The 72,089-nt window shown below is 38.6% G+C and overlaps 1 pseudogene; it reads left to right on the top strand.

Annotated features, from left to right (window-relative positions):
- Positions 1-16,307: 16,307 nt before the first annotated feature.
- LOC102419587 lies at positions 16,308-18,767 on the top strand (annotated as a pseudogene).
- The last annotated feature ends 53,322 nt before the right edge of the window (positions 18,768-72,089 follow it).

Raw genomic sequence — 72,089 nt, 5'->3', positions numbered from 1 at the left:
GGTCACAGTGCTATTTTAGCCTTAAATCAACTTTAAGGTAAGTATTTTTCCATTATTTCTGCTTTAATGGATCTTCTTTCTAGATATGATTGCTTTTATTCTAATGGCCTTGTTAACTGTAATTCTAGAATATAGTTAACTATAGTGCCACACACAAGTATTTCCAACTTGTTCTTGAACACAATCTTTGAAAATGTTCACTCTCATGTTTCCAGTCCTCTGCGGCCTCAAACTAATATGCTGAAATGACTTCTAACCATTATAGTTTACTAATTTTAAGCGATTTTACCTTGCTCCATCCCAATCATTAAAGTCCCATTACACTTTAGGGACCATCCATTCAATATCCTTATATCATGGCCAAGAAAACTGATGCCCAGAGAGATTATATTGTTTTCCAAGGTCACACAGCTTGATAGTAGCTAAACCTAAAACAGAACTCAAGGCTCTTCACTTTTGCAACAAGGCTCTTTCCACTCTACCATAGTATATTTACTTATGTGACTAATGTCTAATTCATATATCTTATTTTATGTTCCAAAATATTCATAATATTCTTATTATTCTAATCTTTGACTGGAATTTTTGTGAAAATAAAGATAATGTAATCTACTCTTGTCCTTATCATCCCAAATCATCTCCAGTATCAATAAAAGATGTCTTCATTTCCCTGTATGGCAGGAAGCACATTAACATAGCATTTTAATTTGAATTAATGGTAACACTTAGAAAGGAAAGCTGGATCAAATACTATAACTGATCTTCATTATAATTCCAGTAAGGCCAGCAGCTGCACAGTTATAGCCATGTTGTGTTATGAATGTTTCAAAAAAGTAATTAAATAAGTGGCTCTGGACAAGACATTAGAACAAAGGTGATAAAGTCAATGACACATATACAAATTAAAAAAAAAGAAGAAAAGAAAAACCTATAGTAATTACTGTATTTAAATATCATTACCCATGATTTTAAGTATTAATATTTATATTTTCAGAAAAAGGGCACTATTAAGGATTCCACGTGACATAAATTTTTAACATATTTGATGAAGTATGATGAAAATTACATGTGGTTATAATGACCTTTGGAGGCATTCAGTAACAAAGTAGCATAAAAAAATCTATGGGTATAGATACAGTGATGGCGAACCTATAACACGCGTGTCAGAGGTGACCCGTGAACTCATTTTTTTGGTTGATTTTTCTTTGTTAAATGGCATTTCAATATATAAAATAAATATCAAAAATATAAGTCTTTGTTTTACTATGGTTGCAAATATCAAAACATTTCTATATGTGACACAGCACCAGAGTTAAGTTAGGGGTTTTCAAAATGCTGACACGCCGAGCTCAAAAGGTTCGCCATCACTGGTATAGAACATACAAACCTCTGGATTTCCTGTCAAAGAAAATATGTAACCAAATACAAAACAGAATGATTATGTACTCATGGGCGCTAAAGAAAACACCCTGTGTTTCTCTTACAAGTGTGTATAGTCTAAGAAAATGGTACATTCTAAAGTAAAGCAGAGGATTGAATCATAGTTCCTATGCAGTCCATCTGCTGCGTTAAAGTCTACATGTAGTCCTTGAGGTGAATGAAAAGGCAAACTCAACTGAGATAAGTAAAATCTTTGCTCAGAGAAAGCACAGGTACATATGTGATTGAGTATATATATTAACAAAGCAGGTGCATTTCTTTTTAAGTAGTCACACACATATATTTTGAGACAGTAAGTTGCTATTGTGCAAATAAATTCAGTTTGCAACTGGCTTTTAAATCATTAAGGAGTGAGTCTATCATAAGGTAATAAGCAAAAATTTCAATAGAGCAAGAGTCACAGGAAGGCCATGCCTCTGATTTTTTTTCAATTTAAGAATATTCAAAAAGAACAATTGAGAGTCTTATCTGGAAAAATCAATGATCAAAGTACCTGTCCTGCAATTATGTGCTTAGGTCATGAGAGAGAATATTTCAAGGGGAAGGGAAGCTAAATTATTGAGATAATTGCTTCCATTTCCCTACTCATTTTTCATGTGTAAACACAATAATTTGCATTCTATATTGAAAAACTTTTATGGCCATTTGTTGATATTACTGACTAATTCTGGCTTCTCTTCATGGTCATTACTCAAATCGGAGAGCATACATGTTAAATAAAAGACAAACTTGAAAACTAAAAACATGTTTGCAGGAGAGGCCTTGGAGAGAAAACAACACTAAATTAGTACCTTTAAGCAATATGCTAGAATTATCTGGGAAATTTGTTAAAAATAGAGAATCTGCCCTAGTCGGTTTGGCTCAGTGGATAGAGCGTTGGCCTACAGACTGAAGGGTCCTGGCTTGATTCCAGTCAAGGGCACATGTCCAGGTTGCGGGCTCGATCCCCAGTAGGGGGCGTGCAGGAGGCAGCCAAGTAATGATTCTCTCCCATCCTTGATGTTTCTATCTATCTCTTCCTCTCCCTTCCTCTCTGAAGTCAGTAAAAATGTATTTTTAAAAAAGATAAAAAATTCTCATGCTTATAATTACTTTAAAAAAGAAGATTTAAAAAAATAGAGATTCCCTCTTTGTAGGGGTTACAGGAATGAGTTAACTAGCTCCCCAGGTAATTCTGATGCATCTAGGAAGGCCAACAGCAGTGATGTTTGGGAACAACTGAATTACATCATTGTAAATATTTAGCTGTTAAGATTCCCTAGAAGATTTCTTATATATTTCATAGTTTGAAATCATGCATTTTACCTGAATCCTTTTCTGAGGCTATTTACATGCCATTTCCCCTAAATTACCAATCAGAGTAGTTTCCATGTGGTATTTTCAAAGCAGCACAACTGGAGAAAAGGGCATTTTAAGATCTATAAAAACTGCTATCTAATAGGCCTATTGGCCTGAAACTTCTATTTGGAGGATGTTTCAAAAATAACTGGTTGGGTACAGACTATTTTTTTTTTGTTAGGATTAAATAGATGTATTTTCCCTTTTTTCCTAACTACCACCACTCACCAAAACATGCACTAATATTTATGGAATTTCTGCACAACTAATCTGATATAGTTATTAGGATGATGAAATTTACAAAATCAACATAGTTACTATACATAGAATCATCAATTGCTCAGACTCTTAGGCAATCATTACTGAAGGAAACTACAAATCTTTCTCAAACCAGTCATTAAGCTGTGACCGGGAAAGCATTATATTCTAAATGACAAAAGAGTTATTTTGGTTTTTCAAATCCTGATGTATCTGAGCTATCTCACTTGCTTGAATTCATGATATATTTGGACAATTTCCCTCTTACCAAAGTAGGCACAATGTTTTCCAGTGATGTTATGATAAAGAGTAACAAACAGATCTCTGGAAGAAAAAAACAAAACAAAACATGATTTGAACTATTTAGCAAATTTCCTGGCATTTTCAGTTACTCTAGCCAATTTCAAGCCACCAAATTGATGTAATTGTATGTAAAGCTGGGACGAAATCCACACAATTGGTTGGCACAAGCTGGTGTGATCTGCTTCTAGCACACTGTGTCTATGCGGTTTCAGGTTGCAGCTACCAAATTTTAAGCAAGGCACAATTCCATCTCACTTCCTCGTACTATCACTGTTAGTAACTGGGGAAAAACAGAGAAGAGGCAAGGATCCTTGCTCTGAAAGAGCTCCCAGGCTTTATGGAGAATATAGACCCAGAGACAAATCATTGTTATGCACAAAATAAGTTTTGTGAAGGGGATGAGCGCTGGGTGCTAAATTAGCACCACAGAGGAGCATCCAATCCTACTTGAGGACTAGGAAAAGGATTCCCTGAGAGCTGACATCAACCCAAATCTCATAGGTAAAGTTGTGGGCCACACTTCGATAAACCTCACGAACAGGAGAATAGCTGAGTCTGGAGGGGTAACCCAAGGCCAGGTTCTAGAACCTAGAAGAACTTGAATGGTACAATTAGAAGCTTGTACTAGTACATTATCTCTGTTGTTAATAGAGGACCATTAAAGTGTTGGGGAATACTGGATGCAGGGCAGAAAATGCATTTGGTGAGGCGGAGACATACTGGAAGTAGAGACAGATACTGGGCAAAGCTTAGGGAGCTCATACAAACCTCACAGAAACTTTGATACAAGGTCATAAGGGCTTTAAGAAAGTTATGAGCTTGGCTGTGGATTGTTTTCTAGTTTCCTGTCATGCATACACAACGAGGTTGTAAGCTTCATGAGTTGAATATGGAAGTTTAGAATGCTACCAATTACACAGATGTCTCTGAATAGTCATGTGGTGGTATGGAGAAGCAAAATATACTAGTGTTTTACTGAATGTTTCAATTTCCACCTGGAGTTTGATTCTATGTAGATATATCCCACCTGGTATGTAAAAGAAATAATATACAGAAAATAACTAATTTTGTTTAGGTCTTTTTTCAATTATAAACACATACCAAATTAACATGAACTGTAAATGTATTTTAAAACTTATCACATCACTTATTAGTATATAAAAATGGTGTCTATCTCTAATTTTATCTAGCATTTACAAATTACTCATAAATTTATATCTGTTTCTCTGCAAAACATTGGTCAAAAATTTGAATATACAGAAGAGTAGTAGTACTTTAATACTCCTGGGAAATCAATTGCAGTGGCTTATCCCAGCATTTTTCAACCTTTTTCATCTCATGGCACACATAAACTAATTACTAAAATTCTATGGCACATCAAAATTTATTATATTTTTTGCCTGACAAAAATAGATATAATTTTGATTCATTCACACTGGGTGGCTATTGTTGCCTTGGCTATTCTCAATTCTTTATTTGACAACTTAAGGGAAAAGAGGTCAGTGCCCCTGACTAAATAGTCAGGTATTGTATGTTTTTAAAATTCTTGAGATACACTGGTTGAAAAATCACTGGCTTATACTAACACACATAACAATATGCTACAGAGGAAATGACCTTGTATTTGATTGTGATCTGGAGACTTGTGACATTGTGTTATATTCTCAAGTCCACTTCTCATAATCAAGCCCTCTATTGTAAACACAGGTATTTCTCAACTCTAAAATTAAGTAAAAATAGCATGTTCTCTTTGGAAAAGATTTGATGAACTGGATTTATTTATCATGACACAAAATGTTCCCTCTTTAGTATTAAATATACCAAAAATAATTCACACAATTTACTAGCTTTAGCAGATAAGCTGAACAATTATATAAAAACACTACTGTATATAACATATAGGCAGGACAGAGACAAATTTAGTGATAGGACTGAAATTTTCTTGGTGTTTTAGCCTGTGCCTCATATTGTATAAATGGTGTTTTTAATATTCTTCAACTTCAAATATTTGGTCAAAAGAAAAGAAGGAGCCTGGCCAGCATGGCTCAGTGGTTGAGCGTCAACCTATGAACCAGGAAGTCACGGTTCGATTCCTGGTCAGGGCATGTGCCTGGATTGCAGGCTTGATCTCCCAGTGTGGGGCATGCAGGAGGCAGCCGATCAATGATTCTCTCTCATCATTGATGTTTCTATCTCTCTCTCTCCCTCTCCCTTCTTCTCTAAAATCTATAAAAATGTATTTTAAAAAAGGAAAAAAAGAAAATAAGGAAGTTAATATGCATAGGTTAGAGTATGCTCTCTCTATGGTTGGAAGCCTTTATTTAAAATAAGAAATGTAAGTGCAGTCTGCACTATGCTGCAGTAACAGTGTTAAAAATCTCAGTGATTTAGTAGTAAGGGCTTATATTTTGTTTACAAGTTCCACACAAATGGGCAGTGAGACAGGGGAGGTATGGTAGGTTTACAGCTTAATGGAAGGTCCACGTTGTAATGCTACCATTTTTTTTCTGGGGCTTCCAGAGCACCAATGTCAGGGAGAGATAAAGCTTGGAAAATTTCACCTAATTTTAACTGCCTTGGAGAGGAAGTGACACATAATCGTTTCCACTTATATTTCACTAGCTAGACTTAATCACATGTTCCCACCTTCCTGCAAGGGAATGTGAAGATGCAGTTGTCTGTGTGTCTACTAGTACAAAGGAAAGGGGAACTGGGTATACAGTTGAGTGCTGGAATACCTACCACAGAGGACAAAGAACTAGTATGTTAAATGAATGGAATCAGAGCAGGAAAAACTTAAGAATTCCACTAGAACTTGCCTTTCAGATCATGTGCTCTTTAGCTACAAGAGCCATGTCTTATATGATTTTGAATCTTTAGTGGCCATGACAATGCCTGAGTATATAGGCATTCCAAAAATGTATCAAATGATTGATTTTCCTAAAATTTATAGAAGAGGTAGAGTCAGAATTGTTTGAATTGGAAGTGCTCCCAAATCACAAAAATACTGGATGCATTAGATAATCTATATAATAAAAGCCTAAGTGACCATTATGGCAGAATGACCAGAATGACCGGTCGCTATGATGTGCACTGACCACCAGAGGGCAGACATTCAATGCAGAACCTGCTCCTGGTGGTCAGTGCACTCCACAGAGGGAGCACCACTCAGCCAGAAGCCAGGCTTACTGCTGGCGAGCGCAGCGATAGTGGCGGGAGCCTCTCCCGCCTCCACGGCAGTGCTAAGGAGCAGGGAGCCGGGCAGTAAGGAGCAGTGAGAAGGCAGGCGGTAAGAAGTAAAGGATCCTGTACTGTAAGAGGGTGCAGGCCAGGCTGAGGCCCTCCTTCCAGTGCATGAATTTCGTGCATTGGGCCTCTAGTAATATATAATCAGTTTAATTATAAATCAATTGATATAAATCAGTTTGGTATAGAGATAATCTACAAATTCAACATAAATTGTCTGTTTTTTATCTCCTGGTTCTAATTTTTTCCTGAGTGTGGAGACATGCCTAAGTAAAAGAATTCCAAAAGCTGGATGACAAACTGAACTGAAACAGCCAATCAAGAAAAGCTGTCAACATCCACTTATGCGTACTACAGATTCCATCACAAGTGCTGCAAAGTTGACTAAGCTTCAATCTGTGCTGTTTTTGTATTCACAGAAACATAACTAGAGAGCTGGAAAACACCTTAAGAAGCATTTGATCTAGAGATGGCAACTGATAAAACACCACTCCCCAATTCTCTGCCCATAACAGATTCTCTGATATATACTGGTGGGGCAAAAGTAGGCTTACAGTCGTTTTTTATGGAAAATCTACACTAATAAAAGAGAAACATGGTAATTAGCGTACGACCGCTACCCTTCCCATTGGTTAATCAGCATATCCTTATGCAAATTAACTGTCAGCCAAGATGGCGGCCGGCAGCCATGCACTGAAGCGAGCAGGGAGGCTTGCTTGCTTCAGTGACTGCAGATTCCAACGTTCCCCGCCTAACTTGCCGGCCTCTCAGCTGCAACTCTAAGCAACTATGTACTATGCTGCAAATAAGAAGCTAAACAAAACCCCAGAAACCAGCCGGACTGAAAGCCAGCCGGACCGCAACATTGTATCGATGTTTTCAGCAGCAAGGCCTCAGAGCTAAAGCTGGCCCAGAATAAAAAAAAAAAAAAAAAAAAAAGAAAACAAGGAGCGGTTGGGAGCTTCAGTCACTCGCCAGCCAGAAAACAGCCCTCAGCCCCTCACCCAGACTGGCCAGGCACCCCAGTGGGGACCCCCACCCTGATCCAGGACACCCTTCAGGGCAAACCAGCCAGCCTCTACCCATGCACCAGGCCTCTATTCTATATAGTAAAAGGGTAATATGCCTCCCGGCACCGGGATCAGCGGAGCAGCGAGGCTCCCGGCACCGGGATCAGCGTGACAGGGGGCAGCACCCAAACCCCCTGATCGCCCTGTGGCTCTGTGTGTGACAGGGGGCGGGGGCCACAACCTCCCTATCCGCCCTGCTCTGTTCGTGACAGAGGAAGGCGCCCCAACTCCCTGATCAGCCCTGCTCTGTGCCTGATAGGGGGGAGCTCCCCAATCCCCTGATTGCCCTGCGGCTCTGCTTTTGACAGGGTGCGGCGCCCCCACCCCCCCTCCCCCATGGGCCCTGCTCTGTGTGGGACAGGGTAGAGCCATAACCTCTCCATTGGCCCTGCCCCGAGTGTGACAGTGGCTGCGCCCCAACCCCCTGATCAGCCCTGCTCTGTGGGTGATAGAGGGTGGCGCCCCAACCCCCCTCCTCGGGCCTTGCTGTGTGTGTGACAGGGTAGAGCCATAACCTCCCCATTGGCCCTGCCCTGAGTGTGACAGTGTGCAGCGCCCCAACCCCCGGATCAGCCCTGCTCTGTGCGTGACAGGGGGTGGCACCGCAACCTCCCCATCGACCCTGCCTTGAGTGTGACAGGGGGCAGTGCCCCAACCCCCCAATCGGCCCTACCCTGAGCATGACTGAGGGTGGCATCGCAACCTCCTGATCCGCCCTGCTCTGTGCATGACAGGGGGCAGCGCCCCAACTCCCCAATCGGCCCTGCTCTGAGCCTGACCAGGGGCTGCACCTAGGGATTGGGCGTGCCCTCTGCCACCCGGGAGCAGGCCTAAGCCAGCAAGTCGTTATCTCCCGAGGGGTCCCAGACTGCGAGAGGGCACAGGCCGGGCTGGGGGACCCCCCTCCCCCCGCCCCCCGAATGCACAAATTTTTGTGCACCGGGCCTCTAGTAATACAATAATTAATAAAGAATAATACAACAATAAGCTCTGTGTTTCGCATACTCACAACAGTAAACATACTTTTGCCCCACCTGTATTTATATGGGCTTGTACGTGAACTGAAGGTCATGCAGATAATTGCCTTGGGCTTATGAACTGTAAGGTATTATGCTATGAGCTTTATATGAATTATCTAATGTATTCATTATAGCAACTCTAGAAGGTAGGTGATATTATTTTCCTCATTTTACAGGTGAGGAAAGAGAGGCTTAGAGAAGTTAAGTAACATGCTTATGGTTACACAGTTGGTAAGTGGGTACAGAAATCTTTGATTCCAGATCTGGTGCTCTTAACCACTGTAATTAGTCATTGTGATATAATGTAATTAGAATGGACTATGGTGACAACATTGAATCAGGTCACTCAGACTACTTCTGAACATGGTGACCCAAGCAATAACTTCCAGTAAGTGGTGGTTGTTGAGGAAGCTGTAACTTACTTTCCTTCCCTGTCAATTTCCTTAATTCAGAGAAATTGATAAAACTAAGACCCAGGGGGAAGAGGTTTGTATAAAGTTACCTTCAGGGAGATGGTGACAGAACCAGGAATAAGAAAACTCAGCAATCCTGACTTGGAATCTCAGGATCTTGCACCAGGATATCCACTAAGATCTTTGTCCAGCATGGGCAGCAGCTCAGAAATCAAGGATTCATGGTTCCCATTTGACAATAGACCCCAAAGAGGATCCAGTCTCAGGACATGGAGTACTCGAGCATTTCTAGAGTATCCAGTGAAGACTTCCTCAATGTTTTCCCACAGAACAGCGGTTCTCAACCTGTGGGTCGCGACCCTTTGGCGGTCGAACGACCCTTTCACAGGGGTCGCCTAAGACCATCCTGCATATCAGATATTTACATTACGATTCATAACAGTAGCAACATTAAAGTTATGAAGTAGCAACAAAAATAATTTTATGGTTGGGTCACATGAGAAACTGTATTTAAAGGGCCAGAAGGTTGAGAACCACTGCCACAGAGCATTTAGTCATACAAATCAGGTGTTCTGAGGACCATGCAGAACTTCAAAGAAGGATCAGTGACTACTTTAGTTTGATTACCTCCAAACAGACTAAATTAGTTATGGTGCCTCTGGTCACTGATGAGGCTGACTCATAGAGAAGATGGAAATCCAGAAAGTCATGGACAGGAAACACAAAGGAAGAAGGGGAGAGGATAAGACAGAAAGGGGAATGATTAAAAAAAAAAAAGGTAAAATCATGAACATCTGTTATGTTGATTTGTAGAGAGAGCTTAACAAAAATTATAATCACTATACCTGTGCTTAAGCTTAGTTAGCAGCTCTCAAATTTAACACATTGACAAATTATTTCACTTCATTGTGAAGGCTGTGTCTTCTCTAGGGCTTGTTGGTGTAAGATCTTTTTCTTACCTTAATTACTTGTTTTATTTTATATATATACTAGAGGCCCGTTGCAGGAAGATTCCTGCAAGAATAGGGCTTCCTCAGGCCTATTCCTGCAAGAATAGGGCTTCCTGAGGCCGGAACGAAGCAGTGGAGAAGAGAGCGAAGCCTGCCTCACTCCCTCCTATCTCCGCCGCTTGGCTTCCTCCCTTCTCCGCTGCTGTCCATCCCGGCCACCCCGGGTCGCACAAGGGAGGGCTGGATGGCAGCGGGGCAGGCGGCGGATGGAGCTGTCCTGCCCTGCCTGCAGTATGAAAATTAATGGCCATCTTTGTTGGGTTAATTTGCATACTCTTCTGATTGGCTGATGGGCATAGTGAAGGTATGGTCAATTAGCATCTTTGTCTTTTATTAGTGTAGATATATATATATTTATTGATTAGGATATTACATATGTGTTCTTATCCCCACGTTACCCCCTATCCCCCCGCTCATGCCCTCACCCCCCGTTGTCCGTGTCCATTGGTTAGGCCTATATGCTTGCAACCCTGGCATGTGCCCTTGACTGGAATTGAACCTGGGACCCTTCAGTCCACAGGCCGATGCTCTATCAACTGAGCCAAGCCATGGACTGGATTTCAAGTTTTCCCACTAGCCTTTCTCCAGTTTGCTAGGTCACTGTCTTTGGGGTTCTGAAGTGTAACAAGGACCTGGGAAGGCAAGCTGAGTGCCTGCTATTTCAGACAAAAGCTTCAGTGAATACACTCTTCTGTTGATTTTAGGTGTATTCTTCTCAGAGATGAGTGCTAGCTTTCAATGAAGGGTTTGTAGAAGCACTTGAACCTTTTCAAGAAAACTCTGAATTTCTAAAACATGATGGGTGACAAGAGGTAAGGACTCTGGATGTTTACACAGTAACTCTTTTATAGTTTATTTTCTATTCATACGTTGCATGCCTTGAGCTCTTCACATTGCTAAGGAAGCAACAAGAAAGGAACCTAATTTTCCTGCATCTCATTGTGCTAACAGAGTCAAAATGTTGAGTGAAAGATGGAAATGAGTGAGGGAATTTTTACATTATCCTTAAGAGCATTGACAGAACATCACATTCTGTGTAATTTAAATAGCTGAATGGAGCAGGCATAGTTTAATTAAAGAAAAACTATGAGCTACAAACTTCAGACAATGATTCTAATGGGCACTTAACAATATCTTCACTAAACTCATTTTATTAAGAGAGTTGTAGATGTCAGCCTTGGCAAACAACAGTCCAAAGGGTGAGTTTGGAGCTAACATCTGTGCCTGGCCAATGTGGCTCAGTGGTTGAGTGTCAGCCCATAAGCCAAGAGGTCACCGGTTTGATTCCCTGTCAGTGCATGCCTGGGTTGTAGGTTCGCCTGTAGAGGCGTGCAGGAGGCAGCCAATTGATGTTTCTATCTGTTCTTCTCCCTTCCTCTCTAAAATAAAGAAAAACATTAAAAAGACTAACATTTATGAATTTATGAGCCATTGTTGGTAAAATATACTGCTCTTGTGTCAAGTAGGGGTTTTAGGAAGGTGTGTGTGTGTGTGTGTGTGTGTGTGTGTGCGAATTTTCATGGAAAGCACAACCTGGTATTTCGGTGTTGCCAAGAGAAGCCCTACTGAGAGGCATATCTTTAGTGAATTCACTAGAGTCCAGTGTCTGATCTTCAGCCTCAGTGTCAGAGATAATCTCTTTTCTAAAATTGGAGGGAAGCCTAATTCCCCTTGTATATGTGTTAATTATTTTCAGTCAAAAATAAGAGCCTGGGGGTTAGATTCACCTTAAGATAAGTTAGTGATCTCTGCCCTGACCCACTGTGTGCTAATTTTATTACATGCCCTGACTCTCTGAGATCAGTCCCATTTTGTCTACCCATAAGAGTTGATTGAGGTGGAGGCAAATTTTCCCCACAGCTTAGTTTTTTGTTGTTGTTGTTTTTTTGTTTTGTATCACTTCTTTAGCTTTTATTGGTGGGAAAATGAGGAGGCTCAAACTGAAGTGCATGTGGAGATCTTGACTTACATGACCTTAAATCATATATATTTTGGATAAAGGGAAAAAAACATAGAAATTATCTTCTAATTAAACCTACTAATTAAATCTGAACCTCAGTAATTGCAGGAAATGGGATTGTATTAGCCTTATTTCTCAGGTTGACTCAACATTAATGCCTGATTATGGCTGGACCCTCTTGGTACATTTATATTCTTAAAAGGGCACTTTCCTGTTTACTGATCGGGGACTACCTGGTCACCCTGGTCATCACACTGTTGTCTTATATTACAGTTTTAGTAATTGGATCCATGTTCTATATCCCTGTTTATATATTTCTGACATTTTTCCTTTCCCACTGGCCTCACAGAGTTTATTGACAGGCCAGCAGAGGACATTTGGCTCAGGTGGACTAGAAAGACCTGAACAAGAAAGTGGCCCCAGCCTCATTTCTTGGAACAGCCTGTGGTCACCAGCACAACAGGAGGCAGCCACACCAGAGGGCGAGACCGCAGGCCAACAATAACAATGGCCACTTACATCCCACAGCCTCAACTTATAGCCCACAGCCTCAGTGGCCAGCACTAATCGGTCTGAAGGACAACGAACTCCATCTAATCAGACTAGAACACTTACATCCCTCAGCCTCTAGCCCTTGTGGTTTTTGTGTATAAAATTCAACCCTAAGGACAGCGGAGGCTGAGTCCTAACCTTCCCTAGTTGTGGCTCCATCCTCCCATTCCCTCTAATAAACTCCCCTCTTGCTCGCTGTGTCCACCTATTTCATTGAACTACTCCAATCTTACATTTATTTAGGGTTATAGATTAGGTTTCTTCTTTGCCCTCACTCAATCCCTCCAGGACTGGAGCTGGTAAAACTCAGTCCCATAGTTCAATACTGGATGCCTGATGCTAGACGCCCTGTGCTATCTCTCTTGACTAGACCATTGCTTAGAGCTGATGGCTAGACCATCTTGGTGCATTTGCATTCCTTACTGGGAGAGGCATACATTTATTCTCTATGCAAAATTAACAACAATAACAATTACCATGGCACTCTTGGTGACATTTGGGAATTTCATGGATAAAAACAAAATCTGATAAGCTTCTAAATGAAAATTAGAGGTAATTTTAAAAGGAAGTAAATCAGATTGTTATAAGATATCCAATCTACAGTAGTTAATACATATTCTCAGATTTTAGAATTTTACCTTTACGAATATCCTTCATATGTGAGGAAGAAATGCACTTTGATATGCAAGGGCTTGGAAATCATGAGGTGAAAGGAGGTGTTCCATATTCCTATGGTTCCTTCTTAGCCTTTTAGTGAGTCTATGCTCTTGATGATGAACTTTCCATGAGTTCCTCAACTTTTCTCTCTCCTTAGATGGGAGAGACTGGCTAGAATGGGCCGGAATTGGTTATTTTCCTTTCCCTGGGACATTTAGGCTCTGATAATACCCAGGCAGGCTGGGTTCTGTTTAACCACATTGTTCTGAGGGCAAAGCCTTTGTAAGAATAACAGAGTGTGAGTGTATTCCAAAATGGTTCCTTCCCACTTCCACCTGCCAGAAGCACAGGGCATTTTTCTCTGCTATTTACTGTGCCAACCTGGTTGAGTTCCTGGAGGTAAATCTCACAATATTTTGGGAGTCCCTAGGCAGATGGTGTTATTGGCAGGACCAAGGCCAAAGGGGTCTGTACCTGAATGCACAAGGGATGGGGCAATTTTGGGGTATGAAGCTGAGACTACAATTGGTACCTGAGCATGGGCCTGCCTTCTCTAAATTGTCCTGCTTGATCCTGACCTCCAGCAGGGTTTCACAAGCTCTTACCTGAATCCTAAAACTCCCCAAAAGTCACTTTTGTCTGTGTATGTCTGCCTAATTGTTGTTGCTATGGGGAGTTATGAGTGGGAGACCTCCTAGTCTGCCATCCTGTTCTCAAATATTTTTTAAACAAATTTGAAAAAATAAAAATTTTTTACCCACATATTTAACATTTTCAGTGCTTTGTATTCCTTTGTATGGATCCATATTTTCATCTGGAATGATTTTCCTCTTGTCTACAGAATACTTTCAATATTTTTTTATAGTGCTAGTCTGAAGGAGATGAATTGCCTCAGTGTTTCTTTTTCCTGAAAAAGTCTATTTTGTTTTCATTTTTGGAAGATATTTTTCACTGAGTAGAGAATTATAGGTTGAGAGGATTTTATGTTTTTAGTACTTTAAAATGTCACGCTAATGTATCTAGTTTGCATTGATTTGGAGGACAAGTTCACAATCATTTTTATGTTTATTGTGCTATATCTAATGCATCTTTTTTCCGCTGGTGATTTTTAAGGGTTTTACCTTTATCACTGGTTTGCAACATTTTTATTCTGATGTGCTTTGGCCTGTTTTCTACATCCTCTTGCTTTGGTTTTATTGAGCTTACTAGGTAGGTCTCTGGGATTATACTTTTTATCAAATTTTGAAATATTTCAGCCTTAATTTTTCAAATCCTCTATTATTTTATTCTGGAATGTCAATTTTACATGTGTTAGGCTACTTTTTGTTGTCTCATGGGTCATTGATGATGTGAGATTTTTTCCATTTCTTTTTCTTAATAAATATATTTTTATTAATTTCAGAGAGGTAGGGAGAGGGGCAGATAGAAACATCAATGATGAGAGAAAATCATTGATTAGCTGCATTCTGCATGCCCCACACTGGGGATTGAGCCCACAACTCAGGAATTGAACTATGACCTCCTGGTTCATAGGTCAACACTTAACCATGGAGCCATGCTGGCCAGGCTCTATTTTTTTTCTTGATGTATTTTGTTTTGAAAAGTGTCTATTGTTATATTATCAAATTCATTAATTTTTTCTTCTGCAGTGTTTTCACTGAAATCTCTCTCAGCATTGTGGAAACTCCAAAATCTCCTTCAACTCTGAAACTCCCAAATTGTTTATGCAAGGCCAGGGTAGTGTAAGTGAGATAAGATAATCTTATCTTTTATCTATTGGTGTCAGTAGACTGTATTAAAGTTGATAAATCATGAAATAATGATATAATATATCTGCCTGTTTCCCCTGTGCCTAGAAAAATATATGATACATATTAGGTGGTTAATACATTTGGTAAATGCATGGATGAAAATAGGATTGGAGGTATAAAGTGTCAGTTAAAGTAGATTTTTTTTTCATAAGGTCTTTTTTATTATTTATCTCTTAAAATATAACCAGATTCTTATATTATTTTAAAATAATATAGAAAAAATTAAATTGTTTAACTCAATTTAATTATAAACAAAAGATATCTGCATAATTAATATCTGCTAGAAAATTTAATTGGAATATAACACAGAATAAGTCCTGAAAAAAGACATTCTCTTGGTTAAGTAATGTGGTTAATTACTTTAGATACTTCAATTCCTTTTGCTGCAGTAGGCATAATCAGCAGGAAGCAAAGTATCTGAATCCCATTTTCTAAATCAGAATTATTCAATGTTGGGTCCATGAAATATTGGTGGTCTTGTGTATGTATTAACAGTTCCACAAGTGGTTTGATGGTTTTAAAGGAAAAATAAATGAAATAAAATTTAAAAGTAAGATTAATTTCACAGAAATTCTCATTCAAATTTCATTATTATCAGATTCTTAAAGTTTTCATATATACTGTAAGATTCCATTGAATCTCATTCGACTTGCATATCATTAACAAAACAGTTTTGCAATCTATAACATACACACAATAAAAGGACAAATGCTAAACATATTAAAACAGTTCAATGACAGATCCAGAGACAGAGAGGCATCGATTGGACCCTCGGGCCTCGGAGGGAAGGTAGGGGAAGGTGGGGGTAAGGGGGAGAAATCAACCAAAGGACTTATATGCAAGCATATAGGCCTAACCAAAGGACACGAACAACAGGGGGGTGAGGGCATAAGTGGGGGGGGGGTAGGGGGTAACGTGGGGATAAGGACACATATGTAATAACTTAATCAATAAAAAAAATCTAAAACAATAAAACAGTTCAATGAATTTTTACTAAGTAAACATACCCATTTATCTGGTGTCCATATTAATATACACATTATCATCAGCATCCCATAAGCCCTTCCAACTCATATTTCTAACTAGGGAATTACTTGCTCATATCTATCAGCATAGATTATTTTTAAGATTTAAGTAAATAGAAATGTCATTTTAATATTATTTTAAATGTTCACCATACATGCCTTCTCCTTGTAAATAATCCATTAAAATATATCCCCAAATCAGCGTGGCGGTGCGGAGGGAGGGGGCGCGGGCCGGGCCGCGGAGGACGCGCGAAGAAGGCGGCCTTCTCCGAGATGGGTGTTATGCCTGAAATCGCGCAAGCTGTGGAAGAGGTGGATCGGCTTCTCCCAACTGATATCCAGGCAGAATCCATCCCACTGATCCTGGGAGGCGGTGATGTGCTTATGGCTGCAGAAACAGGAAGTGGAAAAACTGGTGCTTTCAGCATTCCAGTTATCCAGATAGTTTATGAAACTCTGAAAGACCAACAGGAAGGCAAAAAGGGGAAAACAACAATTAAAACTGGTGCTTCAGTGCTCAACAAATGGCAAATGAACCCATATGACAGAGGATCTGCTTTTGTAATTGGGTCCGATGGTCTTTGCTGTCAAAGCCGAGAAGTGAAGGAGTGGCATGGTTGTAGAGCTACTAAAGGACTCACGAAAGGGAAGCACTACTACGAAGTGTCCTGTCATGACCAGGGGCTGTGCAGAGTCGGGTGGTCTTCCATGCAGGCATCTTTAGACTTAGGTACTGACAAGTTTGGATTTGGCTTTGGTGGAGCAGGAAAGAAATCCCATAATAAACAGTTCGATAACTATGGAGAGGAATTCACTATGCATAATACCATTGGGTGTTACCTACATATAGATAAAGGACACGTCAAATTCTCCAAAAATGGAAAAGACCTTGGTTTGGCATTTGAAATACCACCACATATGAAGAACCAAGCCCTCTTTCCTGCCTATGTTTTGAAGAATGCTGAACTAAAATTCAACTTTGGTGAAGAAGAATTTAAGTTTCCACCAAAAGATGGCTTTGTAGGTCTGTCCAAGGCACCGGACAGCTGCGTTGTCAAATCACAGCACACAGGTAATGCGCAGGTGGCACAGACCTCCCCATGGCGCCCAAAGCTCTCATCGTTGAACCCTCCCGAAAGTTAGCTGAACAAACTCTGAACATCAAGCAGTTTAAGAAATAGGTTGATAATCCTAAATTAAGGGAGCTTCTGATCATTGGAGGTGTTGCAGCCCGGGATCAGCTCTCTCTTTTAGATAATGGGGTGGATATAGTCGTCGGCACTCCGGGGAGACTGGATGACCTGGTGTCCACTGGGAAGCTGAACTTGTCCCAAGTTAGGTTCCTGGTCCTGGACAAAGCCGACGGGCTTCTCTCTCAAGGCTACTCGGATTTTATAAATAAGATGCACAATCAGATCCCTCAGATCACCTCCGATGGAAAAAGGCTGCAGGTGATTGTTTGCTCTGCTACTTTGCATTCTTTTGAAGTAAAGAAATTATCTGAGAAGATAATGCATTTTCCCACGTGGGTTGATTTAAAAGGCGAAGATTCCGTCCCAGACACCGTGCACCACATGGTTGTCCCCATGAATCCCAAAGCTGACAGACTCTGGGCTGGGGAAAAACCACATTAGAACGGATGAAGTACATGCAAAAGATAACACAAGGCCTGGTGCTAACAGTCCAGAGATGTGGTCTGAAGCTATTAAAATCCTGAAGGGGGAGTATGCTGTGCGGGCAATCAGGGAGCACAAGATGGACCAGGCAATTATTTTCTGTAGAACCAAAATCGACTGTGACAACTTGGAGCAGTATTTTATGCAACAAGGAGGAGGGCCTGATAAGAAGAGATACCAGTTCTCCTGTGTTTGTCTGCGTGGCGACAGAAAGCCTCATGACAGAAAGCAGAACTTGGAAAGATTTAAGAAAGGAGACGTAAGATTCTTGATTTGCACAGATGTGGCTGCCAGAGGAATTGATATCCATGGTGTTCCTTATGTCATTAATGTCACCCTGCCTGACGAGAAGCAGAACTATGTCCACCAGATCGGCCGCGTCAGCAGAGCTGAGAGGATGGGCCTGGCCATTTCCCTGGTGGCAACAGAAAAAGAGAAGGTCTGGTACCATGTGTGTAGCAGCCGTGGAAAGGGGTGTTACAACACGAGGCTCAAGGAGGATGGCGGCTTCACCATATGCTACAATGAGATGCAGTTCCTCTCTGAGGCAGAAGAACACCTGAACTGTACCATTTCTCAGGTTGAGCCAGATATAAAGGTACCTGTGGATGAATTTGATGGGAAAGTTACCTATGGACAAAAAAGGGCAACTGGTGGTAGAAACTATAAAGGCCATGTGGATGTTTTGGCACCTACGGTTCACGAGTTGGCTGCCCTTGAAAAGGAGGCGCAGACGTCTTTTCTGCACCTTGGCTACCTTCCTAACCAGCTGTTCAGAACCTTCTGATTCTAACACCCCGAGTAAGACTTGAGTGATGCGGCTGTCACCCTAAAACTCTAAAACGGTTGTACTGCTTCCAGGCAGCAGCGTTTATAGTCACTTAAACTATTAATGCTAACTCTTGCATGTCAAGAAACATGGAACATTAGTCATAGGAATTCTTCATGTAATGGCAACCTAATGAAAGTAATAAATGTGATGACTCTAATTATAATAATTAAAAAATAAAATATATCCCCAAATCTCTCTCTCTCTCTCTCTCTCTCTCTCTCTCTCTCTCACACACACACACACACACACACACACAGGATCAATGGCTGTAAAGAGTGAACTACAATGTAAAAGTAGCAATGAAAATGGTAATATTAATAGTATGATTCAGAATAACATTTCAAACATAACTAGAAAATAAGACTCCAGTGAGAATATATATCTGTGAATTCAAGAAAGAAAACATGAATATGCAAACGTGATGGGTTTACTAAAACATCCAAAAGGAAAACTGGAATTGGAAAACAATGAAAATGAATATCCAAAAAGTTAGATTTTATTCAATTGGTTTGAATTTTCACCTAGTTATAGATGCACTGTTACAAAATTAGTTATCCTGTAGCCTAAAGCTACAGATAATATTTTTTATTATTTTCAAACAAAATACAGTGACCTCATTGGTAAAGCAATATTTTCCCAACCAGGTTTGACATAAATTTATCTAGAACAGTGGTTCTCAACCTTCCTAATGCCGCGACCCTTTAATACAGTTCCTCATGTTGTGGTGACCCCCAATTTCATTGTTACAAATTGAACATAATTAAAGCATAGTGATTAATCACAAAAACAATATGTAACTATATATGTGTTTTCCGATGGTATTAGGTGACCCCTGTGAAAGGGTCGTTCGACCACCAAAGTGGTCGCGACCCACAGGTTGAGAAGCGCTGATCTAGAAGGATAAAGATAAATGTGTTACTTAAATTAAATCAGACACAAAGAATACATGAGTGTCTTTCAATATCATACTCATCATGAGAAGTAGGCACAATGAGATACAATTAACACTAAAGAAAGTTGTTTAAATCAGCTACAGGTGTCTCTCATGACAGAATAACTGGTATGAGAATTGCCCTCCATCTATAAAGTACTAGAAAACTGGGCAAAGTATATGAAATAATTGTTTTCAAAACTTGAGTAAAAGACAGCACAGGAGTTTGAGCCCTGAGATAAAGGAAATAGACAAGTTGAGTCCATAAATTTCTATCTGGAGGCAATTTCTAGCCTGTTACACAAAAGTGGAACCCAAGAAATACTTAGAGGCCTTGTTGAATTGAGGTGACAGATATTGTTGCTCAAGGAAACTGAGGCAGCTAGAATTGTGGGAAATACTAGAGAATAAGGAGCTATGGAAGAATGAGACTGCAAAAGTATTTTAATGAATGCTACATTGAGCATGTTTGACATGAAACTTTTTAAGGAGCCAAGCAAAAACAAAAACAAAAAAACCCTCTAGGGCATTTTCTGTAAATTCTGTTTCTTTGTTATGGGGTGGGGCCACAACATTAGTAACAAAGAAACAGAATTTCCGGAGGATGAGGCCCAGAAATCAGGATTTTAAAAAGATTCCCAGGTGATTCTAATGTGCAGCCAAGGTTGAGAACCACTGTTTTAGGGTAATTGTGCTCCCAGGAAAAAAAAATCCCATTGGGGAAATAGATATAAGCTGACCATGTTCCAGAGCTTACAAAGCTCCCAAAGACATTTCAATTCCTATTACCTAGAGTGAAGAGACCACCTTGAAAACCCAGAATATCTAGCAGAGATCCAGAAGAGTTAACCTTAGTAAAGTCACTCTAGACCTGTTGCAATTTTTAAGAACCGGACTTGAAAGGATCATGTTTATCTACAAGTAACTTATTTTCCCCCCCAAATAGATTTCAACACTCCTTAAAAGAAATAAAACACCTAAACAATTAACAATTAAAAGTTACAATGTATACCATTCAATAAAAATAGTAGACATGAGAAACAACAGGAAAATGTGAATCATAAGTTAGAGAAGAAATAAAATCAATAAAAACTGGCTCAAAATGAACTGAGAAGATGAAATTACCCAGTAAGAACTATAAAATAGCTCATTTAAATATGCTCAAAGACTTAAAGTATGAATCAGCTACCTGCATCTAGAAGAAACGCTAGATCACATTTCCTTTTATTTATTACTGAAATTCAATGCTACAAAAGAAAAATTTAAATTCTCACTTAGTCAATGATAATTTAGTAACCCAATATTAAGACTAGAAAAGATGCACTAGGAGTATTATCCCTGAGGGGGCACCAGCTCTGTGTGTAGCAGGTCACAGTTTGTTATGAAAACAAAGAAGTGTTGTGTGAATGTTATTCTACAAACTGTGGTAATCACAGAACACCATTATGACATCTTGAAGCTAAGCCAGTGAAAATTGTGAAACTGGTCAAATCATGGACTTTGCGTGAATTTTTTTGCATGCTGTGTCAGAAATGGTCAAAAAATAACACTTTTTCCTTGCTCTTGAGGAAAACTATGCATATATGAGGTGCATATATGAAAGATGAAATAAGATTTTGCCTTCACACAAGAAGAGCAATATATTCAGTATCTTGAACAGCCTAAAGTTATGATTTATTTCATGGACAAGGCATCATTACTAGTACTTGTAATACTATGGAATGTAACCTATCAGAATGTATTAAGTGCAAATGGCTTACAAACGGATTGCCAAGAATTTGGCTTTATTTTTTCCAAAATCAAAAGATCTTCCCCAATTCATTGAAGAAAGAAACGGATGACATATCATTAAGCATAGTTAAAACCTACATTTAATGCTTTAATAGGACATGTAGAATATTTTTCAGAGCCAAATGAAACCAGAGACTAGAATTGGGATCTATTCTCTCACAAGTTCAAATATCCAACGTTCCAGCTGTTGAGTGCAATGTGCTTGTCAACTTTGCATCCAATGATGCACTGATAATAGTTTTTATTGAGACATGTCTCCATAATTTCTGGGCCCTCATTTGTCTTAATATCCCAATCAATCTGAAAAAGCCATGAAATACTTGCTGCCAATACCAATAGCCCATAATTGTGAGTTAGGCTTTTCTAATTTAAATAAAGAGTAAAATCAGAAACTGATCATCTAGCTCAGTCTATCCATAAGTCAGATAAAGATTTCTAGTGAGAGAGCCACATTTATAGGCTGTAGAATAAAATAGTTTTATTTATTTTATAAATGTAAATATATGTGGTCAGAATTAGTTAAGTGTCATTATACATGGTGTGCATAAAAGGAACAAGAGAGAGGCAAGAATGCTTGTATGAAGACCAAGTTGAAGATTATTTTCAGTAGTGTATAAGAAACATGACAATCATTGGGATAAGAGTGGAGATTTAGTTAAATGGATGGATATAAAATATAGGTGCTAGATCTTTGGGACATGATGAGGATAAAGTGAAAAGAATAATTAAAATAAGGCCTATGATTTTTACTTTTATAGAACATTCTGTCTTTTATTGTGACTGAGAGCACCGAAAACAGAACAAGTTTCAGGCTACAGAAAGAACATTCTATTTTATTATGGTGTCTAAGAACTATGAAAACTCAATAGGAATGTACAATAGGAATCCTGTAGTATAGGAGAGAGATTTTGATTGGACTTAAAAATGTTAAGTCATCATAATACTGAAGATTAAAACCATTGGTTTGATGATATCATGCAGGAAGCATGTTAGTGAAGAAAGTAGAGGAAAGATCTATAAGGAATAACATGTAATAAAGTAGGGGAGGGGTTTCAGGATAATATGGTGTCAAAGAAGTCAAAAGAAGAGAGTCAAGAAGGAAGGAGTGGGGAATTGACTAACTAGATTGAAGGTGATTGAGAAACAGTGGCTGAGGACTACAAATATCTATTGGATTTAGTGAAATATATTTCATTAGCAACCTTCTGTTGAGCAGTAGCATTGTAGCAATCAGAGTAGAATTCAGACTGGATTTGGTTGAGGCGTGAATGATAGGTGCATTGAAAGAGTGAGTACAGACAAGTTTTTAGAGGGTAAGTTTGAGCATAAGGAGAAAAGAATTAGGGCTGACTGAAGCAGTGATATCAAGAGGGAAATTAAAAAAATAAAAGCAGATAAAATTAAGAATGTGTAATTGTTGATGAGAACAATTTGGTAGAAGAGGAAAAGTTGAAATACAAAAACAATAAAAAGCTAGAAGAGTGTGAAAATGCAAGCACAATTTGAGTGATATAATTTAGATGGGAGGAGGCATGCCTCTTCAATTCTACCTGGAGAGAATAAAAAAAGGTGATATGGATGTAGGTATGCTTGAAGAAGGTGAATTCATCTGCTCAGATATATATGGGATGGATTTGTGATAATGGATGTTTCAGGAAATTGGGAAGGATTTGAATTCATTGTAAAGAAAGGGGATCGAGGTGATTAGAGAAATCTTAGTAGGATTGCTACCTAGTGGGAGAGCCCTGGTTGAGGCTAGTAACCACTAATTTTAGAATGTTACCATCAGCCAAGTTTTGTTTCTTTTTAATGTTTGATGGCAAGGTCAGAAGTAAAATTTAGGTTTATCCAGGATATTGTCAGATTTTTATAATGAAAGGGAGATTAGAAGCATAGTTGAAACTATAGACCATATAAACTATATAAGGTAAGGATTATGCTAATAGAAAGAAAGTTGAAGGATTACTAAGAATTTGAAGTATAATTTCAAAGAAAAATAGTGAAAAGAATAAAGAAATAAGTAAGCTGAAGATTATGGTAAAAAAAACTGTAATGAGTTGAAGATATAATATTTCTGAGTGATGGTCCAAGTGTGTGATTGTACAAGTTGGCTGAAGTACATTGTAGAAGGAATACATTGAATGTCATAAAATTGAGGAACCAAGTTGTAGAACAACTCATCTACACTGATATAGAAGTTACATAGTATGATAGCAAGGCTTGAGATAAATAGAAGGCCTGTGAAACAGATGTCCTTGCCTTGAATGAATGAGTGGAGGGGGAAGACTTTTGGATATAGTAACAAGAAGTAGGAGAAGATGGCCTAGCCAGAGGGCATGACTCTCAAAAAAGCAGGACTTTTAAAAATAATACAAGCTGGAGTAATAATGTTCTGAAAGCAGTATTGCTGAGTTAGTAGGACATTGATCGCAATTCGAAATCTGAGTGGTGGGGGTTTGTGGAAGAATGAACAGCTTCCACTTGAGAGGAACGACAATGTGCTTATAGCAGAACTAGATTTACACTGAGAGAAATTTGTTTAGTGAGTAGAGTTCTTGAATTGATTACATTAGAATGTCACGTATTCAGGCCATGACAATACTCAGGTTGCGACTTTATTTTCCCCCAACTTATTTATTTATTTAATATTTTATTGTTGCAAGTATTACATATGTCCCCCTGTTCCCCCCTTGATCTATTCTAGCCCACATCCACTGTGCCCCTGCCCTAGGCCTTCACCACCCTATTGTCTATGTCCATGGGTTATTCATATATGCATACAAGTTGATCTGTTTAGTGAGTAGAGTGTTTGAATTGATTACATTAGAATGAAGCATATTTAGGTCATGACAATATTTAATTTGTGACTTTAATAGTGGAAGGTTAAGGAATTTTTTTTTTGTAGAACAGGAAGGTTAAGAAAATGAGAAACTGGTTGTTGGGTAGGTTCCAGATAGGAAGGAGACCTTTTCCAGAATGCAGGAAAAAGTTTGGAATAGAGAGGAGTAACCAAGTCAGTAGATAAAGGTGACGAGATGGGAGAAAATGAGCTATATAGATGGATATATATATATATATATATATATATATATATATATATATATCAAAGGAGCAAGGGTATTATTATGGGAAGAGTAAAGTTCTGGTTATAGTAATAGGAACAAGGATAGTACTAATTTGATCTCCCTCCTCTGAAATAGGTGTGAAAAAGCCTTAACTTGGAAAGAGATATATGCCATCTGCAAAAGACATATAGATTTAAAGCAGAATTTCTTTGGGAGATGACTGGAAATTTTTATTTAGGAATTCTGGGAGTGGGGCCCAAGAATCTGAGGGTTTAACAAGTGCCCCAGGTAGCTCTGATGTAAGTAATCCATGTTCATACGTTAAGAATTATTTTTCTAAATGTTTATATTTCTAAAAGAATGAGAAGAAATCATGGGAGAATAACTATGATAGAAGCTTTGCAGTAGAGTCAAGCACTCCTTTCTCTGCAGATCTTCAGTGGTGACCTGCAACATGAACCTTGTGGATCAGCACTGGTAGTGGAGAAATGTGATAGTCATAATGAGCATTGGGAAAAGGGCAAGCATGAGTGTCTGGGGCCACCAAACAAGAGTATGGGATATAGGAAGTGATTAGTAAGAAAAGATGCGTCAACTGGATCAGAACAGGTGTGAGAAGGGGTAAGTTCTGGCTGATTTCACTGAATCATTGCATTCTCAAAGCATGCTTCAATACTCAATTCTATTTAAACTTTTGTTTGGCACTTCTCATTTCTTAAATTTGTATTACTCTTGTTTCTTGTAGGACTAACTGGGCCTCTAAATTGTGAAATTCTTGATAGCAGAGGCCATGTAGTTTTTTTTTTTCAGTATTCTCTGTGCCTAGTATGGAGTATAGCACAAAATAGTGCTCAATAAGTTTTTGTTTGATGAACAAATGTCTGAATTTCATTGAGGCTATAATTCAGCGGGAAGTGGGATACTGAGGGTAAGTTTCAGGGAACAGTGCATACATATGAGCATAGGAATGATGAAAAGATGGCCTTGGTAAGCTGAGAAACTGAAGTTTTAATGGCCAAGTATGGGATATGCTGATACCTACAATACTGTCATATCAACTAAAGTCCTCTTTGCATAGGTTGACAAGATCTTTTATAAAGATGTGGAATTATGATAAGGGCAACATTTTGGTTTGTTATACTTTGAAATTGAGCATAATAATCATATCAGGGCAAAATGCTTATTTCCAGAGAGTTATTAATTAGTCATTACACAACTGTGTGTTGTCAGTATCAAGTGTTTTCTGTCATCAAATTTCAAAAGAACTTTTTATCTTGTTTCTGCATGGGAATCAGGAAATTCAATAACCATGAATATTTCAAAGGGCTTATAATTAAAACTTCATGTGCTTGGCACGCAAACATGTTTCAAAGATTGAGCCAATTGTTTGCTGATTCTGATGTCAGTCAGCACCCGTGCATGCTAACAGCTGGCTAGTAAATGCTGCATGGCATCACTTCTCTGCTACCATGGCAGCAATGAAATCTCTCTTTTCTGGATAGCATCATTAATATTCAAGACAGAGTCAAATAAATTCTCATGTGGTATCTTCTATTAAGTTTTCCATGTGGGGCAACATAAGCTCACCTGAAGATGGAGAGAGACAACAGTTTTACCATGTTGAGCCACTGAAAGAATATAGCCTACTAGTGCTAAAGACAACAGGGTGGTCTTATTCCTTTCTGGGTGAACCTAAGGGAAAGCCAAGCTGTCCAGAGTCCTTAGAGATGGGGGTAGGTGTCCTTGTGTAAGATTGGGGTAGGTTGGTGATGAACAATAATGGTGGTATGTGTATCCAAGTTAGTAAATACTAGGGGTTGTGTACAAAAATTCAAAAGAGTCAAAGTCAAGGAAAATAGTTCCAAACTATCTCCAATATGAGGGTCATACATTGACAGCATATTGAAGCCTAGACCCCAAACAAGGCAGAAAGATGCATAAAAAAGCAATGAGAGAGCAGTACAGACGCAAACAGATCTGCAATATGCCTTGAGGCATCCCCCAGGTGGACTGAAGCACCCATGGTGGCTCTTTGTGCCACTGTGAAAGGACACTTTTGAATCAATTAAAGGAGACAACTAGAAGATACAGGGATCACTTGCCTTCTGCCATGCAATGTAAAGAAAGACTATAGCCGAAACCGGTTTGGCTCAGTGGATAGAGCGTCGGCCTGTGGACTGAAAGGTCCCGGGTTCGATTCCTGTCAAGGGCATGTACGTTGGTTGCGGGCACACCCCCAGTAGGAGATGTGCAGGAGGAAGCTGGTCGATGATTCTCTCTCATTGATGTTTCTAACTCTCTATCCCTCTCCCTTGCTCTCTGTAAAAAATCAATAAAATATATTAAAAAAAGAAAGACTATATTCAGAAGTATTTATCAAAGTGCTTTGTTAGAAGCTTGCATCCCTACTTTCAGAACTCTACTCAATAGTTCCAAATGTTGACCACAGAAAGTAGGAAAACTAGAGCTTCGTTTGTTTAATAATCAAAATGTTGAAGAAACACAGACCTGAGCTATTATAATTATCATTAAGCATATGGGAAAACTAATGCTTGGGAGGAGGAGGGAGCAATGGGACCCTTTCCATGCCTCCCCTTTCCTTGTAAGCCTGTGACTTTGGCTTCGTTTACTGCTTTCTCTGAGTCAGTGTCTATGATCTTATCCATTACACTCTTACTGGTGAGCGACTGATTTAAAGTTTTTCTTTTTTATTCTTGTTCTCTGTTGATTACAAACTTCCATTTCTGGAGAACAGATTTCATTAAGTCATTTCTGATAACACCAAGCCAAGGTCCATTCAAATTACAGTGTGATACACAGTTCCTTTATTGTTTCTTATAAAATTTATAATTATTTTCTTTGGGGAGTGAAGGTTAAGGGCAAAGTACTATGGTCTGTGCAATTTTCTCTAATTCACAATATAATAAGGCCTAGGTATACACTGATTTGGTCCCAAACCAATTTTCATAATTATGCTAAATACTCTTTTGCTTCTGTAAAACCAAAGTGTCAAACCTTGACTTCCCCAGCCCTACTGCTACAGGTAGTATTTCATGAAATTACAGGCTTTGTGCCACCCAGGTCATGGGCTGATATTGCAATATTGGTCCAAACTGGCAGAATATTAGAAACCTTATTCACATTAGTGGGTGGAGTCTGGAACTGGTCTTGCTGTTCTAAGCTCCCAAATACCCACCTTACCATAAACACTGGGCATCTGCTGCAGTTCCTTTATAGCTAGTTTAGTCCCTCTTTGGAGCTATGCCCAAACTCCCCTCTCCACTTGGATGGAGCCCTAGTTCTCTACTTAGCTGTTGCCAATTCCTATTCTAATAGCTGGGCCCTGTCTTCAATTACCAGGTGTTAGCTTGCATCCTATGCCAAACAAGACACACAACCCAGCACTAAGAGGTTGACTTATATTTGAATGCAGACTATCTACTGGGGGTTCTTATTCTTGTGTTATACTCACCATATTAAAAGCATTGCCAATATAATTGCTGGCTCCCATTATCCCCGAGTTTACCACATTCACTAATCATTACATTCCTCAGGGCCTAGCAGTAAAGTTGGATTAATCCCTATAACCCTATCCCAGATAATCTATAGCAGCAAGCTAGCATGCCAGGCAGTTGAAATATGTCTTGGGGGTGGTATTAAACTTTCTTAAGATAAGTCCAATGATTTTAGAAAAAAGGAGAATCAGAGAAAAGGGGCTCATCTCCTGTATGCACCAAGAAGACAAAGAGCATTTTCACCAAGGTGAACAGCAGAGTCGAGCTCAAAGCAGCTGAGGACTTGACATTCTCTAACTTTCCCAGCTCCAGCCCCACCTGGTTGCTCCCATAATACTTACAAGCTGTAGGTTAAGTCCCACCAACTATATGAATCTACAGTGAACTAGCCTGGCAGGATGTCAAGAATCTCATCTTCACAATTGAGTGGGATCTAGAGTTAGTGTTTCTGTCTTGTACCTCATATACTTGGAGGTGTGTCTTGGGACCCTCTGCTTCACAGGAATTCTCTGTTCTGCTGCATATATGTCCAGCCTGTATCACAGTGTTCCCTCTTTGTTTTCTTAATTTATACTCCTCATCCCTAGAAATGTGTGCAGAACTCTAGGGCACTTCTTAAAAACCCTTATGCTCTGTTAACATCATGTAAGCAAATTTCCTTGAATAATTGGATCTAGTTTCCCATATGCATAATTTTCAACCAGATGGATACATTCAACCCCACCCCACCCCTAGAATTCATGCTAAGCTGATTCTCAGCATCATAACACCACAAAATGCCCACTGTCATGTCCTACACATCATATCAGGACTTATTGACTATCAACACCACTCAATCCTGCCCGGCTGGCATGGCCCAGTGGTTGAGCATTGACTAATGAACCAGGAGGTCACAGTTTGATTCCTGGTCAGGGCACATGCCCAGGTTGCAGGCTGGATCCCCAGTGTGGGGAATGTGAGAGGCAGCCAATAAATTATTCTCTCTCATCATTGATGTTTCTATTTCTCCCTCTTCCTCCCTCTCTGAAATCAATAAAAATATATTTTAAAAAAACCGCTCACTCCCAACTGAGTTAATCATGACCTGATTTGAATGTCGTAACCATATTAGAGGCCAGCTCTGGAGCCAAATTCATCCCTATAGCACTGTTCTGACCCCAACTTTGCCCCAGAATTATTCAAGTCCAGCTTCCTTTTCTTCCCCACTGGCCAGATAATTTTCATATCTAAGATTTTTATACTTAGTCCCCTCCTGCCAAGATAGAATAGTCTCTGGTTGTAGCAGAGATACTATCCATGCAATGAAAATCCCTATTCCATATCATGGTTACAGCACAGTCTGAAAAATGAGGAATTGTCCGGAAAATATAATTTTCCACAATGTTATAGTGGGTTTTTTTTCCGTTTCTTTTTAGACATTGTTCAATAAGGCTTAGCTAACCCTTTCACTGTAGGCTCCACCACTCCATATTGTCTTATAACTGTCCTTCTTTGCTCATTTAGCATATCTGCCTAGACTGTGAATGCATTTACATTTGTGACAAAACCTAGTTAAATTATGTTTAATGAAGAGTGAAAAGCTAAAATAAGCTTCTGAAAAAAGAGCAATTGCAAAGGAAAGAGAATCAAGCTTTTGGATTTATAAATTACTCAAGTATCTATGATTGCAAATTTGCTTAATGTAATACAACATATTGGCAATAATATATTCAATATCACATGGAATTAACAAGCTATGCATACGAATTATAAGAATCTATAACAAGAAAACACCCCTGTGACAGAATGCAAGGAAGAATTTTAAAAGAATTTTGAGGGAGTTAAATAATTAAGGTAGATAATTCTATTCAGAAAATATAATAGTTTAAAATACTAATCAATTCAAACAGTGTTTTTATGTCTGTTAAGAACAACTGAGAGTCAAAGGAGGGGTTTGAAGATGCTGGTGGTCATATGTAGTATTGATTTTACTTTATGGAAAATTTAATCTATACATTTCAACTGTGGTAAAAAAAATTGGTATCTATGAAAAATAAATATAAGACACACTGTTAATGCGAATGTAAATTGTTACAGCCACTATGGAAAATAATATGAAAGTTCATCAAAACTTAAAAATAGAACTACATATGATCCAGCAATACAACTTCTTAGTATTTACCTAAAGAAACTGAAAACACCAATCTGAAAAGATATTTGCACCCTATGTTCATTGCAACATTATTTACAACAGCCAAGATATGGATACAACCTAAGTATCCATCAATAGATGAGTAGATAAAAAAGTGGTTGGTACGTATGTATAATATAATTACTTGGCCATAAGAAAGAATTTATTTTTTTGCTATTTACAACAGTATAGATGGGCCTAGAGGTTATTATGCTAAGTAAAATAAGTTAGAGAAAGACAAATACCATATGATTTCACTTATATGTAGAATCTAAAAAGAAAAACAAACGAACAAATCAAACAGAAATAGACTCATAGAAATAGAAAACAAAAGGATGGTTGCCAAAGGTAGGGAAGTGGGAAGATGGGCAAAATAAGTTAAGGGGAATAAGAGGTACAGAGCACAGTCTGTCAACATTGTACTGAAATTGGCACAGAGCCATAGACACTGTTTTCCCCATGATGATCCTGAAGCAAAATTGGAAGATTCTAGAGAAGGTGCTTATATTGACAGACTACATGGGTTCAAATCTTGGTTTCATCACTTAATAGCTGTATGACATTCAACAAATCACATAAGCTTCTTCCTCCCCTTTGTGCCTTTGTGATTGTCTATAGCCCATATTTGATTGGAACATTTATATAATTCCTGTCTTGGGAAGTGGATGGCTTGGAGTGGCAGGGAAGATATTGCCTGCATGAAGAGAATGTGCTCTGAGGAAAGAGGACATGGTAGGATTTGTCATAGCTTGGATTCTCCTTCAAGAAGCTGATGCTGAAATAAAGATGAGCATGTTTATTAAGGAGTGTCTTTGGGATCAATATGGATCAAAAGGAAGAGGGAAATGCAGGATTGTTTCTTTGGGATCAACATGAGTGGGAAGGAAGGGAAAAAAGCAGGATTGGGTAGAGGGAAAATGTGGTCTCAACAAAGGTCTCAATCAATGCCATCATGTGTTTTGAAGCTGGAATGGTTCTTTAGAGTTTTCTGAGTTTGGGTAGGAGGGTTTTGCTTTTATACCACTTCAGTGATTATTCATTAGATGTTAGCTGCCCCAGGAAGGGGGTGTGACCTTTGGCAAGGTAGATCTCTTCAGCTGAGGCATTTCTGTTGAGAGCTGAAAATTGAGGGCTACACTCCAGCCAACACTCCCCACTGTTGAAGGAATAAATCTTTCAGTTTGAAAGAGGGGTCTGAGTGGAACATCAGAATATTCACTGAAGACAATTCTTCACACATTGCAGCATCATTTCTCAGCTGGAATTTTCAGCAATCTATTCCCCAAAGTGAAGTAGTCCTTGTATATCTATTCATTGCTTCTGGAATTCTCAACTATCTGATACCTCACTGTGAAGGAGTCATGGTCAGGAGTTTGAACCTCATGTTCATTTTTTCTAGGATTTTAAATTATCATTCAGGTTATTAGATGTTCATGAAATATGCATTGGATATCTAAAATGTGCTAAGTGTATATCTAGACACTGGGAATACAGCAGTAAGCAAGGTGGACACGGTCCATACCTTCCAGTAACCTACAGATCACAAGGGGGTATATTTTCCTTCTTAAATAGCTAATCCGCCGAAACCGGTTTGGCTCAGTGGGTAGAGCGTCGGACTGCAGACTGAAAGGTCCCAGGTTTGATTCCGGTCAAGGGCATGTACCTGGGTTGCGGGCACATCCCCAGTAGGAGATGTGCAGGAGGCAGCTGGCCGATGTTTCTTTCTCATCGATGTTTCTAACTCTATCTCTCTCCCTTCCTCTCTGTGGAAAATCAATAAAATATTTTTTTTTAAAAAATAGCTAATCCAAGTAACTTGGTAAATATCAGCTATTCTTCTTGAGAGCTAAATGAACTAAAACCAGAGTTACAAATGGGATACCCCTTAAGTTTTTTCTTTTAATGATATGAGAGACTACAGTTTAGTATGCCATTTAATTAAGTACAAAGACTGAATGAGTAATTGGGAGGGAGGACTACATTTCTACTTTCCCTTGTAAATAGCACCCCGTTTGTCTTCAAGATGCCCATATCATACCCACATTATGATTTAACTTTCTGACCCAGATGGTTTTTTTTTGGAGTTTTATCTACTTATTTATTTAATTTACCTTTATTGTTTAAGGTATTACAGGTGTCCCCTGTTTTCCCCCATTGATCCCCTCTACCCACCTTCCAACCTCCCTAAGCCTTCATGACCCAGGCTTGAGTGGCTTTTATCAGGAGCCTGAAGATTTGCTTCAAATTAGTATATGTATTAGCAAATAGCTAGGAGTAAGAAGGTGGCTGGGGAGGGAATGCCTAATCAACTTAAGTAACAAAGCTTAATTGAAGCTCAGTAGCCTCTGGGAATAAGATTTAAAGTTGAATAATTAAAATTCAATTGTTTTCCTGTCAGATATATTAAGAAATGAAGTGCATAGCTGAAAGAAATCATAATCAAACTGGATTTGCACAGGGCTATTGGATCAACGTTTTAAGCTTAATTAACCACTCAATTGTTGTTTTTCTACATACACTGGATGTGAGTTATCAGGTTAGTCATGGCAGTCAACAAATAGTGAAGACACAATCAAGCAATGGCTATTTTTTCTTAACTGATGCGTTGGCTATTTTGGATACATAGCCTCAGAGACATTTAATATAAATAACAAAAAGTGAAAAATAATAGCAACTTCTATTTATTGAGCTTTTACGATGTACCAGTCTCTTGACATGCATCCTCTTTTAGCACTCAGGTCAATCCTATGAGGCAGGCCTTATTCATATCTAATTTTTATAGAGGAGGAAAGTAAGGCACAGAAAGGTGAAAGAGCTTTCTTGGGGTCACAACACCTGCAAAGTAGTAGACTCAGAATTGAAACTCAGCCTGCTTTACTCATAAGCTCATGCTGTTCTTTTGTGCCAACCTTCTTCTCACTTGAAGCCATTTCCACCTCACTTCTTGTATACCTCAACACCATAAAATTTATGATTATAATGCACTCACTTGCAGTCATTGGTGTGTTTTAGATCTAAATATGTTTGTCAGTTGATGGATGAATATGAATGGTACATTGAAACAAAACAACAAGCTCCATCACTAATATGTATTAAGTGCCATGAATCAGTCTTGGTTCTAACTTGTGTACATCAATTATTTAATCTTCACAATAACACTCTGAGGAAAGCACTATAAGTGCAGTATCTCCACTTTACAGATGGAATAACTGGGGGCACAGAGAAGCTAAAAAGTACTTGGTTTAAGCTAAAGGTTGGCAAACTTACCTGTGGCTTGGTTTTGTACCACCTGGGAGCTAACAAAGGTTTTGGCATGTTTAAAGGGTTGGAGAAAATAAGGCAAAAGAAAGTATGCTATTAAAAAAAATCAACAATTATGTACCCTACAAAGCCTACAATATTTACTTTCCTTTATTTTTTTTAATATATTTTATTGATTTTTTACAGAGAGGAAGGGAGAGAGATAGAGAGTTAGAAACATCAATGAGAGAGAAACATCGATCAGCTACCTCCTGCACATCTCCCACTGGGGATGTGCCCGCAACCCAAGTACATGCCCTTGACCGGAATCGAACCTGGGACCCTTCAGTCCTCAGGCCGACGCTCTATCCACTGAGCCAAACCGGTTTTGGCTTACTTTCCTTTAGAGAAAACTTCTTCCAACCCCTGGTATAAAGTCTAAGTCATGGAAATAGTAAGTAATAAGACAAGATGTATTTATTTAGAATCCCAATCATGCAACCATTGCCCTTATTAAAGTGTTTCACCTGATAGTTTAATAATAACAACACCAATACTATCAATAACTTTTATTTATATAATATTTACTTTGTGTCAGACACATGAAGATGGACTTAACATAATACGTGTTTTCATTTACTACTCAGAAAACTCCATGAGGTGCTTCCCAGTTGTTGTTTTTCTCATTCAGCTTCCTTTTTTTTCTTTCTTGCAAAAAATACTCCCAGTTTGTTCAGATATCTTACGCCGCTCCCCATGCCATGTAGTAATGTGGTGGAAGTTGGCCAGCATCATTGTCTGCTCAGAAGTAGATCCCCATGGTCTAAGGCTTCCAGGATAGTCCCAGTTCCCATGTAAATATTCATCAGGAATGAACATGTGATCTAATTCTGGCTGGTGAGACTCCAGAAGGGGGTCTTCTGGCTAGAAAGTCTTTTGCTAAAGTTTCCCTCATCTTTAGAAGAGATACTATGAGAGACTGTCCTTCTTCTGATATTGACATGTTTGTATTTGATGCCTTAATGTGCTACAGATACACTGCTCTGTCCCTTAGGGAAGCAACATCAACTTAGGGAAGAGGAAATAGAATTGCAAAGTAGTTGAGCCAATCCTTGGCATACTGTGCTTGGAGGCTGCCCTACCTTGGGATTTTTCATAATAAGAAATAATGCATTTCTTTATGATTAAGCCTGTTTAAGAGTTAACATTTTCTGACAACTGATCTCTATAGTTAACATTGTCCCCATTTTAGAATTAGTGAAATTGAACAAACATTCTTCTGGCAGATCTGAGATTTGAACCTAGGCCCTTTCTACTATACTATAATATAATTTTCCATTATATTCTTCTGACTTGATAAGAATAAGAGAATAAGTCTGACAAAAAATGATACATTTTATGCTGTTAAGTAATTGGAAAATTTATGTCAGTGGTTAGTTAGTTGTCTTTTAGATATGATAACACTTTTCTCTCTGCCAGGCAAGTATGATATTACAAAACTCATGGCATATACAGAAAACACATCACAGAGGAAGCTGCCAGATTACATGTATTCATGAATACATATGAATATCTTGAAAAGATTTAAAGTGAAATCTGTCCTCAGTCTATGACAGAACTGCCATTAATGTGCAGTGGCTCACACAGCTGGGTTGGCTTAATACAGTCAGCATTGTCATTTTGCAACTTGGGGCTGCTTGCCTCATGTTCTGAAGTTGAATGTAATTTTATTCAATTGCACCATTAGAATGATGTTGTCCTACATAGGAAAACATTAACATCCAAAGATTCTCAAATTTTGTGTCTTTCGGCAGTATACCAGACACAATACTGAAACAATAATTATGACTTTCATTTTAAAATACACTGTCTATAAAAACTCAACATATCTATAATACTCAAGATTTATGATTATCCTATCTAATAAAGAGGTAATATGCAAATTGACCATCACTCCAACACACAAGATGGCCGCCCCCATATGGTCAAAGATGGCCACCCCCATGTGGCCATAAGATGGCCAGCAGGGGAGGGCAGTTGGGGGGGACCCAAGCCTGCAGGGGAGGGCAGTTTGGGGGGACCAGCCCTGCAGGGGAGGGCAGTTGGGGTTGACCAGGCCTGCAGGGGAGGGCAGTTGGGGCAACCAGGCCTGCAGGGGAGGGCAGTTTGGGGCAACCAGGCCTGCAGGGGAGGGCAGTTGTGGGCAACCAGGCCTTAAGGGGAGGGCAGTTAGGGGCCATTGGGCCAGCAGGGGAGCAGTTAGGCATCGATCAGGCTGACAGGGGAGTGGATAGGGGGTGATCAGGCTGGCAGGCAGAAGCAGTTAGGGGCAATCAGGCAGGCAGGCAGGTGAAAAAAAATAACTTTTGGGTGCCAGCAGTCCTGGATTGTGAGAGGGATCCCAGATTGGAGAGGGTGCAGGCTGGGCTGAGGGAACCCGCCCCCTGTGCACAAATTTCGTGCACCAGGCCTCTAGTAAACAATAAAATCTCAAAATCACAAACACTAGCTTGTCCTTAAGTATATGTAACTGGTGTTTAAGGATATCATACCCAACTTGAATCAAAAATCATAACTGAAATTTTCACTGCAATTAGTACAATTTACATTTTCATAAGTACATATGCACATACATGTCATTTATATTTGGAAACCTAAAGGTCAAATATATGGAATAAAAGATGGACTTCCAATATTTATTCACTATTTCAATCTAGATATTTAGAACATACAGATAATTGTGCCTTCTATTTTAAAATACTGTCTATAAAAACTCTAGATTTTAAAAGTAATTTTTTTTTTTTTATTTTATTTTTTTTTATTTTTTATTTTTTTTTTTTTATTGCTTAAATTATTACAAAGAGTATTACATATGTCTCCTTTTTTTTTTTCCCCGCCCTTGACAATCCCCCGGCTTCCCCTACCCCCCAGTGTCTTATGTCCATTGGTTATGCTTATAAATATTAATGTATTTATTTTAGAGAGAGAGAAAAAAAACACATCAATTTGTTGTTCCACTTATGTATGCATTCATTGGTTGTTTCTTGTATGTGCCCTGATTGGGGATTGAACCCACAACCTTGGTGTATTGGGATGATGCTTGAACCAATTGAGCTACCTGGCCAGGGCCATTTACGAGTAATTTTAACAATAAGTTAAGGTTTCCATATTGCTTTAATTTATGAATTTCCATTTGCAGGAGTGTGTAATGCCTTAAAATTTTCAATTTACATGAAATCATGATTTTAAAATTTTAACAGTGGGAAAGATTGCCCTGTACGTTCTTTTAAGACTATAAAGTTATATGAATCATTTTCCACCATAAATTAGATCAAGAATTTTATTAATTTTAGTGGCATCATTTAATTTTTTCTTTGATTTTAGAAGTTTCATTCCTGGGAGGTGATAACATGAACTGTTAACCAAAGACATGATGCTTGGTTCCCAGAAGCATGAAAAAAAATAGCTTTTGGCACACCATCATGCAGACTAATGGAGAGGAGCAGGAGAAATCTCTGAATGTTTACCGCGATTTAATGATCTCTTCAAAACCATCCCTTTTTCTCTCCTCAACCAGCAGCCAATATGTTCAGAGAGCAAGAAAGTGTTGAAGAACACACAATGCTCTACAAAAGGTAATATTTAAAAATGAGCCCAGGATCTTCCACTGCTATTTTTATTTCCTTCCAGTTTAATACTAAGCCAATGGTTTTTGACATAATTCCTGAAATAGACACAGATTGCTTACTTTAAAGTCACTTAGTGAAAGAACCTGGAATGGTTTGAAAGGTGAGAGCTTGGTTTTAGAGACTATTCTTCCCATATTATACTTAAAGTATCAAGACACATGCCATGAGTACCTACAGGAATAGAATCAAAAGTAAAGATGCATTACAATTTTTTTCTAAAAAATTGCCAGTAGGATTTTTCGTTCATTCATAGGACTTTCCTAAGGATTATCAAAGCCAAATGAGAAATGTATTAACTGGTTAGCATGCTAGGCTAATGGTTTTAATTTTTCATTTCCTATTTTTATTCACAGGTATATATAAGCATGATGAATTATCTTCAATTAGCTGAGCACACATTAGCATTTCACTTGGGTAACCTGCTGTGAGCCCCCATAGTACCTTGTATTTTCCCTATCAGAAGGCTTGCCTGGATTCACTGTACATACTATTCCATTATCTTGTTCAGTACTGTTCTGCCAGCATATCTGACACAGAAATATCCAATTAATTGACAAAGGAGTGAACACATCTCCAGTCACCCTACAGTGTGTCATGAACTTTCTCAAAAACAAATTAGCAGGTGGGCCAGAGGCTTTTGAAATTGAACAAATACAAAGATGTCATTACACCTGGGGGGGGGTTAGAAATAATTTCAAGAACCCAAGCCCCTCAGATGTAAAGTTGCATTTTTTCTCTTTAATTTCTTAGCTTTCATTCATTCATTACTTCAAATCACTTACAGCCTGGCAGGGAATACAGACATTGAAGAATTAATTGCAATACAGTGTGATGAATGTAATGACAGGGGAATTTGAGGCTACTGTAAATGTATGAAGCAGGGGACTTTACCTAGACTAAGAATTCATGATGGCCTCTCTGAGGAAGTTAACAGCAAATATAATACTTTTCTTAACACCATCCCCTATCATGTTTTAATTCATGGGTTTCTCAAATATATTTATAGAGGAGTGTATGTAAGTATGACAGTATAATTTGTTGGCATAAGCATTAGGTGCTATTTAGAAAGTCATAAATACAAACAAATATCCCCCTTCCCTAAATAAACATTCAGAAATTCAGTAATATATAGCCCAACTCATCTCTGACCTGTCTAGCTAACTGAAATTGTGCATGTTCCCCTATCCTGAGTAGAAAGGGCCATTTTGCATGTGCATGTGTGTGTATGTGTGCATGTACATATACGAGTGTGTGTTCTTATTTCTACTCATTTTCACTAATGGCATTATTGCACATTTCACGTTTTTCAATGTCATTCTTCTTGACACTAGGTTTTCAAATGGTGTATACCTGTGGCATAACATTTAAGATGCTTTCAATGCCAAGATTGACAACCAGAGTTATAGAAAGGAAGAGAACAGATACTTCTGAATTACTCAGGAAACTCATTGAAGACCATGTTTGAAATTGCTCAAGGCAGAAAAGTCCTGCATGTTCATTTAAATCTATCACCACACCTTAAATCGCAGTTTAGGAGGTGTCACTACTTTGGAGCACTGTTCTTTTTGAACTAAAAGAGGCTTATGAATACTGTACAAAGACACCATACCTGACAGAGAACTGATGTCAATAAGCCAGAACACATTGTCTAAATGGATGAACAAGCGAGGAAGTACAGAAGTCAATTTCAAGAAATGTGAATAAATGAATTGGAAGATATGGCATATTTAAGAAGCAGATACATTTAAGGTATTAAGATTATAACTTTTATTTCAGTTCCTTAAATAAACCAAACTCTTTCCCACCTCAAAGCCAACTCTTCATTTGGCTAGCTCCTACTTTTCATTTATATGCCAGTTTAAATGCCTAATACTCTAAAGCAGCAGTTCTCAACCTGTGGGTCGCGAACAATGAAAATACATCCTGCATATCAGATATTTACATTACGATTCATAACAGTAGCAAAATTACAGTTATAAAGTAGCAACAAAAATAATTTTATGGTTGGGGGTCACCACAACATGAGGAACTGTATTAAAGGGTCGCGGCATTAGGAAGGTTGAGAACCACTGCAACCTCCCCTGACTTTCAATTCTAAGCTACCTACTGTTTTTTATATATTTCTTTCCTCTAGGAATTATCACAATTTTAATTATATCTTTATTAATATTATGAACATCTTTTTTGTTTCACTCAATTTTAAAGTTAAATAATGTAGAAATTATGGCTGTCTGATTTACTGGTAATTCTCAACACCTATCACAGTGCCGGGCAAATAGTAAGCACTCAATAAATCCTTGATGAATGAATAGGTTCATGAGTAATATATCATTGGAACCACTGATTTCATGAAGAAGTAAGAGAGTGATTTGGGGCAAATTTCCAGGACTGGTATTACTGACTGCCAAGATCTTTTATGCCATTAGTACCTAAGAGATCCAGTTACCTTTAACCATCATGAATGGGGGTATGGGGTTTCTTTGGGGGTGATGAAATGTTTTGAAATTAGATAATGGTAAGTGGTACATTAGTCATAATGCACAATTCTGTGAATATACTGAAAACTATACTGAATGGAGCACTTTAAAATTGTGAATTTTAAGGTATGTGAACTGTATCAATTATTTTTTAATCCATGAAAGAGACTGACCAATGTGAACGTTGATAGACTTTAGTGACCTGGGAGTGGTCTGAATTTACAGTTCCATAGTCCCCCAAAAGACAGCTACATGTTTTCAACATTTACACTAAAATTTAGCATAGAGTCAATTTTATCAAAAACCAAGGGATTTACTATTAGTGGTATAAGATTTTAAGGTTTTTATATCACCCAGCCTAGTCCATGCCAAATCCCTGCAGTTGTGGTGATATTACCCAATTTTCCATGTGGAATTTTTTAAGCTTCCGTGACACAGGAAGGAAAGGATTTCATGAAGGATTCAAATGTCAGTTCACTGGCTACCATTTCCTCACCCCTACTTTTCTACTAGGTGACAATTCTATAAGCAGGAAATAATTGGCAGACTGAAATTTCTGCTCCAGATTCTTCTGTCTCTGTCATCAGGAGGACTTACTACTATGACTTTTCCTTCTGCCTAATCTGCTTTTCTCACTGCCATTCAGTCTGATTGCTAAAACGTTTTCAAGGTGAAAGCTTTTCAAAAGAGGTAAACTCAGCCAGAGGCTTTGCTTGGCTATGGAAAGACATAGTACTGCTTTGAAACTTTTACTGTTTGCTAAAGTACCTCAGTAAAAGCCAATAGCCTCAAAGCCACATGTCAGGGCCTGGGCAGAAGAACACAGAACACAGGGCAGCAGTTATAAAGTTCCAGCTGTCTTTTGGAAAGCAAGAGGCGCTTTGGCACAAAAAAAAAAGCTGAACATCCATAGCAAAAACCTTTACTGGACTATGAGCCGCTAGAGGGCAGGGACTTGTCATGGTTTCCTCTATTTGCTATTGACTAATATCACCTCCTAAACCAGTTAATTGTCAATTAATGCCTCTTTTCACTCTCAAAAGTGTCCTTGTTTAGATAAGAACTTATATGATCACCTTAACTAAATATGGTAACACATAAGTGAGAGCTATTATTATTACTAGAGGCCCAGTGCACAAACATTTGTGCACTGGTGGGGGGGTGTCCCTCAGCCTCACTTGTGCCCTCTCACAGTCTGGGACCCCTCAGGAGATAACGACGTGCTGGCTTAGGCCCACTCTCGGGTGGCAGAGGGCAGGCCCAATCCCTAGGTGCAGCCCCTGGTCGGGCTCAGAGCAGGGCCGATTGGGGGGTTGGGGCGCCGCCCCCTGTCACACTCAAGGTAGGGTAGATGGGGAGGTTGCCGCACCACCCCCTGTCACGCACAGAGCAGGGCCCATCAGGGGGGTTGGGGCACCGCCCCCTGTCACCCACAGAGCAGGGCCGATCAGGGGGTTGGGGCACTCCCCCCATCACAGTCAGGGCAGGGCCGATGGGGAGGTTGCGGCTCCACCCCGTCACACACAGAGCAGGGCCCATGGGGGGGTTGGGGCTCAGCACCCTATCACACACAGCGCAGGGCTGATCAGGGGGTTGGGGAGCTCCCCCCTATCAGGCACAGAGCAGGGCCAATCAGGGGGTTGGGGTGCCTTCCCCTGTCATGAACAGAGCAGGGCAGATAGGGAGGTTGTGGCCCCGCCCCCTGTCACACACAAAGCCGCAGGGTGATCAGGGGGTTTGGGCTCTGCCCCCTGTCACGCTGCTCCAGGGGCCCTGCTCTGTGTGTGACAGGGGTCAGCGCCCCAGGGGCCTCGCGGGCTCCCGCTGATCCCAGTGCTGGGAGGCCTCGTGGCTCCGCTGATCCCGGTGCTGGGAGGCCTCACGGCTCCGCTTGACACAGGGGCAGTGAGGCCTCGCTGCTCCGCTGATCCCGGTGCCAGGAGGCATATTACCCTTTTACTATATAGGATTGAGGCCTGGTGCATGGGTGGGGGCCGGCTGGTTTGCCCTGAAGGGTGTCCTGGATCAGGGTGGGGGTCCCACTTGGGTGCCTGGCCAGCCTGGATGAGGGGATGATGGCTGTTTGCAGCTGGTCACACCCCCTTCAGGGTGGGGGTCCCCACTGGGGTGCCTGCCCAGCCTGGGTGAGGGGATGATGGCTGTTTGCAGCTGGTCACACCCCCTTCAGGGTGGGGGTCCCCACTGGGGTGCCTGGCCATCCTGGGTGAGGGGATGATGGCTGTTTGCAGCTGGTCACACCCCCTTCAGGGTGGGGTTCCCTACTGGGGTGCCTGGCCAGTCTGGATGAGGGGCTGAGGGCCGTTTTCAGGCTGGCGGGTGACTGAAGCTCCCAACCTCTCCTTTTTTCCTTTTTGTTTTTATTCTGGGATTTATTTACCTTCTATGGCTGTCACTGGAGCTGAGAGCCGTCTTTAGCTCTGAGGCTTGGCTCCAGCTCTGAGACCTCGGCTGCTGAAAGCAGTTTTCTGGTTTGTTTGGGTTCTATAATTGAAACACTGTTTCAACTCCAGCTTTGAGGCCCAGCTGGCTGAAAGCAGGTTTCTGGGGTTTTGTTTAGCTTCTATATTTGTAATAATGTTTCTTAAACTGCAAGCTCAGAGGCTGGCAAGGCAGGCAGTGAATGTTGGCTTCCTCCGTCACTGGAGCAAGCAAGCCTCCTGTTCACTTCAAGCTGCCTGGCTGCCGGCCGCCATCTTGGTTGGCAGTTAATTTGCATATCGCCCTGATTAGCCAATGGGAAGGGTAGCGGAGGTACGGCTAATTACCATGTTTCTCTATTATTAGATAGGATTATTACTACTAGTAGCCCTGTGCACGAATCTGTGTGCCAGTAGTTTGACAGTAGTTTGCTGCTGCCCTCCAGCAGCTCTCCACCCGCTGCTCTCCCTTTGTAGCTCCCCCGCCCCTCTTCCCCCACCCCCCTCATAGCTTGCTGCCCTGCTCCTTCCTGTAGCTCTCCACTGGCCACTTGTAGCTCACTGTCGCACCCTTCTGCTGATCCATGATCCAGTTGTTACACAGTCGGTCGTTATGCTTCAAGGTGTAATGACCATTTGCATATTACATCTTTATTATATAGGATTATTTGAAGTGATACCTGGTTCTCTGATTGTTACCTTTGAATAACTTTGAGCTGTTATTACTTTTAAATAAAACTTTAATTCATATTGTCACTACTGTTCAGATAAATCATTTAATTTTTTAAGTATATGCAAATATACAAGGAGATAAGGCAGTAAGTGTTTAAAAAAGTGAAGAAAAAAAACACAGCAGAATAGGGCCATGGCATAATTTTCTTACAACTTAATGCTGTCTTAAACTAGTTCCCCACTCTCTCTGAAGAATCTTAAACAATTTGTAAGTTATTTCCTTCCTTTGTAGCACATGGTGATCCTAATTTATAATGTCATGTTAGTCATATTCTTGGGGATTTAACATATTAATTTACAAGAAATGTCTTAGAGAAACACAGCATAAGGAGTTCATTATCACAGTTTTGCTTTTAAAAAGTCATGAGTAGGCAGGAAACAATAATAATACTAATTTATTCCAGTAGTAGGTAGTCCTAGAAATCTCTCTTTAAAATTCAAATCAGATTGCCACACCCTTTTAAAAAAACAAACATAGCTGTCACCATGTTTCAGAATAAAGTCTTCAATTCATAGTATGGCAACACAGTCCTCCTTATTCTGACCCAAGACTATGCTCCAGCTTTTTCTCTTGCTGTCCCCATTTACTTCTGCACATCACCTTACAAGGGAACAGTGATCATTGTTACCTTATGCTTCTGTATGTCTTATATGTGTTATTCCTTCTGCCAGTAGCAAACTCCTACTATTGATGAAAGACCAATTTCAAATACTAGTTTCTATGTGAATGAATTCAGAATCCTTGCCTACCCCCCTGCCCTTTTGATCTAGAATTATGAACTTCAAATAAAGTGGATGGTTGGAAGGAAGAATGATAATACAGGAGCTAGTAATTGTGCATTTCCATGTTACATTCTCAGTGGCAGTGAAGGATTAGCCACAATGTTTGCTCAAAGAAAGGGATGAACTTCTTGTTCATATTCCCTTTCTCTTTCTCTCATAGCTAGCACAGGGCTCCCTCCAGAATAGCGGTTTCATAAACACATGTATTCATAGTGACAACCACTGTCATTATTTATGGCTAACAACTCCACTAATATTTTCACACTAGTTTTTTCCTGGATTATAAAAGAAATATAGAATCTATATAAGAAATTAATAAAGAAAATAATCATAAAATTGCACATTCTAGAGATAAAAATATTTTATTTTTTTAATATTGTTCCTTTCTTATTTTTGGTCAATCTAGCTAAAGATTTATCAATTTTGTTCATCTTCTCTAACTTACTTGGTTTTGTTGATTTTATCTATTCCTTTATTCTCCATTTAATTTCTGCTCATTTATTTGTTTGTTTATTTACTGCTTAATCCACCTTTTTTCACAATCCTCCAAACCCCCCTTGCCTCTGAGAGCTGCAGTCTGTTCTCTTTATCTGAGTCTGTTTCTACTCTGTTAATTTTCGTTCATTAGATTTCACATGTAATTGAAATCATATGGTATTTGTTGTTCTCTGGCTGGCTTATTTCACTTAGCATAATACTCTCCAGGTCCCCCCATGCTGTTGCAAAAGTTAATATTTCCTTCTTTTTACAGCTGAGTAGTACTCCATTGTGTAAATGTACCACATCTTTTATTATTTGTTATTGAATTTATTAGAGTTACATTGGTTAATACAGTAATATAGGTTTCAGGTATACAATTTTATAATACATCATCTATGTACTGTATTGTATATTCATCACCCCAAGTCAAGTCTCCTTCAATCACCATTTATCCCCCTTATACCCTCTTCTACCTGCTTCCTACCACCCTTTCCTTCTCATAATCACCATACTGTTGTCTGTGTCTGAGGTGTTTTGGTTTTTTTTGCTTATTCCCTTCAACTTTTTCACCCAGCCCCCCAACTCCCTCCCCTCTGACAGCTGTCAGTTTGTTCTCTGTATGTTTCTATTTTGTTTCTTAGTTTATTTTGTTCATTACATTCTACATATAAGTGAAATCATATGATGTACCACTCATCTACTGATGGGCACTTGGGCTGCTTCCAAATCTTGGCTATTGTAAATAACACTGCCATGAATAAAGGGGTGTAAATATTCTTTCAAATTACTGTTGTTATTTTTTGTTTTGTTTTGTTTTGTTTTCAGATATATCCCCAGAAGTGGAATTGCTGGGTTATAAGGCAGTTCCATTTTATCTTTTTGAGGTAACTCCATACTGCTTTCCACACAGGCTGCAACAGTCTGAATTCCCACAAAAAGTGCAGTAAGGTTCCCTTTTCTCCACATTTTCACCAACACTTGCTGTTTGTTAATTTATTGTTGATAGCCGTTTTGACATGTGTGAGGTGAGAGCTCTGTGTAGTTTTAAGTTGCATTTCTCTGATGCTTAGTGATGTTGAACATCTTTTCATATGTCTATTGGCCACCCCTGTATGTCCTCTTTGGAGAAGTGTCTACTCAGGTCCTTTGCCCATTTTTTAAAAACAATAATTTTAGAGAGAGATAAAGGGAGAGGGAGAGGAAGAGGGAGAGGGAGGGAGAGAGAGAGAGAGAGAGAGAGAGAGAGAGAAACATCAATCTAAGAGAGAAACATTGATTGGCTGCCTCCTGCAAGACCCCAACTCTGGAACAAGCCCACAACCTGAGCATGTGCCCTGACCACTAATCAAACAAGCAAACTTTTTGTGGATGGGACAATGCTCAACAAATCGAGATGCATTAGGGCCCTTTGCCCATTTTTAAATTACTTTTTTGGGGGGTGTTGAGTTTTACAAGCAATTTATAAAAATTGGATATTAACCGATGATCAGATGTATCATCGGTGAATATGTTCTCCAATTCAGTGGGCTGTCTTTTAATTTTGTTGATGGTTTCTTTTTCTGTGCAAAAATTTTTAGTTTGATGTAGTCCCATTTGTTCATTTTTTTCCTTTTTCCCTTGCTCAAGGACATATATCAGCTTTGTATATGGCACGAGGATGCATTCCAAAGCACAGTAAACTTTCAAATTTTTAGCTTTTATTTTCCTCTGGGCCCTGTTAGCTTTTCTTATGTACATGTCATAGTCTCTCAGTCAACCAGGAATATGTGGAGACTTTATGCCCTCAAGTGTCCCACATACATGCATACAGTCTCTCAGTTAGACAGGGCTGTTCAGATAAATTGGGTTTACTTAGTTCTCTCTTGTGTATTTGGGTGAGTCAGCCAAGTACACGTAGGTGCTTTGCAAGTCGCTCCCTGGCTTGTTCATTTCCAGGATCTCCCTGTTAAATTTCTAGCTGGCCTTCCAATCTGATGCCTACCCTAACAGGGACTACAACCTCTGATTAACAACGTTTAAAATCTTCCCTATTTGTCACTGAGTATGTGTTTTCCATCCTCACGTAGGCCCTCATTAGCAATAAAGCTGTTATTTCTAACATCCACCCCTATCCTGGTATCACAACTGTTCTGATTGAACTCAAGGCGGGTGGGAACAGCCTCAGGCCAGAACACCATAGACTCCTAACAGTTCTTAATTGAATTTCAGCATATTTTGTGAATAAACTCCTTTCAATTTGTTGCTTGCCTTAGGTGAATTTTCATATCCTTTAAATGGTTGTTATCAATCACTTGTCCAATTTTGTAGATTTTTTTTTGGGGGGGGATAAAAGTTTTTAACTTGTTCATTTCTCCATAGTCATAAGCACCCTACCCACTAGGAGTGTATTTCTTGCATAATTGATAACTGCATGGTAGTTTGTTGTATTAAGTAATTTCTTGCATAATTGATAACTGCATGGTAGTTTGTTGTATTAAGTAATAATTTATTTATTTAAACACCTACTCTGAATCTCTCTTTCCCTAAGGTCATTTCTATAATTGGAACTATCGAGTCAAAATAAAAATTTTCAAAAAAAAACACAACAATTCTATAATTGGAACTATCGAGTCAAAATAAAAATTTTCAAAGGTTAGAAATACATCTTGCCAAGAAAGACCACAATAATGTATGCCTCCCCAGCATGAGAGTGTTTGTCATAATATATCCTCATCTGTATTGGGAATTAATTTTAAAATATATATGTATTTTAATAACTAGACAATTGAAAAGATCTGGCATATTTTGAGTTTCTTTTCCAAATGTCTGTAATTCTTCATTTAGGATTAGTGGATTATTTCCTTTTTCCTGATTACTTCATTCATTACCTGTTCTTGCAGCAGAGTAGAATATCATTACATGTCATCACACACGACATCAACCCCTTTATATTTCCAATCCAGCCATTTTTTAGGAACAGCATTCTCATTATCAGTTCTTCATTGCTATAAATTGATTCATCCAATTCCTAAATTTTAACTTTTAATTAGGTCACAGGAATATCTTTTGACTTTCAATGAATACAAATTCAAAGTTCCTTTGTAAAGTAGCAATCTAACTTTTATGATATTTAAGAAGAAATATGATGGACAATAAAATGCATTTTTAAACATTTTGCTTTTATCAGAATACTTTCTGAATAGTGACAAAATATATTTAGCATTCTCCATTGTACATATACATTGTATAAACTCAATGAATGCATTTTTGAGATTATGGTTCTGAACATTTTATTCAAAAGCCTCTTTCTTATAAAGATTTATCATTGTTCATTCTTCCTTAGCTATAATGGACTGAATCCAGAAAGATAACCAGTGTAGATTATAAACAGTACCTCAGCCAAATTTGTAAAATTTGACAGTGTTCACTCAGAAATGTCTAGTAATATTTATTAAAATAAGGCATGAGGTGGGGTGGGAGCTAGATGGAGGGGGGAAGTGGGGAATATCAATAATACTGTCAACAATAAAAAACTTTAAGAAATTAGTCTTTCTTTTGGAACTAAACTTTTTACCTGATGTTTCTGCTTCTTACTGTCCACTGAAATCCACTCATCTCACAATAACCAGAGAGATCTTTTAAAAATTTAGATTATGTGATTCCCCTTCTTAAACTGATTGTGTGTGTGGTAGATTAAGAGACAAATATCTCACATACCAGGATATGTGCCTCTTTTCAATGACTTTGTTACTCCTTCTTTTAAGAGGTAAAGCCTATTTCCCTACCTCCTTGAATCTGAGATAGCTTTCTGCCTTGCTTTGTGCTAAAGAATGTGGTGGGAATGATGTAATGAAAGTTCAGGAACCTTGGCTTCAAGTGGCCTTACAGCTTCTGTTTTCAAACCCTTAGAATACTACTGAATTTGTCATGTAAGGAAACTGGTCTAGACTAATGACAGATAAGTGAACACGCTGAGTGGAACACAGCTATCATAGCCAACAGCCACCAGAGTCTGATAAATGTGTAAGTAAGGCTATCTGGGAATTTAAAGCCCATTGAATACTACAGGTGAATACTTCCACATGAATTAGCCATTGAAAAACCAGCATAGGACCTGACCAGTTAACTCACAGGATCATGAGAAATAATACATTACTATAGCATTAAGACATTAAGTTTTGAGGTGATTAGTCTGGTAGAAATAGCTAACTGATACAAGTAGCATTATATTCTAGTTTCTTATTTTTGCCTATAAAACCCTCTATTATGTATATATATTTTAGAGGCCTGGTGCACGAAATTCATGCACTGAAAGGGTGTACCTCAGCCCAGCGTGCACCCTCTCCAATCTGGGACCCCTTGGGGGATGTCTGACTCACAATGTGGGATTGCTGGCTCCCAACCACTCACCTGCCTGCCTGCCTGATTGCCCCTGATCACTTCTGCCTGCCAGCCTGATCACCCCCTAACCACTCCCCTGCCAGCCCTGTCACACCTAACTGCTCCCCTGCCAGCGCAGTCACCCCCAACTGCCCTCCCCATGGAGGGTCTGGGGTGCAGGTGAGTGGGATTCCTGGCTGGCATGCCACTGACAGCAAGCTGAGCAACAGCCAATTTCACCAGGAATGGGGCTCCCTCTTCCCTCCTGTCAGGGTCCAGGGTGCAGGGGAATGGGATTCCTGGTTGGCAGGCCGCTGACAGCAAGTTGTCCAATGGCTGATTCTGCAAGGAATGGGGCTCCCTCCTCCCTCCTGTCAGGGTCCAGTTTGAAGGTCGACCACACCTCTGATCGCATGAGACCCAGAATTTCGCCATGCCCTGATTGGCCAGGGCCCACAGCTCCCTCCGCCGCCACCCTGCAGCGGCTCCCACTTCCTCAGCTCTCTAGCCTGCTGTTTGGTCATCCATCCGGTCGTTTAGGTTGTGACAGCACCTGGCTTTTTATATATTAGGATATTTTCCCATTTTTAGAGAGTGTTGGAGAGGGAAAGACAGAGAGAAATATCGATGTGAGAAAAATACATTGACTGGTTGCCTCCTGCATGTGCTCAACCAGGGCTCAGGCCAGGGAAGAGCCTGCAACCAAGGTATGTGCACTTGACCGGAATTGATCCCGGGACCCTTCACTCCACAGGCCGACGCTCTATCCAATGAGCCAAACTGGCTAGGGCTGAAATATATTTTCCAATGCTATCCTTCCTGTTCTTATCACAATCCATCTTGTTGCAAAATCATGAAGCATAGAATTGTCCTTGACATCTCCCTCTTCATCAACATCCTTATTAGCAAGCATGTTTTTCTTTCTCTAATCCTATCATGGCCAGAGACCAGAACATGAGCTATCTCTCACAAATAAAAAAAAGCCAGAGTATTAAGCCTCAAATCATTTCCACTGGCAATAAAACTCAAAGCAAATACTTCCCGATGGTTGATGAGCATAGGTAATCTAAAGTTTGCCAAGATTTATGATGATGAAAATACTTAGTTTTATGAGGGTATGAGTAAACATGCATTTGCATAACATTTATGGAAGGCAATTCTGTAATATCTATTGAGAATTAATATATGTATATCTCTCTGAAATAATAAGACTACTTCAAGATAGTTATCCTAAGGAAATAAATAAAAAGAAGAGCAAAGACATATATATAGTTCCATGTCAAGATTTTTAATGACTACTTCCTTTTCCATTGTATTGATGTTAATAATTTGTCTAAGAAATCCTTGTTGATAGACATTTTCATTATTTCAAATGCATTTTTAATATGAAAATCCTAATATATATATGTTTTGAGGTGATTAGTCTGGTAGAAATAGCCAAAATTTTATATATATATAATTTACACTAATAAAAGAGAAACATACAAATTGACTGTCCCTCCACTATGCCCACCAGCCAATCAGAGCAAGTATGCAAATTAACCCAACAAAGATGGCGGTTAATTTGCATACACAGGCTCAGAGCAAAGACTGAAGACAGCGTAGAAGGAAGCCAAGCACTGCAGAAGGGAGTGAAGCTGGGGAGAAGCAAGCGGGGCGGCAGAGACAGGAGGGAAGCAAGCTGAGGTGGGCTTCACTCCCTTCTCTGCTTTGCTCCAGCTGCAGGAAGCCCTATTCTTGCAGGAATCTTCCTGCAACAGGCCTCTAGTATTATATATATATATACTTCTGTCTCTACTGAATATATATATATATATACACACACACACACATATATATTTAAGGAAAAAAGTAGTAGAGCAGAGGGAAGGTAGGGGAGGGTGGGGGTAAGGGGGAGAGATCAACCAAAGGACTTATATGCATGCATATAAGCCCAACCAATGCACACAGACACCAGGGGGTTGAGGGAATAAATGGGCGGTGAGGGGGCAATGGGGGATAAGGACACATATGTAATACTTTAGTCAATAAAGAAAAAAAGTAGTAGAGTATGAAATATGTTATTATTTTTTTTACACTTACAGTACATATAGTAATTTGCCATCCCTGGTTGAAACTGTATTTCATCACCTACCAAGATAATTATTTCAAAGCCAATCTGATAGTGGAGGAAGAGGCAACTTGTGTTTTGTTTTCTTTAGCATAGGCATTTTAGAGGAGTGGAGGGCCCTGGGATCAGATAAAGGGAGATATAGTCTAAGGTAATTGTATCCATCAGTGTGAGGTGAGCTGGCCTCTGTTTCATGTAGGCAGACTAGAGAACTTGCGGGGCTCTTATTGAGGGCCATGAGAGCAGAGTGGTATCTAATAGCTAATCTTAAATTATCTGCATTCTATTTCAATTCAGCAAAGTTTTGCCAATTTTATACTCTGATAAGAGTTGTAAGTTAGAGAAATGTAGGAAAAGGCACATGGTCATGTTATGAGAAAGGCTTTAGGACAGGCAGTTAAGAGGTGATAGGAGGTGAAATGTAAGGTTTGGAGCGAAATTTCATAGCAAGTCAATTGTCTTAGGTGATGTGCAGAAAAGATGCATCACTTACACTCTGTCAGCCTCAAAAATATAGCGTGAGGAGAAGTTTTCATATATATATTGGACTTGATGAAGTCAAGCCAGATGGGACTTAAACGTTCCTTGGGTAATAAAGAGAAATATAATTCCTGAAGACTGGAGAATTTGAAGTCAGCATCAACAAGAAGTCTCATGTTTGTTATCATGAAAACAAAACTACTTTTTAAAAAACTTTTTATATAAGGATATGTGGGTCTGATAACACATTGGAAGGGGAACTGATCATCCTCACTGATTCCGTATTCTGTGATAGGAGCTATAGTTTATTTGTGCTTTCTGAGAAAGATGTTAGTAGCCCATACTTGTGAGACATGCCCCTCCAAAAAAAGCATTATATAATAAATAAAAATAATTTTGCATGAACTTGTTTGGGAGGGCAGGAACACTCCTCTCTATATATAACATCAAATAATTGTAGAACAACTATATTATAAGAAAAATTGTCATTGGGAATCTTGTATTAGAAGTCCATACCTTTTGGTGTCTCCCTATGAGTTCTTGTGTAATCCTCCTGTCTCTCCTCAACACTGGCTATCATGTAATCTCTCAGTAGAGACAGAAGTAAAATCAGCTGTTCACCATCTAAGTGGCAGAACCATAAAAAGGAGTTTCTAAGCATGGACTCTTGACTTGGTAGACAGCCATAGGCTGAAAATCTATAGTGAAGTAAATAAGAAGGGCATGAATATTGTATAATGTTAAAATACTAACAAACACGCAGAAGACAACTTTCATACACATTTATGTATGTGCATATAAATAAAAGGGATCTAGGAATAGAAGTGATATTAAGTAACACCTATATCCCAAGCACTGTACTTGATAGGTGATGAATATTACTCAGACTTTCATGCCAACTAGCTTCAGTTTAGGTTGTGTTTATGGAAGGTACAGGGGGAGACTAAATGGCAAGAAAATGAGAGAATGCATATTTACTTTTCTTATATTTCTTGTAAAACCTTTGAGAAAGTCTGAAGCAGATTGAATGGCCTAGACTTCTGAGCTTTGCATGACAGTACAGTTTTAGGGGTCAAATGCCAACTTTTTCTTTGGTAGTCTTGGTAGTGCAGTGCTCATGGGCACTAGATCCAGCCTCAGCAACAACAGTGATGGATGACTAGATTCACCATATTTTTCAGGATCAGTGAAAAATGAATGTTTTAAGGTATTTAAGCTTCCACTGAACAAATTTACAAGAGTGATATAACAGTTGTATTTTAAGACATAAATATTTAAACATCCTAGAAATTAACACTACTTCCACTACTTACATTTGAAAAAATTTTAAATATCAGTGGAAAATGTGCAAACATTTTTAGACTATAAATTAGCACAAAAGAGGCCCACTATCCTGCAAGAACAAGGACAGCCCCTAATCACCTCTCTCATGCATTTCATGGGAAAGGCAGAAAGAGGAAACTCAGGAGAAGCAATTTCCTTTTAAGTGAATCAGAGGTTATACAGATTGCTTCACTCCTCTTTCTTTAGTGATAACTTGATGACATGGCCACACCTAATTAAGAGTGAGGGCGGGAAATTTAACCTTTAGCTGGGTGTTCATGTGCTCAGGTAAATTCATTGACTTTAATAAAGAAAGATACATTTTTTATTGGCAAATAGCAATCACTTCCACAATGTGTTCAAAAGCCAATTTCACAGTCTTAAATTTATATCTGAAATACCTAATAAGGTTTCCATTTCCTAGCCTCCATAGACCTCCTAGCTGCCAGAACCAATTTCCTATGAGCCAAAATTTCTACTTCTAAGAATGTAAATTCACTTAAGAAATATTGATCAAACTCCTACTATATGCTCAGAACTCTCCTAGTAGCTAAGGATATGGTTTTGAATAAGATAAATATTATCCCTGTCCTCATGGAGCTTATTTTATACTGGGGGGGTCTGATGATAAAGTTAAGGAAAGTTACTACAAAATATGGACAAATGTTAGCAAAAGTAAAAGCAGCTAGCATTTCCACCTTAAATATTTCATACCCAAAGCAAAATTGCAAAGAGATACCATGTATGATTATCAGATATATAATTATGTATTTTATAAAAATTCATGAAATAATCACAATATTAAGTGTGTATGTTGCTATACACAGGCTATAGCAAGAGACAGAGCCCTAGATGGTCTGGTTCAGTAGATAGAATGTCAGCCCGTGGACCGAATGGTCCTGGGTTTGATTCTGGTCAAGGGTATGTACCTCGGTTGCAGGCTCCTTCCCCAGCCTGGGCCCTGGTCAGGACTGGTGCAGGAGGCAACCAATCGATGTGCTTCTCTCACATTGATATTTCTATCTGTCTTTCCCTCTCTCTTCCACTCTCTCTAAAAATCAATGGAAAAATATCCTCAGGTGAGGAGAGAGAGAGAGAGAGAGAGAGAGAGAGAGACAGAGAAGGGCCCAGAAACTCCAATTCTGGGTATTTATTCAGTGAAACTCAAAACACTAAATCTAAAAGACATGCATCTATGTCTATTGCTGCATTATTTACATTACCCAAGATATTGAAGCAACCTAAGCATTCATCAATAGATCAATGAAGAAAGAAGTGGTGCATATACACAATGGAAAACAATTGAGCCATAAAAAAGTAATGGAAATTTGCCATCTGCAACAATATGGATGGACTTAGAGGCTATTGTGCTGAGTGAAATAGGTCAGAGAGAGGACAAATGCCAAATGATTTTACTATATGTGGAATCTAAAAAAACACACAAGAGTCAGAAGATGGTGACCAGTAGGAAGGTAGAGAGGGAGAGAGTGTGAGAGAGTGAGGGAGTGATAGAGGTGTATGTGGATGTGTATGGTGTGTGTGTGTGTGTGTGTGTGTGTGTGTGTATGAGCTAGGGACAGTTAGATCCTGTAGGTCTTCCAAGGGGCTGCCAAACCAGGCAGTCTTAGACAGCGGAGCCCCACTGCCACTGTGGACACTCCGGGGGCAGCCAACGCGGGCACAGAGACCACACCATCTTGAAAAATAGAGCTGCTTGAGACCAGGATCCTGGCCTTAGCACCACCCAGTCTGGTCTCAGATGCAAACCGGGACCCTACAGCCACTGGGGATGAAGACCTGCGACCAAAGCTACAGACCCAGAGACACCAAGAATCCAGACATCCCAGCTGTGGATTTCTGTGAGTAACAGAGCCCATCCCCCTCCCCGCAGCTGCTGCTTGCAGCAGCTCCATAGGAACTGCTACCCACCTCTAACACAGGGCCACAGTGCTGCTACAGGAATTTGAGCCTGGACTTGCACAGACACTGGGAATCTGTTCCCCACAACACAATCAGGCGAACAAACCCCACACCCACTCAGGGCGGCAGTGCCACCTGACTTTGATTCTGGGCAAGCACACAGGAAAGTCTGTTTTCCACAGCGCAGGAGTAGACCTCCTGCCAACACAAGTGCTACTGTGCAACCAGGTCCCCCAAGCAGACCAGGGACCCTGATTCTCCGCACCAGAGGCAGCACTGAGCACCAGAGACTTGACTCTGTTTCTCATCGCGAGTGCCTGGGATCCTGGATTCCAAGTGCATTCACACTAAAAGCCAGTGACTCCAATTTTTGGTGCATGCACACACAGGGACCCTGATTCTTAGCGCGAGGCTGCACCAAGCAACAGAGACTCTGATACTCTATTCTTGGTGCAGGCACAGGGGAACTCTGACTCCTGGCACGTGCTAGGGGATTCTGATTTTGAGCACACGCCAGCAGGGTCTCTGTTTCAGCGCGGTGCAGGAGGGGTCACTGACTCTAGGTGCCTGCACCAGGCCACACTGAGTGCCAGTGACTCTGATCCTGGGCAAGCGAGGCTCCCACTAACCCACAGCAGCCACATGTCTTGGTGTCGGACCTCTTCAGTGACACTCGGGTGGTGCGAAGCTCCCACAGCACATGGCCCAGGCCCAGGCAACTAGATGTTTGAATCTTCTAGTGATAGGCAGAATGGGGAGATGACACAATCCCCAGATGAAAGAAAATGAGAACTTGCCAAGAAAGGAAATAAGTGAAGCAGAAACATGCAACATGACAGAAAAACAATTCAGAGTAATGGTCTTACAGTTCATACACTGGATGGATGAGAAAATCAACAACCTATGCAAAAATCAAGAAGAAATCAAAAGTGATATAGCTACATTCAAAAACACCATGGGAGGTTTCAACAGTAGTCTAGAAGAAGCAGAAGATGGAATTAGTGAGTTAGAAGATCAGGTAGAGTAACAAGCCCAATCTGAACAGCAACTGGAGAAAAAAATTAAAAAGCAGGAGGAGAGCCTAAGGGAGCTTTGGGACAATGCAAAAGGAAGTAACATATGTATAATAGAGCTGCCAGAAGGACAAGAGGAGCAGCAAGGATTAGAAAATCTATTTGAAGAAATAATGACAGAAAACTTCCCTGATATGGGGAAGAAAAAAGTTGCACAAGTACAGAGTCCCAAGCAAGATGAATCCCAAAAGACCCACACCAAGACATGTCATAATTACAATGGCAAATGTTAGTGTGACAAAGAGAGAATCTTAAAGGCTGCAAGAGAGACAGTTACCTACAAAGGATCCCCCATCATATTTACAAATGATTTCTCAACAGAAACACATCAAGCTAGAAGGGAATAAAAGGAGGTATGCAAAGTGATGCAAAGCAAAGGACTGAATCCAAGAATACTCTATCCAGCAAGACTATCAATCAAAATTGAAGGGGAAATCAGGAGCTTTGCAGATAAAAAAAGGCTAAGAAAGTTTATCACTACCAACCCAGCAATGCAAGAAATGCTAAAGGGAATGCTGTAAAAAGAAATAGAAAGGGAGGAAGGAACACAGGCATAAAGTACAGAAATGGCTACAAACAAGTACCTATCAATAAACATTAAACGTAAATGGATTAAATGCTCCAATGAAATGACATCAAGTGAGTGAATGGATAAGAAAACATGACCCATATATATGCTGTCTACAGGAGACCCACCTCAGAACAAGAGACTCACACAGACTGAAAGTGAAGGGATGGAAAAATATCTATCAGGCAAATGGAAATGAAAAAAAAAAGCTGGGGTAGCAATACTTATATCTGACAAAATAGACCTCAAAGTGTAGACCATACAAGAGACAATAAAGGCCATTTCATAATTCTAAAGGGATTGATACAACAAGAGGATATAACTCTGGTAAACATTTATGCACCCAATGCAGGAGCAGCCAAATACATTAAAAAACTTCTGGAAGGTATCAGAGGAGAGATTGACAGCAACACAATCATAGTAGGAGACTTTAATAACCCATTAACATCAATGGATAAATCCTCTAGACAAAAAATTAGCGAAGAAACATTGATCTTAAATGAGTCACTAGATCAATGGAATTAATTGACATCTTTAGAACATTCCACCCCAAAACTACAGAATATGCATTCTTCTCAAGCACACATGGGACATTTTCAAAGTTAGACCACATACTGGGTCACAGGCAAAGTCTCTCCAAATTCAAGAGGATTGAAATCATACCAAGCATCTTATCAGATCACAATGGCATAAAATTAGAAATCAACTACAGTAAAAACAATCACAAAAATTCAAACACTTGGAGGCTGAATAATATACTATTAAACAATGAGTGGGTTACCAAAGAGATCAAAGAAGAAATAAAACACATCCTGGAAACAAATGACAATGAAAACACAACAATCTAAGATCTTTGGGACACAGTGAAAGCAGTCCTGAGAGGGAAGTTCATAGCATTACACGCCTACCTCAAAAAACAAGAAAAACTGATAATAAACCATCTACCTCTGCAACTTGAAGAATTAGAAAGAGAGCAACAAGAAAAGCCTAGTGTGATCAGAAGGAAGGAAATAATAAAGATTAGAGTGGAAATAAATGACATAGAGGCAAAAAAAATACAAAAGATCAATGAAACCAAGAGCTGGTTCGTTGAAAGGATAAACAAGATTGATGAACCTCTAGCCATGCTTACCAAGAAGCAAAGAGAGAGGACCCAAATAAACAAAATCAGAAATGAAGAGGTGAAATAACAACAGACCCCACAGAAATGCAAAGAGTGGTAAAAAAATAATAATAATATGAGCAACTCTACTCCAACAAACTGGTCAACCTAGAAGAAATGGACATATTACTAAAAAAATATGACCTTCCAAAACTCAACCAGGAGGAATCAAAAAACCTGAATAGGCCAATAACTATGGAGAAAATTGAAGCTGTAATAAAACAACTTCCAACAAACAAAAACCCTGGGTCAGAAGGCTTCACAAGGGAGTTTTATCAAACATTCAAAGAAGAAATAAAACCTATCTTCCTCAGACTATTCAAAAATTTTAAGAGGAAGGAGCACTTCCAAGCTCTTTCTAGGAAGCCAGCATTACCCTAATCCAAAAACCAGATAGAGACAATACAATGAAAGAGAATTACAGGCCAATATCCCTCATGAACACAGATGCCAAAATCCTCAACAAAATTCTAGCAAATCGAATTCAGCAATACATTAGAAAGATCATACAGCATGACCAAGTGGGATTTATCCTGGGGATGCAAGGATGGTACAACATCCACAAATCAATAAATGTGATACACCACATAAACAAACTGAGAGATAAAACCATATCATCATATCCATTGATGCAGAAAAAGAATTTGACAAAATCCAACACCCTTTCTTGATAAAAAACTCTCAGCAAGGTTGGAATAGAAGGATTGTACCTCAACATAATAAAAGCCATATATGACAAACCCACAGCCAATATCATACTCAATGGGCAAAAACTAAAACCATTTCCCCTAAGAACAGGAATATGACAGGGATGCACACTCTCCCCACTCCTCTTCGACATAGTACTGAAAATATTAGTCATTGCGATCGGATAAGAAGAAGAAATAAAAGGCATCCAAATTGGAAAAGAAGAAGTAAAACTGTCCTTATTCACAGATGACATGATATTGTACATAGAAAACCCCAAAGACTCCATCAAAAACTACTAGACTTAATAAATAAATTTGGCAATGTAGCAGGATACAAAATCAACAACCAGAAGTCTATGGCTTTTCTATACACCAATAATGAACTCACAGAAAGAAAAATTTAAAAAACAATCCCATCTACCATTGCAACAAAAAAATTTAAGATACTTAGGAATAAACAACCAAGGAGACAAAGGACATGTATTCAGAATATTTCAGGATACAAAAAGAGATAGAGGAAGACATGAACTAATGGAAAAATATACCATGTTCATGAATTGGTAGAATCAACATCATTAAAATGTCCATAGTACCCAAAGCAATATATAAATTAATCGCAATCCCCATTAAAATACCAGTAGCATATTTCAAAGACCTAGAACAAAATCTCCAAAAATTCATCTGGAATTTTAAAAAGACCCCGAATAGCTGCAGCAATCTTAAGAAAGAAGAACAAGCAATACTACAAAGCCACTGTTCTCAAAACTGCCTGGTACTGATACAAGAACAGACATATAGACCAGTGGAACAGAACAGAGAACCCAGAGATTGACACAAGCCAGTATGCTCAATTAATATTTGACAAAGGAGGCAAGAGCATATAATGGAGACAAGACAGTCTCTTCAATAAATGGTGTTGGGAAAACTGGACAGATACTTGCAAAAAAATGAAACTAGACCACCAACTTACACCATACACAAAAATAAACTCAAAATGGATAAAGGACTTAAACATAAGAGGGGAAACCATAAAAATCTTAGAAGCCATAGGCAACAAAATAGCAGACATATGTCGTAGCAATATCTTTACCTATACAGCTCCTAGGGCAATGGAAACTAAAGAGAAAATAAACAAATGGGACGACATCAAAATAAAAAGCTTCTGCATAGCAAAAAAAGAACAACAAGAAAGCCCACTGCATGGGAAAACATATTTGCCAATGTTATCTCTGATAAGCGTTTAATCTCCAACATTTACAAGGAAGTCATACAACTTAACAAAAGGAAGATAAACAGTCCAATCAAAAAATGGGAAAAGGACCTAAATAGACACTTTTTGAAAGAGGACATTCAGAAAGCCAAGAGGCATATGAAAACATGCTCAAAGTCACTAATTATCCAAGAGATGCAAATCAAAACAACAATGAGGTACCATCGCACACCTGTCAGAATGGCTATCATCAACAAAGCAACAAATGACAAGTGCTGGAGAGGATGTGGAGAAAAAGAACCCTTGTGCACTGCTGGTGGGAATGCAGACTGGTGCAGCCACTGGGATAACAGTATGGCGTTTCCTCAAAAAATTAAAAATGGAACTGCCATTTGACCCAGTAATACTAATTCTAGGAATATATCCCAAGAAAACAGAAACACCAATCAGAAAAGATGTATGCACCCCTATGTTCATAGCAGCACAATTTACAATAGCTAAGATTTGGAAACAGCCTAAATGCCCATCAGCAGATGAATGGATTAGAAAACAGTGGTATATCTACACAATGGAATACTATGCTGCTGTAAAAAAGAAGGAATTCTTATCATTTGCAACAGCATGGATGGATCTGGAGAGCATTATGCTAAGTGAAATAAGCCAGTCAGTGAAAGATAAGTATCACACGATCTCACTCATTTATGGATAATAAAGAACATTACAAACTGTTGAACTAAAATAGAGGCAAAGAGGCATTGAACAGACTGTCAAACTACAGTGGGAAGGTAGGGGAGGCTTTGGGGGGCAGGGTAAGAAATCAACTGAAGGACTTGTATGCACGCATACAAGCGCAACCAATAGACACAAGACACTTGGGGTGAGGGGACGAGGGCAAGTGCCAGGGGTTAGGGGAGGCCGGGGGGAGGTCAGTGGGGAAAAAAGAGAGACATATGTACTACTATTTGTAATACCTTAAACAATAAAATAAAATAAAATTTAAAAAATAATAAATAATTTATAATATGATTTGATAAAAAAAATTAAAAAGTAAAAAATAAAGAAACACACAAAATAAGTAAACAAGCAGAATAGAAACAGACTCATAGATATAAAGAATATTTGAGAGTTTCTGGATGGGAGAGGAGTTGGGGAGATGGTTGAAAAAGGTGAAGAGATTGAGATGTACACGTTTCTAGTTACAAATAATCATGGGGATGTAAAGTACAGCTTAGGGAATATAGTAAATAATATAATAACTCTGTGGTGTCAGAGGGTACTAGATTTATCAAGGTGGTCACTTTGTAAGTGATACAAATTTCTGATCCTGAGGTTGTATATTTGGAACTAATATAATATTGTATGTCAAGTATAGTTTAAAAATAAAAAAGGTTAAATAAATAAAGAGTATATGATGTTATAAATTAAATCTCTTTAATTCTAAAATACATAAATAAAGATATATGACATTCTCTGATTACAGAAAACAAAAAGAACCTAATGTCTCAAAATTAGAAAAAACAATAATTTTTAGAAACTCTTAGGTAAAAAGCAAAATACATTGAAATTTCAGAATTCACAGAAATCAATTGCAATGAAAATTAATATCAGAACCTGCAGGGTATAGGTAAGGCTGTGATTAGAGGAAAATCTATAACCTTAATGGAAAAAATAAAGAATAAAAGAAAACTGAAACAGGCATCTAGAATCAATTAGATAAGGAATGATAAAATAAACAAGAGAAAAGGAGTAATTGAATAAAAAAGAAAAACTCATGGACACAGACACCAGTGTGGTGATTGCCAAAGGAAGGGAGGTGTGGGAGGTGGAGGAGGTTATAAGGGGGATAAATGGTGATGGATGGAAACTTGACTTGGAGTAGTGAACATACAATACAGTATACAGATGATGTGCTGCAGAATTGTGCACCTGAAACCTATAAAATTTTGTTAAGCAGTGTCACCCCAATAAAGTTAATAAAAAGGGAAAATATATTTAAAATAACAAATAAAAAGAAAGAAAAGCAGGGGAAGGTATTAGTAAAATAAAAGCAGACATAAATTAGAAAAATAGCAATAGAACTAATAAATAATCCTTAATTATGATTCTTTGACTAAAATCAAGTAAAATAGGCAAATTTTCACCTAACCTAATCAGTAGAAAAAAGCACAAATATTTGAAATAGTAAATGATAATAAGGAAATAATCATATGAAGATATAAAATTAAAACCAAAATAAAAAATTTAAAACTCTATGCTAATAAATGTGAAAACTTGAATGAAATACACAATTTCTACAAAAAAGTAGCTTGCCAAACCTGACCACAAAATTGATAGAAAATAGCAAGAGACTAATTTCCACACAAGAATTTGATAGAATTATCAAAGCAATTATCCCACTTAACAAACACAAAAACAAAATCCAGTTCATATTATTTCACTGGAAAATTCAATCCAGCTTTTTTGAAATCTTTATTTTTTAAATTTATCTTTATTGTTGAAAGTATTGCAGATGTCCATCCACATTTTTTCCATTGACCCCCCTCCACCCTGTACCTGTTCCACCCCACCCAGGCCTTCATCACACTATTGTCTGTGTCCATGGATTATGTATATATGCATATATTTCTTTTTGCTTAATATCTGCCAGGGCTGACCAGCAGACTCTGAGTGATGGATGAATGATTACTCTGACACAGGATTGCTGTGAAAGAGAGGGCTAAGGGACTGCCTGGCAAAAGGAACCAGTCAGCCTCGATCACCTGCCTCTTTAGGCTTTTATCATAACAGCAGTTTGAGATAAAGTTTATCTTTTAGATACAATCAGTAGGGTAGGTAATCCTGTGTCTGCAGTGTCCTTTAAGCGAGGACACCTAAAGATTAAGCATAAAGATCCCGGTAAACACCTGAGGATCTGCATATATACAGACTTGTTTGGAAAGTTCAAGGAACAATTAAGGGCATTCCGATAAACAGGGGTGGGCCACCTTCATTGAATTCCCTTTTTGGAATTACCTCCTTACAGACCTTCCAACCAAGTCTCCTGTGCTCCCCCACAAATTTCTTCCCCCAAGGCTCCCTACTCCCACCTTCCCTCTGAGATTCACCAGTTTGTTCCATGCTTCTATGTCTCTGGATCTATTTTGTTCATCAGTTATAAAGTTGACCTACAATATTATATTATTTTCAGGTGCACAACCTAGTGATTAGATATTTAATTAAAATGAAGTAATTATCCCGATAAATTTAGTGCCCATATGGTACCATACATAGTTATTAAAATATTACTGACTATATTCCTTGTGCTATACTTTATATCCCTGTGACTATTTTATAAAATCAACTTGTGCTTCTTAATCCTTTCTTCTTTTTTAAGTATGTTTTTATTAATTTCAGAGAGGAAGGGAGAGGGAGAGAGAGAGATAGAAGCATCAGTGATGAGAGAGAATCATTGATCAGCTACTCCTGCACGCCCCACAACTGAGCCCACAACTCGGGCTTGTGCTCTGACCAGGAATCGAACCATGACCTCCTGGTTCATATGTCAATGCTCAACCACTGAGCCACATGGCTGGGCTCTTCACCTTTTTTACCCAGTCCCCCAAAACCCCTCCCCTTTAGCAATAGTAAAAATGTTCTCTGTATTTATAAGTTTATTTCTGTTTTTTTATTCATTTATTTTTTTCTTTAGATTTCACATACAGGTGAAATTATATAGTATTTCTATTTGTCTTTCTATATGCCTGTTTTGATTATATTTGTTATGTAATAACCAAAAAACGTAGTACAGTTTGATATCTGGTATTGTGATTCTTCCAACTTTTTCTTTCTCATGATTGCTGAGGCTATTTGAGGTCTTTTGTGGTTCCACATAAATTTTTAGAATACTTGTTCTAGATCTGTGAAATATGCCATTGGTATTTTAATAGGGATTGCACTGAAACTATATGTTGCTTTGGATAGTATGAACATTTAATGATGTTAATTCTTCTAATCCATGAACATGGTATGTGCTTCCACTTGCTTGTACCTTCTTCTATTTCTTTAATCAATGTCCTATAGTTTTCTGAATAGAGGTTAGTTTACCTCCTTGGTTAAGTTTATTCCTAGGTATCTTACTTTTTTGTTGCAATAGTAAATGGGATTGTTTTTTTGGTTTCTCTTTCTGAGAATTCATTATTGGTGTATAAAAATGCCATTGGTTTCTGGATGTTAATTTTGTATCCTGTGACTTTTCTGAATTCATTTATTAAATCTACCAGCTTTTTGGAGGAGTCTTTAGGGTTTTCTGTGTATAATATCATGTCATCTGCGAATAATGATGGTTATTTCCACTCTGATCTTTACTTCCTCCTTTCCAATTTGGATGACTTTTAGTTTTTATTCTTGTCTGTTCACTGTGGCTAGGACCTCCAGTACTATGTTGAATAAGAATGATGAAAGCAAACATCCCTGTCTTGTTCCTGATCTTAAGAGAAATGCTTTTAGTTTTTGCCCATTGAGTAAGATGTTGGAAATAGGTTTGCCATATATGGTTTTTATTATGTTGAGGTCTCATCTCTCTATTCCCACTTTGCTAAGAGTTTTTATCATAAATGGTACTGGAATTTGTTGAATGCTTTTTCTGCATGGATTGATATGATCATGTATATTTTACCTTCATTTTGTTTACGTGGTTTATCACACTTATTGATTTGCAAATATTGTACCAATCTTGCATCCCCAGAATAAATTCCACTTGGTCATAGTGTATGATCTTTTTAATGTATTGCTGAATCTGGTTCACTATTTTTTTTTGAGGATTTTAGGATCTATGTTCATCAGGAATATTGGCCTGTAATTTGCTTTAGAGTATCCTTATCTGGTTTTGGAATGAGGATAATGCTTGCCTCGTAAAACAATCTTGGAAGCCTTCTTTGCTCTTAAATTTTTAAAAATAGTTTGAGAAGGATATGTGTTAATTCTTCTTTGAATGTTTGGTAAAATTCACCTGTAAAGCCATCTGGTCCAGGACTCTTGTTTGTTGGGAGGTTGATTTTTTTTTAATACTGCTTCAATTTCATTAGTTATTATCAGCCTATTCAGGTTTTCTGATTCTTCCTGAGTGAGGTATGGAAGACTATATTTCCAGGAATTTGTTCATTTCACCTGGGTTATCCAATTCATTGGCATATAATTGTGCATAGCATTTTCTTACAATCCTTTGTATTTTTGTGACATCAGTTGTTATTTTTGTCTCTTTCATTTCTGATTTTAATTGTTTCCTCTCTGTTTCTTGAGTCTGCCTAAATGTTCATCAGTCTTCTTTATGTTTTCAAAGAACCAGCTCCAGGTTTCATTGATCTTTTGTATTGTTTTGTTTTGTTTTTTTAGTTTCTATGTCATTTATTTCCACTCTGATCTTTATTATTTCCTTCCTTCTATTTACTCTGGGCTCTTCTTGTTCATCTTTTTCTATTTATTTTAGTTGTAGGTTTAGATTGTTTATTTGAGCTTTTCTTATTTCTTGAGGTAGGTGTAATGCTACGAACTTCCCTCTCATGTCTGTTTTTGCTGTGTCCCATAGATTTTGAGTTGTTGTATGTTTGTTTTCCTTTGTTTCCAGGAAGTTTTATTATTATTATTTATTTCTTGATTTCATTGTATATTCATTCATTGTTTAATAACCTGCTATTTAGCTTCCATGTGTTTGAATGTTTTTGAGGTACTTTAACAATTGTAGTTGATTTCTTGTATCATGCCATTGTGATCCCAAAAGGTGCTTGATATGATTTCAATTTTCTTGAATTTCTTAAGACTTATTTTATGTCTTAACATGTAGTCTGCTTTGAGAGTGCTCCATGTACACTTAAGAAGAATGTACATTCTGCTGCTTTGGGATGAAATGTTCTGTAAGTATAAATTAAATATATCTGATCTAGTGTATTTTTTAAGATCACAGTTTCCTTGTTGATTTTTTTTTTTTGGTCTGGTATATCTATCCACTGATGTCAGTGCAGTGTTAAAGTCCCCTACTATAACTGTATTTCTGTAAATCTCTCCCTTAAAGTCCACTAAGTGTTTTTATATATATTTAAGTGCTTCTATATTGGTTGCATATATGTTTACAAGGGTTATATTTTCTTGTTTGATCTATCTCTTTAATATTATGTAGTGAACTTCTTTTTCTCTTGTTATGGCCTTTATTTTTAAGTCTATTTTGTCAGATATGAGTATTACTATCTCAGCTTTTTTTTTCCGATTTCCAGTAAATATTTTCCCCATTGCTTCCTTTTCAGTCTATGTGAATATTTTGTTCCGATGTATGTTGCTGGTAGGCAACATAATGGGCTGCGTTTTCTTATCCATTCAGCTACCATATTTCTTTTGATTGGAACATTTAATCCATTTAAAATAAGGTTATTATTGATAGATACTTAATTATTGCCATTGTTTCTTTATACCTATGTTCCTCCCTCTCTCCCTATTTCTTCTTAAAGCAGTCCCTTTAACATTTCTTGTGACGCTGGTTTTGTGGTAATGTATTTGTTTAGACTTTTTATTTGTCTTGGAAGCTCTTTATTTCACCTTCAATTTTAAGTGATAGCCTTGCTGGATAGAGTAGTGTTGGATTCAGACCCTTGCGTACTTTATGCCAATCTCTTCTAATCTTAAGTGTTTCAGTTGAGAACTCAGTTGATAGTCTCATGGGAACTCCTTTGTAGGTAACTTTCTATCTCATGCTGCCTTTGAGATTCTTTCTTTGTCTGTAACATTTGCCATTTAAATTATGGTGTCTTAGTGTGGATCTCTGGGTTAATCCTCATTAGGACTCTGGGTGCTTCCTGCACTTGTGTGACATGAGACTTTTTCCTTCACCAGATTAGGGAAGTTTTCTGTCATTCTTTCTTCAAACAAGTTTTTTTTTTTCCTTGCTCACTCTCTCTCCTTCTGGTACCACTATGATGCAGATGTCATTACATTTTACATTGTCCCAAAGTTCCCTTAAACTATCCTACTGCTTTTTAATTCTTTTTTTTTCCTCCTGCTCTAATTGGGTGTTTTTTTTCTTCCTTATCATTCAAATCACTGATTAGATCCTCTGTTTCATCCAATAGAGTTTTAATTCTTTCTTGATATCAGATATGCTATTCTTACTTTTCAACTGGTTCTTGTCCGTGTTTTCTATATGCTTTTTCATGGTGTTGAAGTTTGTACTAAATTTATTGTAATTCTCAATAAGTCCCTTGTGCAACCTCATAACCTTTACTTTGAACTCTATATCTTACAAATTGCTTGCCTTCATTTCATTTAACTCTTTTGCAGGAATTTCCTCTTATTCTTTCATTTGGGGCTTGTTTCTTTGTTTCCCAATTTTGGCTATCTCTTTGTGTTTGCTTCCATGCACTAGATAGGTCTGCTATGACTCCCAGTTTCCGTAAGTGGCATTATGTAGTAGGTGTCCTGTGGGACCAGTGGCACAGTCTCAATGATCTTCTGAGCTGGATGCTCTAGGAATGCTCCTTGTGTGAATTACGTGGGACATCCTGTTGCAACTGGGTCTTGATTATTGTTGGACTGTTCATGTCTGGGATCAACCATCAGGGTGGATGACTGTGAGGCTGAATTCTTACCATGCATACAAGTTGCTGTACAGGTGCTGGCCTCCTTGATACTCTATAGGCTGTACCAAAGTCTCTCAAAGTGCCCTGCACACTTCTTCTTCTGGCCCATAGCATTTAGGTTTGTTGGGATCAGGGCAAAGGCTGCTCCCCAGTACCCTCCTCCCAGACCCCATATTGGATCTATTCTTCATATTAGAGTTTTATAATAAATTGAGCTCTATTAAGCCAATAAGAGAGATGTATTTGCATTTGAATCTTAGAGAATTAATACTAATTTAACAAAAAAACACACTATATCCACTCCCTTAAAGACTATACTTTGTTCACTTCTTTTATTTATGTACTAGAGGCCCATACAAAATTTGTGCACTTGAGGCAGAGGGGGGGGCGGGGGGAGGGTTCCTCAGCCGAGTCTGAGCCCTCTTGCAGTCTGGAACCCCTTGGGGGATGTCCAACTGCCAGCTTGTGGCTGGATGGCCTTCTGCTGTTGCACGGCCTGCTGCTTGAGCTTCAGCAGCTGCTGCATGTGCATGGGCTGGCCACCATTGTCTGTCCTGTGAACATCATTGAGTGGGTGAGACAAGCACAAAGGCAGGCTTACCCTGAGTTTCCTGCACGTCACTGAGTTGTTCAGACTGACTGCCTTCTACAGAGCATGGCACTGGGATCAGGCCTAAGCCAGCAGTGGTACATCCCTCTCGCAGTCCAGGACCTCTTGGGGCATATAGCAGTGCGCCAAGCGGCAGGCAGCCAGGGAAGAGCCCAAATCTGGCCAGGCGCTGTGCTGCTAGTGCTCATCCCAGCCCACTGCGCCTGCTGCTGCCGCTTGGTAGTACTGCCCCAGAGTCAAGAAAGGCTCCCACCATGGCAGCTGTGCTCACCAGCCTTAAGCCCAGCTTCTGGCGAATGGCTCTCCCCTTGTGGAAGTGCACTGACCACCAGGGGGCAGCTCCTGCAACAAGTGTCTGCCCCCTGGTGGTCAATGTGCATCATAGTGACTGGTCATTCTGGTCTTTCCACCATAAGGGCCATTTAGGCTTTTTTTAAAAAATATATTTTTATTGATTTTTTTTTTTTTTACAGAGAGGAAGGGAGAGGGATAGAGAGTTAGAAACATCGATGAGAGAGAGACATCGATTAGCTGCCTCCCGCACACCCCCTACTGGGGATGTGCCCACAACCAAGGTACATGCCCTTGACCGCAATTGAACCTGGGACCCCTTAGTCCGCAGGCTGATGCTCTACCCACTGAGCCAAACCAGTTAGGGCATACGCTTTTATTATATAGATAATTTTGTCTCAATTATGGTAAGCCTTCACAGGATATTATGCTAAAGCCAGGAGCTCCTTGTAGAATAGAACCTCTTTAAAGCAGTCTACTGTTAAAGCTTAAAACATTGAATAGAAATAGCAGGCTTTGGGGGGAAATTACAGGTTTCATATATTTATAATATGAGGATCTGTAGTGTTGTGAGATGGAGGAGAATCCATTAAGGTTTATTATTTTCCATTAAAAGCAAAAAACATGCTCAAGGAGACTGTTGTTAAAACTGACTTGATTTAAGGAGGAAAGAGGTTGAATAAACACATGAATCACTAAGAAATGGTTAATCAGTTTTGCATACCTTATTATAAGGATCTTTTAATACCTGCTAATTACATGCATTTGGTATCATATGTATAGGGGCTGTTGAATACAATAAAAAACACTATAAGCTGCATTAAAGTATCACTTGTTAAAATTATTTTAGATATTTGTTTAAACTAATATAAGAAATATTAACCAAATGTGCTCTCATATTTGAAACCTGCTTTACATATCACCTCATAAATGAATTTATCTGTGCTTGGTGGTCAGGTCTCTTCTTAAGAGATTGCTGAATCCCTAACTTCGGAAAAGTAGGGCAGCTGAGACATTGGGTAGGGAACACAGTCCTCATTTTTATATGCTACTGAATATTAAGTCAAGCTGTACTATTGAAAGAGAGCTGTAGTATAGGAGAAAGAACATCAGATAAGAAAATCACCTCACCTCTCACAGCATCATTGTTCTCATCTGTAAAAGAGAAGTAACAGTACCAAGAAAATTCATGTTGTATGTTTTTTCTAATATAAAAGGTGATTTGGGGGATAAATAGTGACTGTGAAAGTCCTTTGCATATTGTGAAGTTCCATGTATGAAATATTATCTTTCAGTTTTTCTCTAATAACTGAATGTGTTTTTAGATGAATAAAAAATAGAAACAACATAAATGCAAATCAATCATGTTACATTGTGTAGTCAGTCCAATCAAGCCCACAAAAACATATTTTTTGTGATGATTGTATAAGTAACAAAATTCATTTATTTATTGTCCCATGGACTTATGTAAACTTCTATTTTACATAATTATATTTTAAAATATATCTGTAGATATTAACCAGGGCACTTTGAAAAATGCACTTGCATTTAATACAGCAATATTTAAGAATTGGAAATAAAATAAAAATAGATCACACATAAGGAAATTGGCACTTAAAAATCTAAGTACACTTTTTAAAAATGAATCTGAATAACATTAATACCTTATATCAGGATAACATTTCATAGTTTTAAAACATGTTTCCACTTGCATTACTCTATTTGATTTTTACACTCACCCTTCATAGATATTTATATATTATTATGCTGATGAAAAAATTGAGATTTTAGAGGTTATTTAGGGTACCACTGATGGTAAAGGCAGAACTGCAGTAACAATTAGTTTTTCTAGTCCCTAAATCATTGTACTAAGCATCATTATTGATTTATTCAAGATATATATTAGGACACACTATATGTCAGCTTTTCCATATTTTAAGTAGAAACTTTCACATAACTGATTTTTATTACCGTGGGTTTTAATATTGTTTCATTAATATGATAAAGAAATGGTAATAATTCTGCATATCTGGGTGTATTCCTGCTACCATGGTCTTGCCTGCTATCTCTTTTGCTATGTTTTATATATTTTGCACTTTAAAAGGTCCTACATGTCCTAAATGATTAGATATTTAAATCAGAGTGAATAATTTTAAGGAGTTCGTTTTCTGCAGGGATCTGAGAGTGATGGGCACACAGTTGGAGAAATGGCTGGGAAGTAAACACCCTATGTGCCTGTTCCTGTGTATCCCACTACTCCTTATGCTAAATAGACCGGTGTATCAGAGGATGGTGCTGAAGCTGTTCATCCAGCCTGGATTAAAAATGCGAGGATCCATACAAGTAAAGTGGGATGAGGTTGGGAATGGAGTTTTCCAGAAATTCTAAATGTCGTGACATTTTCTATTTTTGCACAACAGAGGCAGTATGGACTAATGGGCAAGAATATTTAGTTGAGAGCCAGTGGCCACTTTGTGAGATGGTGCAGGTCACATTTCCTTTCCAATTTGCACACATCACATCTGCACTATATGGATATCAGGCTTTTCAAGAGAACATCTAGGGCTCGTTCTAAGTTTTAGTGTAGGAATCCTTGTACATTACTTTCTGATTTAATAGCCTGACAAATTCATACACATCCTTTAAGACACAGCGATAGCTCATATGCAATCTCTCTCATAACATTACCCTGACATCCACAAGAATATGTTCCTACAAGCTTGTTCATTCAACTGTATCTACTTCTAGTGTTATATGGTATGGTACCATATTCACTTGTCCAAGAAAGCTATCTCTCCTCTAAAACAGAATTTCTTGATGGCAGAAATCTTATCACATTAATCTTTGTGTGCCCATTGCATATTAAATGCCCATTGCAAACTAATTCTAGCCTAGAACAGACATTAAATAAATGTCTATGGAAATGGTAGTATCAGGGCCATCTTCAATGGAGCATTGTCCCCGAAAGCATGGTCAGCATATGCTAAGGGGTCTACCTTGTGCAGAACAAAGAGACCTACAAGACATTTGGTAGTATACATTCTCTTCCAATATCCATTCAAAAGGAATGAGCAAAAGAAAGATATGAAGAGATGCTCTTTTAATGTTAAAAATATATGCACCCCTATGTTCATAGAAGCATTACTTACAATAGCCAAGATCTGGAAACAGACCATGTGCTCATGAGTAGATGAATGAATAAAAAAGTCATGGTACATTTACATAATGGAATAATACACAACCATAAAAAAGAATGAAATCTTACCTTTTGCAACAGCATGGCTGGAACTGGAGATTATTATCTAAGGGAAATAAGCCAGTTAGGGGAAGATAAATACCATATAATCGCACTTATATGTGGAATCTAATGAACACAATGAATTTAACAAAATAGAAACAGAAGCATTGACACATGGAACAGACACAGCTGTCAAAGGGGAGATGGGACTGATAAAAGAAGGTGAAAACATTAGTCAAAGAATATATATGCATAATCCATAGGCAGTTTGTTGATGGCCAGGAGGAAGAGAGAGAGGTGGCTGAGTGGAGGTGGGTACTGGGGACATCTCTAATATTGTCAACAATAAAAATAAAGTTTAAAAGAGTAAATGTGCATGGCACTGGAAAGTAGAATATTTTGTTTACAAAGCAGTTAATGGCTTCATGACAATAAGATTCCCCTTCAGGCTTTAAGAAATGAAGAATTGATGTACTCAACTCCTATTGGAGGCAGCAGACATTATGCATAAAATATCCCATCCTTTATGTAATAAGATGCAAATTCAATGTATACTGGCTAAAAATGACTGAATTTTTAAAATTTATTATTTAAACATTTCCTTTATTGACTTTAGAAATGTTTTAACAGTTGTGTCAAATTCATTATTTTTGGCCACATACAAATCCCAATAGGCACACCATTTTAACTAGCCCTCAGAGTATCTGAAAATCACACTACCTGGAATATATCAACTCATAGATATAAATTTCTTCTGTACATATAAAGGAGATTTTGACATCAATAAATGAAGAGTATAAGCTTCAGATTATTCACTGAGGAGATGCTTACATCCTGGCTTTTTAATAGAACACATTTTCTTTCCTTTTGTTTATAAATCTTTCAGCACCTTGTGAATCTTAATTGCCTGTTATAATTCAAGGTAGATATATAATAACAGGCTTTATGACAGGTAAGTGCATACACTGAAATGGAGAAAAGGGAAGGTAGAGCATTGAGAGAACAATTTTAAAAACCCATAGATACCAGCTGCCTTGAAACCACATCTGCACATCCATGGCCAGCTCATACCTCTCACCTGTAGTTCTCAATTAATCTCATCAAGGAGCCTAACGTATAGACGTGTTGCATCCACACGTTGCACAAATATTTATTCAAGGGAATAAAAGTAAGGGCTGTTACTTCACTTCTTTGATTTATGTAGACACTGAATTCACTAAAACTTAGTTCAGTTTGATGGAGAATCTGAAGTGTGGATCTAATTTATGTTTCCAGATCATAATTTATGGAAGTGTTTGGCTCAAATTCTCCTACTTCATTTGTAGGTACTTATAAAGGGCAGAGGGAACACCCAGTAGGCAGGACTGGTAGTGTTAAGGAAGCATAGCTGAGTTGGCTGATGTAGGACAATTAGCTCAGTGAACAATTAACTCTAGTACAGTGGTTGGCTTAGAGGTAGGCAGATGGCCTAAAGTGGTCTAATCTCTGTGATCTGCAGAATTTTTGATGTGGCTTACCTCAGACCTTAAAATTA

The sequence above is a fragment of the Myotis lucifugus genome, unplaced genomic scaffold, assembly GCF_000147115.1.
Source record: "Myotis lucifugus unplaced genomic scaffold, Myoluc2.0 scaffold_40, whole genome shotgun sequence".
Lineage (NCBI taxonomy): Eukaryota > Metazoa > Chordata > Mammalia > Chiroptera > Vespertilionidae > Myotis > Myotis lucifugus.
The sequence above is the reverse complement of the archived record's forward strand: the minus strand, read 5'-3'. Positions and strand labels throughout refer to the sequence as shown.